Below are 69,940 nucleotides of genomic sequence, written 5' to 3' on the forward strand. Positions count from 1 at the left end.
CTCCAGCCGAGAGTTATCTTCTGGGTTAGGAATTTCAGAGGACCTGCCGGAGTGACTCTTATCCCGAGTTCAGATCACTCAACCCAAATCTCGCAAAGAACTGAACCTAAATGGACCTGCTGAGCTACCGTACGGACGGTTGGCCAACCCGCGCGCATACGTCTTCCACCGTAGGAGGTGTCAGGCCGCCTCACGTGACCATTAGCAGCCTCCCGATTGGTTTTGCTTCTTTTCTCGCCTCTTTGATGGGCCTAATAACCCGAGAAGGTCGTGCGCATGCGCAGTGGTCGGATTTTTTTTTTTTTTTTTTTTTTTTTTTTTTTTCCCCCCGGCCACCCGGAGTGAAGCAGCCGGGTTGGGCGTTAAACAGGCCGTGGCTGGGGTAGATGGAGAGGGGGCGTTCGCTCCTCTGGGACTTTTCGTGCCTCGTTTTTTTTTTTCTGATGTGGCTTGGTCTGGACGCGGAGTCCCAGCAGCCAGCTTGAGCTTACTCTTTTGTGAAAGGGGAAAGTATCCCCTGTGGGAAGCCGTTAAACTTGGGGAGAGGGTTCTAGACGGGAGTTCTCTCCCATGCTAGGGGAATGGTGCGGCCTTGAACTGGTACAGGAGCCGGCTGGAGGTGTCTGAGGGAGGCCCCAGAGGGGGCGGGAGGTGGCCCGCAGAACGCGGGTTCTGTAAAGAGACGTGGGGAAGATTCAGTTCCAAGAAGAGGAAGAGCCGGATTGAAAGAGCCAAGCCGCTGAGGGGGAGGGGGCTGCCAAGATGGCGTCGGCCTCCTCCGGGATGTCGTCGGCGGTCGGTTTTTCATCCTTTGATCCCGGCGTCCCTTCCTGTACCTCGTCCTCAGGTAAGCCGGGCAGGGCGTGGGTAGGGAGCTGGTGAAGAATGTGGGATGGGAGGAAGAGCGAGACCTATGAGGGTTCTTGTAGCTGGGAATGTCCTAGGGGTAAGCGAGGCGGGGCGGGGGGGCGAGCTGGGCTTTCAGATAGAGATTTCTGAGCGGGCAGAAGGAGTTTGAGGAAAGGGTGAGTTTGAGAAAAGAAGCTGTCGAAAACGTCGGTTGTCTTTGAGGAGGAGGGATGGAGGTTGAAGGTGGGGGTAGAAAACGAGAAACGGAAGGGAGTAGAGAAACTGAAAAAGTCCATGGAGGTCTAAGAAGTAGAGAGGAACTAGTTAGTGTGAGATGCAGGGAGAGTTTCAGTTGATTGAGGTCTATTTGGATAAAAATGTTGACGAGAAGCCATGGGACTTAAAAGGTATTGAAGAGTTATGGGACACTTTTCGATTGCTAAAGAGGTAGGGAATCGTGAATTTTGTTAGGGGCTGGGAGTTGGTGAAGCCATCTTTTCCCTCAGACTCCCCCTAATGTTCCATCCCTTTTCACTTCGCACCCCCCAACCCCCCGGCGCGGGCAGACGCACAGACACACAGACTTTCTCAAACCAACTCCTCTGGTGACTCCCAGCTCTAAACTGCCTAACTTTGGGAAGGAATGGAACAGATGGGAAGGATGGAATGGGGTCTTGAACGGCAGTCGAGACTGCGAGAAGTGATGTTTTGGAAATTAGGCCTGAGAAGAAGAAAGATGGGTGGGGGGGTGATTGTAAGTGTTGTGGGGGAGGATTGCATAATAGAAAATGGACTGGAGGAATGCTTAAGCTGTATCAGGAGATTGGAATTTGGAGAATGGAGCCAGGTTAATGTAGACAGCTCGACGTATTAAGTTAAAAACTAATGAAGACTGAGGAAGGGCTGAGGAGGCCCACAAGAAAAGCAACAAACAGATTGTGTGTAGGAGAGATGATGTGTGTGTATTGCGGTGGGGGACGGGAGGTGAGTCAGAAACTGTTCCAGCGCTTCCATCAGAAACGTCTGGTGTTTCACAGTAACTGCTGCCTCTACACCGTGAATAGATGCTGCCAGATGTTGGATGTTTTGCTTGATTTTGGTATTTCCTCAGGCCTGGTATTGCGTTTTTGCCGTTTTGAATTGGCTGAATACGGTTCCACCTTTCACATTCCAGCTCAGATGCTGGACTATCAAGTCACAAATATCTTCTTCAATAAGCTGCAGTTTTATTTATGTATCTCTATTTTTAGTTTCTTGGGAGGGGATTTTTACCTTTACTGTAAAAGTGTTAGGGGGTCAGAACAACTCTTGCTGCATTATAATCGTGAACAAAGATAAAGTGACAAGAGTTTTTATTTTTATTTATTTTTGAAACGGAGTATGGCTCTGTCGCCCAGGCTGGAGTGCAATGGTACGAACTCGGCTCACTGCAACCTCTGCCTCTTGGGTTCAAGCGATTCTCGGCCTCCCGAGTACCTGGGATTACAGGTGTCTGCCACTACGTCTGGCTAATTTTTGTATTTTTAGTAGCCATGTTGGTTAGGCTGGTCTCCAACTCTTGACCTCAGGTGATCACCTGCCTTGGCCTCCCAAAGTGCTGGGATTACAGGTGTGAGCTACCTCGAAGGGTTTTTATTTTTTATTTTATTTATTTATTTATTTTGAGATGGAGTTTTGCTCTTGTTATCCAGGCTGGAGTGCAATGGTGCAATCTCGGCTCACCGCAACCTCCGCCTCCTGGGTTCAGGCAATTCTCCTGCCTCAGCCTCCTGAGTAGCTGGGATTACAGGCACTCGCCACCATGCCTAGCTAATATAGTAGCTCCTTAATTTGAAACCTGCTTCCCCTCTAATCTACAACCTAGAAAGAAGGGCTGTGTATGGTCCTTCAACTTCTCAATTATGAAGTCAGATATTTGCTCTGTACTGTTTGATATTTTTGTAGATCTTTATATTTTCTGTCAGTTCCTTCTGCTAACAGTTAATAATTCAGATTGTATAAATCTTTTTGTGTTTTCTTTCTCTTTTTTGAGACAGAGTATTATTCTGTCATCCAGGCTGGTGTACAGTGGTGTACTCCAGCTTACTGCAGTCTCCACCTCCTGGGTTCAAATGATTGTCCTGACTCAGCCTCCCAAGTAGCTGGGAATACAGGCATGTGCCACTAGGCCTGGCTATTTTGTGTGTCTCTGTGTGTGTGTGTGTGTGTGTGTGTGTGTGTTTAATGTATTTTTATTAGAGATGGGGTTTCACCATGTCAGCCAGCCTGGTCTCAAACTCCTAACCTCAAGTGATCCACCCAACATTTCTTTAATGAAATGTTTTTGAGGAGGATAAGATGTTTGATTCTGATGCCAAAAAAGAAAAAAGAAAAACCTATTAAGAAAGGATTTTAGGCCAGGCATGGTGGCTCATGACTGTAATCCCAGTACTTTGGGAAGCTGAGGCAGGAGGATCATCTGAGGACAGGAGTTCAAGACCAGCCTGGCCAACATGGCAAAACCCCATCTCTACTAAAAATGTAAAAATTAGCTGGATGTGATGGTGGGCGCCTGTAATCTCAGATACTCAGGAGGCTAAGACAGTAGAATCGCTTGAACTCAGGAGGCTGAGGTTGCAGTGAGCTGAGATTGCCCCACTGTACTCCAGCCTGGCCACAAAGACTTTTTTTTTTTCTTTTTTGAGACGGAGTTTCGCTCTTGTTTCCCAGGCTGGAGTGCAATGGCGGGATCTCAGCTTACTGCAGCCTCCGCCTCCTGGGTTCAAGCAATTCTCCTGCCTCAGCCTCCCAAGTAGCTGGGACTACAGGCGTGCGCCACCACGCCCAGCTAATTTTTGTATTTTTATTTAGTAGGGACGGGGTTTCACCATGTTGACCAGGATGGTCTCAATCTCTTGACCTCGTGATCCACCCGCCTCAGCCTCCCAAAGTGCTGGGATTATATGCGTGAGTCATCGCGCCTGGCCCAAAGACTTAAAAAAAAAAAGACTTTACTGGCCAGGCGAGGATCACCTGAGGTCAGGAGTTTGAGACCAGCCTGGCCAACATGGTGAAACCCATCTCTACTAAAAATATAAAAGATAAGCTACTGGGGAGGCTGAGCAGAAGAATAACTTGAAGAGGCTGAGGTTGCAGTGAGCCAAGATCACCCCATTGCATTCCAGCCTGAGTGAAAAGAGCGAGAGTTCATCTCAAAAAAAAAAGAAAAGAAAAAGGATTTTATTTGTGATTAGAAGAGATTACTTCTCTGTCTGAATGGTACCAGAGGAATTAGAAAGTTGGCAGGAACGAGTGATGGTTTATGAGTTTCTAAATTGTTAAAGGCTAGAAGGTTAGCTCTGTAGAAATTCAAGGAGTGTGTGTGTCAACCATCCTAAAATCATTTATTGTTCTTAGATGTTTAGCTGACTTTCACTTAAGTTTTGGTGAAACTCTGAAATCCTAAAGGACAGTGTTCTCTGGCGATGTTGAAAATGGATATAAAACAAAAATGTCGTAGTCCAAGGACAGATTGACAGGTTTTGATAAGCCTTTCATAACTTTAGGCACTCCAAATCTTCTGGCATTTAAATTGGGAAGAAGAGTTTATTTAGGAGAGTTTGTTCCCTGCCAGTGTTCCCTGTCTAGATCGTTTCACCATTAAGCCAGAGCCAGACTTTCATACTGCCGATAAGTGAAATACATGGGGTAAAGCAAACCCTACGTTCTAAGAAACATTTAACATCTTTTCCTATTGGAGCAATTACCATGTTTGGATTTGGAGGAGGCCATTATAAACTTTCCATAGTTTATCAATAGCTTGAAATTTACCTACTTTTTGCCCCCCCCTTTTTTTTTTTTGAGTCTCACTCTGTCGCCTAGGCTGGAGTGCAGTGACGTGATCTCAGCTCGCTCCAACCTCCACCTCCTGGGGTCAAGGGATTCTTCTGTCTCAGCCCCCTAAGTAGCTGGGATTACAGACACGCGCCAACATGCCCGACTAATTTTTTTGTATTTTTTTTTGAGACGGAGTTTCACTCTTGTTACCCAGGATGGAGTGCAATGGTGCGATCTTGGCTCACCGCAACCTCCACCTCCTGGGTTCAGGCAATTCTTCTGCCTCAGCCTCCCGAGTAGCTGGGATTACAGGCACGCGCCACTATGCCCAGCTAGTTTTTTGTATTTTTAGTAGAGACGGGGTTTCACCATGTTGACCAGGATGGTCTCGATCTCTTGACCTCGTGATCCACCCGCCTCGGCTTCCCAAAGTGCTGGGATTACAGGCTTGAGCCACCGCGCCCGGCCGTTTTTTTTTTTTGTATTTTTAATAGAGGATGGAGTTTCACCATGTTGATCAGGCTGGTCTCGAACTTCTGACCTTGTGATCAGCTCCCCTTGGCCACCCAAAGTGCTGGGATATAGGCTAGAGCCGCAGCGCCCAGCTCTACTTTTTCCCCATTTTCCACCATGAAGAGAGAAAAGTTTCTGTCTTGGAGAATTGATTTGAAGATCGTGCCACTGCATTCCAGCTAAAGGAAAAAGAAGCACTTGAAACCTTAAATAATCAGGAGCTGTAACTCCTTTTGCTTCAGACTAGAACATTTTTTAAAAGATCATCACTCACCTATATGATTTTATCATGAGCACAAATGATGTAACTTCACAGCTGCTTACCTGACTTCCCCCACCCTTAACTGCTCAGGGAAAGCCAGAGGATACAGGATTTTTGAGGATACATTTTTGCTTGGAAACTATAGTAGGGACAGCCTCATCAGTCCGTGATTCTGATGGCTTTGTTCTTCCAGGAGAGCCCTACCTATAAACTGCTGTAATCTGTTAATTCTAGTAGTGGGGATTCTTGTTGATTTTTTTTTTTTTTTTTTTCTGAGTTGGAGTTTTCGCTGTTGTTCCCTGGCTCAAGTGCAATGGCACCATGTCTGCTCGCTGCAAACTCCGCCTCCTGAATTCAAGCAATTCTCCAGCGTTGGCCTCTCAAGTAGCTGGGATTATAGGCACCCACCACCATGCCTGGCTAATTTTTTTTTTTGTATTTCTAGTGGAGATAGGGTTCCACCATGACCTGGCTAGTCTGGAACTCCTGACCTCAGGTGATCCAGCCACCTCAGCCTCTCCAAGTGCTGGGATTAAGGGTGTGAGCCACTGCACCTGTCCTGTTGATGTTTCTTTCATCTATGTTCTGTTGTGTACAGTGTAAGCCATTTGTAAACTGATTTCTTTCCCAGTTCTTCCTCGTAGTGTAAAGTAAAGCAGTTTAGATCATGTTGAGTGAGAAACTGAAATTTGGAAATGTAAACATAGGACACACTGTCAGAATATCACCAGGTGTCATTTTGGTTGATTTTTTTCTCTTTTTTGCTTTTTTGTTATTCTTTGTTGATATTTTATAAGTAGGGATATACTTTCCTGTTTACAGGGATTTTGACACCCTTCACCCACCCCTTTTTCCTTTTGTCACCTTGATATATTCTACCAGAAAACTGACATCAGAACGTCATTGCTTCTGATTTATATCTGCAATGGCTGCTCAAGCCCGATGTCAAGTATAATTAACTAGTTTTACAGGCATCCAGTTTCTGATATTGATAATGTGTACTTACAAGGTAGCTTTGAATATCAAAATAGTATGTTTTGCTTGTTAATGTCTGTGGGCTTTTATAGGTTAATTTAAAACTCTTTGATTAATACCTTCTATTAAATGTGTACTACCTAATAGCTATTAAGTATTTTATTAGCCTGTTTTTCTTTGACAATAAAATGGAAACTATAGCCTATGAAGTGAACAACAGAGATAATACCAGGCCAGCCAGCAGACTGAGGAGAGAGAAGGTGGTAATTTTATCCCTTAAGTTGGACATTGTTCTCTCCTAGAATTTTATTTATCCATTTATTTTTTTGAGACAGAGTCTTACTCTGTTGCCCAGGCTACAGAGCAGAGCGGTGTAGTGTAGTGGCAAGATCTTGGCTCACTGCAGCCTCCACCTCCCAGGTTCAAGCAATTCTCCTGCCTCAGCCTCCCAGGTCACTGGGATCACACAGGTGTGTGCCACCATGCCTGGCTAATTTTTGTATTTTTGGTAGACACAGGGTTTCACCATATTGGCCAGTCTGGTCTTAGATTCCTGACCTCAAGTGATCCACCCACCTTGGCCTCTCAAAATGCTGGGATTACAGGCATGAGCCACCGTGCTTGAAATATGCCTGAAATATGTTCGTTGTAACCCAGCCAAATTCATTGCTTTTTCTTTTTTTTGAGACAGAGTTTCTCTCTGGTTACCCATACTGGAGTGCAATGGCGCGATCTCGGCTCACCGCAACCTCTGCCTCCTGGGTTCAGGCAATTCTTCTGCGTCAGCCTCCTGAGTAGCTGGGATTACAGGCACACGCCACCATGCCCAGCTAATTTTTTGTATTAGTAGAGATGGGGTTTCACCATGTTGACCAGGATGGTCTTGATCTGTTGACCTCGTGATCCACCCGCCTCAGCCTCCCAAAGTGCTGGGATTACAGGCTTGAGCCACCGTGCCCGGCCCTCATTGCTTTTTCAAGATAGATAGAACCAGATTTGGAAATAGAATTGGTAGGTGGCTATCTGCCAAAAATTTCAACTCCCTCTTGGCCATGGGTGACTTATTCAGGAAACCCAGGTCTTTTATGGAAGGATTTTGATTTTTTTTTTTTTTTTTGTAGTTTCAAAGAAAGTTTTGGTGCCAAGGGATACATATTTGAGGTCTGAGAGTCATGAAATTTGTTTTGCAGGACTAGTTGACTAGAGGAAAATGTAGTTATTTTTATTTAACCCTTTCATCTTCCAAATTAGGAAACTGAGGTTCAGAGAGATTGTTACTGGGGCAATGATGTTGCATAAAGGCTGTATGTTACCAAGATTAATCTTAATAAATATATCATTCTTTGATATACTGCTTTTAGTTGGTTATTAACTGAGGTGACCCCCAGTAGATCAGATTGCTTCCAGCTTTTGTTTCTAGTAGCATCCTTGCACTTCTGACTCTTTCCTAGCAGATCCTTAGGAAAAATTCACACCGGCTAGGAAACAAAATTTAGCTTTTCTCTGAGATGTGGCTTGGTTTTCTTAATTCGTTTGATGTAGTCATTATTGAGGATGTTGTGATGGTACACTGTTTTTTTTTGTTGTTGTTTGTTTGTTTTTTGACATGGAGTTTCACTGTTGTTACCCAGGCTGGAGTGCAATGGCGTGATCTCGGCTCACTGCAACCTCTGCTTCCTGGGTTCAAGTGATTTTTGTGCCTCTACCTCCCGAGTAGCTGGGATTACAGCTACCTGCCACCATGCCTGGCTAATTTTTGTGTTTTTAGTAGAGACAGGGTTTTGCCATGTTGGCCAGGTTGGTCTTGAACTCCTGACGTCAGGTGATCTGCCCACTTTGGCCTCCTAAGGTGCTCAGATCATAGGCATGAGCCGCTGCACCCGGCCCTTTTTTTTTTTTTTCCTTGAGATTAGATCTCACTCTGTCTCCCATGGTGGTATCCAATGACATGATCATAGTTTACTGTAGTCTTAAACTCCTGGGCTCAAGTGATCCTCCCACCTCAGCCTACACAGAATTACAGGCATGGGCCACAACACTTGGTTATTTTTTTTTTTTAAGTAGAGACAGAGTCTCACCATATTGCTTGGTCTGATCTCAAACTCCTGGCCTAAAGCCATCCTCCTTCTCAGCCTCCCAAAGTATGGGGATTATAGGCATGAACCACCGTACTTGACATGGCTAATTTTTGTATTTTTAGTAGAGATGAGGTTTCACCATGTTCGCCAGGATGGTCTTGATCTCGTGACCTCGTGATCTCGTGATCCTCCCTTCTTGGCCTCCCAGAGTGCTAGGATTACAGGCGTGAGCCACCATGCCCAGCCGGCTCTCCATCTTTATCAACTAAGAGTCCACGAGAGTTAGCATTTTAATTTCAAAAAAGCTGCTTATCTCTTTGTGCTCTCTGTAGGAACTATTCACACACACACACACACACAAACATGCATTTTGAGATGGAGTCTCTCGCTGTCGCCCAGGCTGGAGTGCAGTGGTACCATCTGGGCTCACTCCTGGGTTCCAGCCATTCTCCTGCCTCAAGCACTTGAGTAGCTGGGATTATGGGCATGTACCACTATGTCCAGCTAATTTTTTTTTGTATTTTTAGTAGAGGTGGGGTTTCTCCATGTTGACCAGGCTGGTCTTGAACTCTTGACATGAGGTGATCCACCTACCTTGGCCTCCCAAAGTACTGGGATTACAGGCATGAGCCACCACACTCAGCCTTACTGACATGTTTATGTAGTAGCGTTGGTAGGTAATGAATTGGGCCTCTGGGATTGTTTCCCTATGACCTGTTTGGGCAAAACTCCAGTTGTCTGAGGAATGCATATCCAGCCAGCCTCTAGCGTCCGCTAATTATATGTGTATTTCAAACATTAAAGTCAGTCACACATTGCTTCTTGGTTTCTCATCAGTAGATGATGTCATTGCATCTCTGACAGAAATGCTTCTGCTCTGAAAGTGCAGGGAGAGGCTGTGCTATTAAGGCCAACTCTGTTTTGTTCCACACACTAGGGTGAGGGGAACTCATTTCAGAAGTATTTGGCTGGGCACTGTGGTTTAGACCTGTAATCCCAGCACTTTGTGGGGCCCGAGGCAGGCAGATTGCTTGAGCTCAGGAGTTTGAATCCAGCCTGGGGAACATAGTGAAAGCCTGTCTCTACAAAAAAATATAAAAACTAGCCAGGGCTGGGCACAGTGGCTCACGCCTCTAATCCCAACACTTTGGGAGGCTGAGGTGTGGATTGCCTGAGATCAGGTGTTGACCAGCCTGGGCAACACGATGAAACCCTGTCTCTACTAAAATACAAAAAAAATTAGTCGTGCATGGCATCGTGCGCCTGTAGTCTCAGCTACTTGGGAGGCTGAGGCAGGAGAATTGCTTGAACCCGGGAGGTTCAAGTGAGCCAAGATTGCACCACTGCACTCCAGTCTGAACAACAGGAAGACTGTCTCAAAAAAATAACAAAAACAGAAACAAAACTAGGCGGCATGGCCGTGTGTGCCTATAGTCTCAGCTACTCTGGAGTCTGAGGGGAGAATCACTTGAACTTGAGGTTGGGGCTGCAGTAAGCTGTGTACCTGCCACTGCCCTCTAACCTGGGTGACAGAGTGTGACCTTGTCTCAAGACCAAAAAAAACCAAAAAACTTCAAGATACTTTGTTTATGTTATCTCTTTAAGTGATCTCTTAAATATCTGTGTGACTAGGGCAGTGGCTCATGCCTGTAATCCCAGCACTTTGGGAGGCCAAAGTGGGTGGATCAGTTGAAACCGGGAGTTCGAAACCATTTTAAAGTTCAGCTCATTTCTTCTTTCTTTTTTCTTTTTCTTTTTCTTTTTTTTTTGAGTTCAGCTCATTTCTCATTCTGAAATTTGCTTTTTTCACACTTCTCAGAATAATATTATGGATTTTCTCTTCCTTTTCATTTTCTCCTTCCTCTCAATAGTGAATCTTGGTCTCCAGTGACCGGAGAGTAGCAAGCAAATTTATGGAGAATCATAGTGGAGTTTGCCATGTGACTAGAAATCACCTTCCTCATTACCTCTTCACCACAAACACAATTTAGGGTGGAGCCAAGGACCAAAATGGAATGCTTCCTTAAGACTAGTGCAGTTACTCAGAAAAATTGTTGTGGCATGGTGGGATGATTAGACTTTGCCTTTTTTTTTTTTTTTTTGAGATGGAGTTTTGCTCTTGTTGCCCAGGCTGGAGTGCAGTGGTGCCATGTTGGCTCACTTCAGTGTCTGCCTCCTGGGTTCAGGTGATTCTCCTGCCTCGGCTTCTGGAGTAGCTGGGATTACAGGTGCCTGCCACCACACCCAGCTGATTTTGTATTTTTATTAGAGACAGGGTTTCTCCATGTTGGTCAGGCTGGTCTCGAACTCCCGACCTCGGGTGATTCGCCTGCCTTGGCCTCCCAAAGTGCTGGGATTACAGACATGAGCTACCATGCCTGGCCTGACTTTACCTTTTTTAAAAAGTAAAATTTGTGGCCAGGTGTGGTGGCTCACACCTGTAATCCCAGCACTTTGGAAGGCTGAGGCAGGTGGATTACTAGGTCAAGAGTTCAAGATCAGCCTGGCCAATATGGTGAAACCCTGTGTCTACTAAAAATATAAAAAATTAGCTGGGCATGGTGGCATGTGCCTGTAGTTTCATCTGCTCAGGAGGCTGAGGCAGGAGAATTGCTTGAACCTGGGAGATGGTGGTTATAGTGAGCTGAGATTGCACCACTGCACTCTAGCCTGGGTGACAGAGCAAGACTGTCTCAAAAAAAATGTATTTTTTGTGGTACAGCTCCTTGCAGAGCAAAGCTACCCTATAGGCAGTGTGTCCAGAGTAGCCTTGACATGTATTTTAGCATGACTTGACTGGGCTGTTTTCACTTTGGGGTTTGACTTGACTGGTTCTGCTGTTCTGGAATTATTTTAGTAATAGTGATTTCCTTGCTTAATTTCATAATTTAGAAACTAGCTTTTTAATATTTTTGAAATCTTGGCATCCAGGAGATATGCTGAAATTGGAGATCCCTGTTTTATAGGAGACTGTTGATTTCTGAAGGATATGGTTCCCTTTTTAAGAGGGAATCTCTTATCTGTGCTGGTACAGGTTTATTTCAGGTGGTATAGGCATCTGAAAGTAATATGTAGTTGAGAAAGAGGATATGAGAACATAAGACTTATTTTCACCTCAGGATTGTCAGCAGCGTTCCTGGCATTTTCTTTTCGTATGCTTTCTTCTCCCTTATCTTTGAAATAGCATAACATGGTTGTAATGAGTTTGAGGGAATATGTGTGTGGGGAGTGTGTTGGTTTGTATGTGTGGGACTGTTGAGTAGTGGTTTATTGGGAAAAATGGGGTGTAAAGCAAAGAGAATGACAGTAAAGCCATTCCTTTTCTTTAATTGTTAAATTATGTAAGGTACACATTAAAATATTTGTTACAGAAAGTTTATATAGGTAAGGAAAAATATAAAGTTACAAAATAAGCCTATTCCTGCTATCAAGAAATGGTCATATTTTAACATTTTGGTATATAATCTTTTGTACCTTTTGTATGTGTATAAGTACATGTGAATTTATAGATAAATGTTTTACAGGAAATGGTATTATACCATATAATATAATATGGTATAATACCATATAATATAATATGGTATATTATATTATCATATAATATAATATGGTATAATACCATTGTATAATATAATATATATAATAAATAATTTGACCTTTTCCCACTCAACAATGTATTGATATCCTGTTATTAAATATACGTAAAAATAATGGTTATATAGTATTCCATTTTATGACTACACCATGACGTGTATTATCAGTCCCTTATTGTTCATTTAGATTTGTTCCAATAATGGGATCTATGCTATTATATATACACTGCTGTAATAAATATCCTTATATATACATCTTTGTTCGCTTCACTAATTACTAAGATAACTTAGTAACTTAGTACTTCTTGGTCAGATTGTACATAATGATTTTTAAGGCCTTTTGCTTTTTTTTTTTTTTTTTTTTTTTGAGATGGAGTATCGCTATGTCACCCAGGCTGGAGTGCAGTGGCCCAATCTTGGCTCACTGCAACCGCTGCCACCCAGGTTCAAGCGATTCTCATGCCTCAGCATCCCTAGTAGCTGGGATTACAGGTACACGAACTCCTGGTCTGGAACTCCTGACCTCAAGTGATACACCTGCCTTGGCCTCCCAAAGTGCTGGGATTACAGGCATGAGCACTTTGCAAGTTAGTTCCAAATTGCCCTCAAGGAGCAGAAGACTTTTAAACAAAATCTGCCTTGAGGCAGAGGCTGTTGCCCAGACTGGAACAGAATGGCATGATCTCAGCTCACTGCAACTTCTGCCTCCTGGGCTCAAGCCATCTTCCCACCTCAGCCTCCTGAGGAGCTGGGACTACAGGTGTGCACCACCACACCTGGCTAAATTTTTGTATTTTTAGTAGAGACGGGGTTTTGCCATGTTGCCCAGGCTGGTCTTGAACTCCTGGCCTCAAGTGATCCACCTGACTTGGCCTCCCAAAGTACTGGGATTTTTTTTTTTTTTTTTTTTTTGAGACAGAGTCTTACTGTGTCACCCACCCTGGAGTGTAGTGGAGCAATCTTGACTCCTTTCAACCTCTGTCTCCCAGGTTCAAGTGATTCTCCTGCCTCAGCTTCCTGAGAAGCTGGGATTACAGATGGCCACCACCATGCCTGGCTAATTTTTATATTTTTAGTGGAGATGGGGTTTTACCATGTTGGCTAGGAGGCTGGTTTCCTGAACTACTGACCTCAGGTGATCTGTTCACCTCGGCCTCCCAAAGTGCTGGGATTACAGGTGCGAGCCACAACACCCAGCATTCTTTTTTAAAAGATACGCCTGAAATGTTTTGCCATCTGAATTCATTCCAGAGTGAAATGAAGTACAAGTTTTGTGACTGCTCCTAGAATTTTTGTGCCAGAGCTTCTCCTTCTGTCATTTTTTGAACATTTACCTAGAATTACAAAAAAATCATTTCACAATATGGTGCTAGGAGTCTGATCAGGTCCAGTTCATAATTTTAAACTTTAGAGCTTTAAAAACATGTATGCTTATTCTGCTGTAAGCAAATGGAACCCCAGAGGAGTAAGTGGTAACTTTCTGTTTTTCCTTATTAGGTTTCAACTTTCTGTGCTGTGGGGTCAGCCATAAGAGAGGTAGATCTGATGTGTATCTGTGCTAAGAAGCATGAGCTACTCACAGTAACTAGCAGCCAACTCCTCTTCCCGTAACAATTGCAGACTTCTTGTAGTGGTAGTTCATGGTTGTCCTCTGAGAAGATTTTGGATGTCTTACAAGCATTATTTGACTCTAGTCCCCATATCCCACTGCCCTCTCCAAAAAAGATGTTATCTTAACATAGAAATATCTTTTCTCACAATTCTTCAGTATATTATGAATAAGTGCCTACCTTTTTGTCTCCCATGAAATTTTTCTTTGTATTTTATTTTATTTTTTTTTTGAGATGGAGTTTCGCTGTTGTCACCCAGACTGGAGTGCAATGGCACGATCTCGGCTCACCGCAACCTCCGCCTTCTGGGTTCAAGCAATTCTCCTGCCTCAGCCTCCCGAGTAGCTGGGACTACAGGCGCGCACCAACATGCCCAGCTAATTTTTGTATTTTTAGTAGAGACGGTGTTTCACCTTGTTGACCAGGATGGTCTTGATCTCTTGACCTCGTGATCCACTCGCCTCGGCCTCCCAAAGTGCTGGGATTATAGGCGTGAGCCACCGCACCCGGCCTGTCTCCCATGAAATTTTTCTATGACTTCATTTCCTTTTGTTTCAGTAAACCAGTCTCAACTCTTTTCCTTTTCCCTTTCTGTTGTACCTCTCATTTCCCCTGACCCTTCCTGTCCTGTAGATGGCATTTCATAAATCACAATGATAATAATAATTGCTAGAATTTATAGAGCATTTATTGTTGATTAAGTAGACCATTTATTATAGATTAGCCTATAGGTAACTTGTTTAATTCTCATAACAACCTTATGAGGTACATGTTGTTACTTCCACATTTTGTAGATAAGGTAGGGCAGTCTGCTCTAGAGAAATTTTAACCAACCTACTCAAGGTTACCTACTTAGTAAATGCTTTTTTTTGAGTTGGAGTTTCACTCTTGTTACCCAGGCTGGAGTGCAATGGCACGATCTCAGCTCACTGCAACCTCCGCCTCCGGGGTTCAAGCAATTCTCCTGCCTCAGCCTCCCGAGTAGCTGGGACTACAGGCATGCACCACCATGCCCAGCTAATTTTTATATTTTTAGTAGAGACGGGGTTTCACCTTGTTGACCAGGATGGTCTTGATCTCTTGACCTCGTGATCCACCCGCCTCGGCCTCCCAAAGTGCTGGGACTATAGGCGTGAGCCACTGCGCCCAGCCAGTAAATGCTCTTTTTGAGACAAAGTCTTGCTCTGTCACCCAGGCTAGAGTTCAGTGGTGCAGTCTCAGCTTACTGCAACCTCTGCCTCCTGGGCTCAAGCAATTCTTGTGCATCAGCCTCCAGAGTAGCTGGGACTACAGGGGCGCATCACCACGCCCAGCTAATTTTTGTATTTTTAGTAGAGACAGGGTTTCTCCACATTGGCCAGGCTGATCTTGAACTCTTGGCCTCAAGCGACCCACCTGCTCGGTCTCCCAAAGTGCTAGGATTACAGGCTTAAGCCATTGTGCCCCGCTGTAAATGTTAAATCTAGTATGCAAACCTAACAAACCTAGGTGTTCTGATTTCTTTTTCTCTTTTTTTTTTTTTTGGTTTTGTTTTCCCCGGGATATAGATTTTGAGGTGTTCTTATTTCAGAGCCTGCAGTTCTACCCACTATGCTGCTCCCCTCACTAATTTGAAAAGTCTGTGTGTGAACTAACTTGACTTTAAATCAGGTTAAATATTTGTTGTTACTCTCTGAACCAAGAGTCCTTGGGGTGAAGGAGAGAATAGTACAGAAGGAAACTTCTGACCTTAGCCTTCCTAAATCAACAAAATTCTGAGCTCCTTTATGCATAGTAGGTGGAATTATTGTTATTCTTTCAGAAGCATTTTAATTTTATTAATGTATTAATTTATGTATTTTGAGACAGGATCTTGTTCTGTCACCAAAGCTGGAGTGCAGTGCCGCAATCATAGGTCACTGCAGCCTTGACCTCCCAGGCCCAAGCCATCTTCCCACTTCAGCCTGTCAAGTAGCTGGGACTACAGATGCATACCACCCATCATGTCGGCTAATTATTTTTTCTTTTCTTTTTTAAGATGGAGTCTTGCTCTGTTGTCCAGGCTGGAGTGCAGTGGCATGATCTCATCTCACTGCAACCTCCACCTCCCGGGTTCAAGTGTTTCTCCTGCTTCAGCCTTCTGAGTAAATGGGATTACCAGGCACTTGCCACCATGTCCAACTAATTTTTGTGTTTCTTTAGAGATGGGATTTCACAATGTTGGCCAGGATATTCTTGAATTCCTGGCCTCAGGTGATCTACTACCCACCTTGGCCTTCCGAAGGGCTGGCATTACAGGCGTGAGCCACCGTGCCTGGCTGTGTTAAAATTGTTAATGTCTTTTTGGACAAAAAAGGTACTTTATATGCTAGTGAGGACCTTAACATCTGTAAAACTGATTTCAAGGATCAGACTTGGAAGTTTCTGCTCTTCTAGAATATTGGCATTGCCTAATTCAGAGGTAATCTCTCTAAAAGAAAGGTACTTTCCTACTCTTTGCCAATGATGTTGATAAATGTTGCTAGAGGAACAGTGTTGTTAATTTCCTTGAAAGGACCTGAAGGAGGACAACTGAATTCCTAATCCTCTCTATCAATGAAAGTGAAACATTTCCGGCTGGGCGCAGTGGCTCACGCCTATAATCCCAGCACTTTGGGAGGCCGAGGCGGGTGGATCACAAGGTCAAGAGATCGAGACCATCCTGGTCAACAAGGTGAAACCCCTTCTCTACTAAAAATACAAAAATTAGCTACACAGGAGGCTGAGGCAGGAGAATTGCTTGAACCCAGAAGGTGGAGGTTGCGGTGAGCCGAGATCGTGCCATTGCACTCCAGTCTGGGTAACAACAGCGAAACTCCATCTCAAAAAAAAAAAAAATGAAACATTTCCTTGTCTCAAGGAAAAAAAGAGTACCTTGAGGGAAATGTGTTCATATTGTCCATTAGTAAATCTGAGATTTATTTAGTTTGTTAGAGCATTCTAGTTCCATTGGTGCTTTCTTGTTCCAACTATATTCTAGATGGCCAGGAAATTAAAAACCAAAGATGATTTAGAAGAATGTATTGAATTAGGAATTAGGAATGTGGGTTCTAGTTTTGGCTCTGTCACTGCCTGTGCTTTGATTTTGAGCCCATTCCTTAACCTCTTCCTCTGTGCTCTTATAATAAAAGGGATTAGACTAAAAATCTCTTTCTGAATGATTTTGTTCTAATATAAGTGGTTATTGCTTTGTAATAAGTGGTTTCATCGTGAAAATTGGAAAGTAGGCTGGGCGCAGTGGCTTACGCCTGTAATCCCAACACTTTAGGAGGCCGAGGTGGGCGGATCACTTGAGGTCAGAAGTTCAAGACCAGCCTGGCCAACATGGTGAAACCCCATCTGTACTAAAAGTACAAAAATTAGCCAGGCATGCTGGTGTGCACCCATATTCTTGGCAGAGACAGGAGAATTGCTTGAGCTCAGGAGGTGAAGGTTGCAGTAAGCCGAGATCTCGCCACTGCGCTCCAGCCTGGGTAACACAGCAAGACTCCCATCTCAAGAAAGAGAGACAGAGGAAGAAAGGGAGGGAGGGAGGGAGGGAAGGAGGGAGGGAGGGAAATTGGGAAGTAGGTCTGGTGCCGTGGATTATGCTTTTTTTTTTCTTTTTGACACGGAGACTGCAGTGGTGCAGTCTTTGCTCACTGCAACCTCCGCCACTCGGTTTCAAGCTATTCTGCCTCAGCCTCCTGAATAGCTGGGATTACAGGCGCCCATCACCATGCCGACGAATTTTTGTATTAGTAGAGACGGGGTTTCTCCATGTTGGCCAGGCTGGTCTCTAACTCCTGACCTCAGGTGATCCACCCACCTTGGCCTCCCAAAGTGCTGAGATTACAGGCATGAGCCACTGTGCCTGGCTGGATCATGCTTCTAATCCCAGTACTTTGGGAGGCTGAGATGGAAGGATCGCCTCAGTCTCCTGAGAAGCTGGGACTACGGGTGTGTGCCACCACAGCCAGCTAATTTTTGTATTTTTAGTAGAGATGGTGTTTCACCATGTTGGCCAGGATGTTCTAAATCTCCTGCCCTCGCGATCCACATGCCTTTGTTTACCAAAGTGCTGGGATTATAGGTGTGAATCACCGAGCCAGGCTGAAGCTCTGTCTTTATATATTCTTTCCTTTTTTTGTTTTTCTTTGCTGAGATGGGATCTCCCTATGTTGCCCAGGCTGGTCTCAAACTCCTGGGCTCAAGTAATCCTCCCATCTTTGCCTCCCAAAGTGCTGGGATTATAGGTGTGAGCCACTGTGCCCAGTGCCTGTCTTTATTTATTTATTTATTTTTGAGATGGAGTCTCACCCTGTCACCCCGGTTGGAGTGCAGTGGCATGATCTCAGCTCACTGTAACCTCTGCCTCCCAGGTTCAAGCAATTCTTCTGCCTCAACCTCCCAAGTAGCTGGGATTACAGGTATGTCCCACCACGTCTGACTAAATTTTTGTATTTTTAATAGAGACCAGGTTTCACCATGTTAGCCAGGATAGTAGTGATCTCCTGACCTTGTTATCCACCCGCCTCAGCCTCCCAAAATGCTGGGATTACAGGCGTGAGCCACTGTGCCCAGCCTGCTGTCTCTACTTTAAAAATTAAGAAAGCCAACTCAGATTAAGACATTCCATTATCCAGATTTGCGTTTTTTCCTTAATTTATACAATTCCTCAAATGTACATGAAATAGAGAGAATAGTATAATGATCCTTTATATACTTATAACCTAGTTTTTTTTTTTTTTTTTAGATGGAATTTTGCTCTTTTGCCCAGGCTGGAGTGATATGGCATGATCTCAGCTCACTGCAACCTCCGCCCACCCGGGGTTCAAGCGATTCTCCTGCATCAGCCTCCCAAGTAGCTGGGATTACAGGCGCCCACCACCACACCTGGCTAATTTTTGTATTTTTAGAGGAGGCAGAGTTTCGCCATGTTGGCTAGGCTGGTCTAGAACTCCTGACCTCAAGTGATCCACCCACTGTGGCCTCCTAAAGTGCTGGGATTACAGGTGTGAGCCACCGCGCCTGGCCTATCACCTAGCTTTGATAGCAGCATTTTGCCAATCTTCCTGCATTCATATTTCTCTATTTTTCTACTTCTACCTCACTGGAATATTTTAAAGGAAGACCAGTCCTTATGTGATTTCAACCCTAAATACTTCAGAACCTATTAATACACATAAGGAACCTTTTAGAGGTGAGAATGGGAGAGTATAACTACAGTAGTATTGTCACATCTATAAAATTAATAATTATTTAACTTTTCTTTTTAAGGCTCTCTTCTCAGAAATGTCTTTTTATGGTTCCTTTTTTCTAATCAGCACCCAAACAAGTTTCACACACTTTGTTATTTCTCTCTTAAGTCCTTAATTAAAATAGTTCCCAAACCCTGTAGTATTTTTTGAGGGCCAAATGAAAAACACATAAGCTTCCAAAGTGTTTATACAAACATAAGTTGTTCATTCATAGGAGAGAAATAACCTTTCTAAAAATGTCAGCATTAAAGAGAAATGAGAGAATGTGGAGATGCCTGAGTGATGGAGAAAAAGCAGGAATAATTTGGCATTAAACTGGGGCTGAGATATATTAAAACTGATCCAGTATGGAGAAGCTGGCATAGGACCTTCTCTGTAGCATGTATAGCCAAGATATCAGCATTTGTAGCCAAACTATCAACCTATATACCCACCCTTGGGTAATAGGTTCTCCTCTCTTATAGCATATGCCACACTTCCAAGTGTGGACTGATGATGATAAAAGACATTTAAATAATGCTTTTTTAGATTTTTGCCTTGGATGTGGAGATGCAGGTCTCAAGATTCTCAGACAAAAGATTTTCTTTTAGGGAAGAGTAAATTTTAATGCTGTTTACCCACCCAAAATATATATATAAATCATGAGTATAAATTACAAAACGATAATGTATACCTACAGTATTTTCCACAAAGACACTAGAAACCATTTTCTGTTGAACAGTATTCTGGTCTTATCCATAGGGATGAATCTCATTCTCTTGAAAAATTGGCTGGCTGGCTGGGTGTGGTGTCTCCCCACTGTAATCCCAGCACTTTGGGAGGCCAAGGTGGGTAGATCATGAGATCAGGAGATCGAGACTATCCTTGCTAATGTGGTGAATCCCTGTCTCTACTAAAAATACAAAAAACTAGCAGGGCTTGGTGGCACGCACCTGTAATTTCAGCTACTTGGGAAGCTAAGGCAGGAGAATCGCTTGAACCTGGGAGGGAGAGGTTGCAATGAGCCAAGATTGCACCACTGCATTCCAGCCTAGGTGATAGAGCAAGACTCTGTCTTAAAAAAAAAGAAAAAAATTGTATGGCTAACAGCTAGGTGCAGTGGTGCAGGCTGATAGTCCCAGCTACTCAGGAGGCTGCGGTAGGAGGATCACTTGAATCCAGGAGTTTGAGGCTGTAGTGAGCTATGAGTGCACATGTAAATAGTCACTGCGCTCCAGCCTGTGCAACATAATGAGAGCCTGTCTCTAAAAAATTAAAAATTAAAATAAAATAGGCTGGCTGACATTACCCAGCAAGGTGTTGCCATGCTGAGTTGGTTTTCTTTTTTTTCCCCACTGGTCCTTCTCTTCTCTCTCCCTTCTTCCTCTTCTGTCTGTTTCTCCTTCTATACAAAGAAGAGAAGGCTTGATTATGAGGTGAACAGTTAAATGCTCGTCAACTCTTCAGTTTCATGGACTTTCTCAGTAGATGATTTCTCCATTGGCAGATCCTTGGGTCGAGCAGTCAAGCCTTAGCAGATGATATCTGGTTCCTTATACTGCCATTCGGCTCTGCATTGGGTTTGTGGACCAAGCTTGGTGTTAAACAACTTTGATAAAGTTCTGTAGATAATTTTCTTGGCTAGGTATCGTGGCTCATGTCTATAATCCCAGCATTTTGGGAGGCTGAGGCAGGAGGATCACTTGAACCCAAGAGTTTGAGACCAGTCTGGGCAACATAGTGAGACCTCATAGCTACAAATAATAATAATAAAAGCAAATAATAAAAAAGCAGAATTAGCTGGGCATGGTGGTACACGCCTGTAGTCCCAACTACTCAGGTGACTGAAGTGGGGGCATCACTTGAGCCTGGGAGGTAGAGGCTGCAGTAAGCAGAGATTGCACCACTGCCCTCTAGCCAGGGTGACAGAGTGAGACCCTGTCTCCAAGGAAAAAAAATTACATACATACATAGAGATATATGTGTTTTCTTTTTTGATATAAAATATACATGATGTTTTTCTCTTCTGCTCTTTGGTAGATCGGATCTCTGATGTGTGCCATAGGGGTAAAACCTTACACAAGGAAGAGAGTAGGTCTTGCATCCTGATTCTCCTCCTTTGTCACTTGGTGTGAGTGTTATTACTTAGACCTCAATATCATCATCATACTGTGTGCTCTTGGGATTAGTCCCAGTTTTGCAGTTGTAGATACTAAGCGTTTGGCACCAAAATTCAATCTCATCTTTATTTTAGGTACTTTACAAGAGTGAGGCAGCCCTAGAGCTACATGTTTGTGTGATAAAACTAGGAAGGGTAGCAACTTCTTAGGGAGTGAGAAAACTTCAAACCCACTCTGCATCGAAATTACTTATCTGCTCTTTTTCTATTGTTTAACTTTATTCAGTGACTTTTTGCATATAGAGGCACTTACTTTCTATGTGATAACTACCAGACTAGGAGATGTCTGGGCAATAGAGTGAGACTCTGTCTCAAAATAAATAAAATAAAATAAAATAAGGGCTGGGCGCAGGTGGCTAACACCTGTAATCCCAGCACTTTGGGAGGCCGAGGCGGGTGTATCACAAGGTCAAGAGATCGAGACTATCCTGGTCAACATGGTGAAACCCCGTCTCTACTAAAAATACAAAAAAATTAGCTGGGCACGGTGGCGCGTGCCTGTAATCCCAGCTACTCAGGAGGCTGAGGCAGGAGAATTGCCTGAACCCAAGAGGCAGAGGTTGCGGTGAGCCGAGATCGCGCCATTGCACTCCAGCCTGGGTAACAAGAGAGAAACTCCATCTCAAAAAAAAAAATAAAAAACTTCAGTCAAACTCCAGGGTCTCCAATGAGTCTTGAATATCTTTTTTGCCTTTCCTCTTTCAACTGTCATGTCAAATGAGACCCCCTGACTCTTGGTTAAATGTATTAAAAAGTTGGCAGGGTGCATTGGCTCATGACTGTAATCCCAGAACTTTGGAGGCCAAGGCAGGCAGATCACTTGAAGTCAGGAGTTCAAGACCAGCCTGGCCAACATGGTGAAACCTCATCTCTACTAAAAATACAAAAAAATTAGCCGGACTGGTGATGGGCACCTGTAGTCTCAGCTACTCAGGAGGCTGAGGCATGAGAATCACTTGAACCCAGGAGGAGGAGGTTGGCACTGTTGCACTCCAGCCTGGGCAACAGAGTGAGACTCTATCTCAAAAAAAAAAAAAAAAGAAAGAAAGAAAAAGGGCTGGGTGTGGTGGGTCACACCTGTAATTCCAACACTTTGGGAGGCCAAGGCAGGCGGATCACTTGAGGTCAGGAGTTTGAGACCAGCCCAGCCAACATGGTGAAACCTCGCCTCCACTAGAAACACAAAAATTAGCCTGACGTGGTGGCAGGCACTTGTAATCCCAGCTACTTGGGAGGCTGAGGCAGGAGAATCTGGGAGGTGGAGGTTGCAGTAAGCCGAGATCATGCACTGCACTCCAGCCTGGGCAACAGAGTGAGACTCCATCTCAAAAAGAAAAAAGAAAAAGTTATATTTCCCAGAGAAAATATGAATACTTGAGTAAGAAAGGGGGCTAGAACAAAAATGAAATATGCACGAGGCCTCTGAGTATGGAGGAGGAGGGAGGGACATATAAAGTTGCTATCCAAAAAGATCTGGTATCACTGAGCAAGAGGCAGGAGTTTTATACTCATGTTTAGTTTGATTCAAACGCTGATGCTTTCAGTGTGCTTGATAGAGATCATGTGAGTATGTGTATAAGTTCTTATGATTGTGTGTTTTTTTGTTTCTTTGTTTAAAGAAGCATCTGGAATCAAGAGACCTACAGCATCTGAGGTGAGTTTCATATTGATACAGTTGTTAGTAAAACTTAACTCTGGGATAGAAGGATACCTGTTTATGATATTTTTATCTTTTCTTTACTTAGTTCTTGGAAGCTAGACAGGATTCTTTTTTTTTTTTTTTTTTGAGACGGAGTTTTGCTGTTGTTACCCAGACTGGAGTGCAATGGCACAATCTCAGCTCACCGCAACCTCCGCCTCCTGGGTTCACGCACTTCTCCTGCCTCAGCCTCCCGAGTAGCTGGGACTACAGGCGTGCACCACCATGCCCAGCTAATTGTTGTATTTTTAGTAGAGATGGGATTTCACCTCGTTGACCAGGATAGTCTCAATCTCTTGACCTCGTGATCCACCCGCCTCGGCCCCACAGAGTGCTGGGATTATAGGCGTGAGCCACCATGCCCAGACAGTAGACAGGATTCTTACCTCTCGTTGGTAGGCTAGAAATTATGCAACTCAGGCCAGGCGGTGGCTCACACCTGTAATCCCAGCACTTTGGGAGGCCGAGGCAAGTGGATCACGAGGTCAACAAATCGAGACCATCCTGGTCAACATGGTGAAACCCCGTCTCTACTAAAAATACAAAAAATTAGCTGGGCTTGGTGGCGTGTGCCTGTAATCCCAGCTACTCAGGAGGCTGAGGCAGGAGAATTGCCTGAACCCAGGAGGCGGAGGTTGCGGTGAGCAAAGATCGTGCCATTGCACTCCAGCCTGGGTAACAAGAGCGAAACTCCGTCTGGAAAAAAAAAAAAAAGAAAAGAAATTATGCAACTCAACTTTTATTATAGTATCTCACATTTATTGAGCATTTTTAATGTACCAAATGCAATATGTACCCAAGAGTAAATATTGTACCTAAGTATCCTTTAAAATATTCTCATATTGGCCAGGCGTGGTGGCTCATGCCTGTAATCCCAGCACTTTGGGAGGCTGAGGCAGAGGGATCACCTGAGGTCAGGAGTTCGAGATCTGCCTGGCCAACACAGTGAAACCCTGTCTCTACTAAAAAATATTTTTTAAAAAATTAGCCAGGTCTGGTGGTGGACGCCTGTAGTCCAGCTACTCAGGAGGCTGAGGTGGAGAATCACTTGAACCCAGGAGGCAGAGGTTGCAGTGAGCCAAGATTATGCCACTGCACTCCAGCCTGGGCGACAGAGCAAGATTCTGTCAGCCAGACATAGTGGTGTGCCCTTGTAGTCCCAGCTACTTGGGTGGCTGAGGCAGAAGAATTGCTCGAACCGGGGAGGCAGAGGTTGCAGTGAGCCAAGATTGCGCCACTGCACTCCATCCTAGGCGACAGAGTCAGACTCTGTCTCAAAAAAAAAAAAAGATAGTCTTATTTAATCCTGCAGACAAGCATAGTGAGGCAAATACTGTTGTTGTGTGTTTTACAGATGAAGAAGGTGAGGAGGATTCCATAGTTAATAAGTGGGATTAGTAAGGCTGGGATTCAAACTCAGGCAGTCTGACTCTAAAGCTCACTTTCTTTGTTTTGCTGTTATGGCTTCCTGATTGTGTACCTTTGATGAATATGAAGAACTTCTTTTAGCCATGCAGAAGCTATTAGTTTCCCAAGTTTCTCTTTTTTGTTCAGAATATCTTCAGTTTGCTCAGCTTTCTTCCCATGGAGTATTTCCTGATTCTCTTCTTACTTCTTGCCTCTCTCCTGGGTTTTGTGAAAGGGGCCTCAGAATGCAAGCCCTTTTGACCTGGGACTTAAAGCTTCTTTTAGAACATCTTCTAGCATCTGTCAAGTGATATACTGAGAGTTCCCTGGCACTAAGGGCCTTGGCTAAAAAAGTAGAACTTGAATATCATGTCCTTTTTTTTTTTTGTTGAGACGGAGTTTCATTCTTTTTTTTTTTTTTTTTTTTTTTGAGATGGAGTTTCACTCTTGTTACCCAGGCTGGAGTGCAATGGCGCGATCTCGGCTCACCGCAACCTCCGCCTCCTGGGTTCAGGCAATTCTCCTGCCTCAGCCTCCCGAGTAGCTGGGATTACAGGCACGCGCCACCATGCCCAGCTAATTTTTTGTATTTTTAGTAGAGACGGGGTTTCACCATGTTGACCAGGATGATCTCGATCTGTTGACCTCGTGATCCACCCGTCTCGGCCTCCCAAAGTGCTGGGATTACAGGCTTGAGCCACCGTGCCCGGCCGGAGTTTCATTCTTGTTACCCAGGCTGAAGTGCAACGGTGCGATCTCGGCTCACTGCAACCTCCGCCTCCCGGGTTCAGGCAATTCTCCTGCCTCAGCCTCCTGAGTAGCTGGGATTACAGGCACGTGCCACCATGCCCAGCTAATTTTTTGTATTTTTAATAGAGACGGGGTTTCACCGCATTGACCAGGATGGTCTCAATCTCTTGACCTCGTGATCCACGCACCTCGGCCTCCCAAAGTGCTGGGATTACAGGAGTGAGCCACGGCGCCCGGCTATCATGTCTTAAGATTGTGACATCTAGCCAGTCATCATGACTCATGCCTGTAATCCTAATACTTTGGGGGCTGAGGTGGGAGGATTGCTTGAGGCCCGGGGATCAAGACAGGCCGGGGCAAAATAGTGAGACCCTGGTTCTACAAAAAATGAAAAACTAGCTAGGTATGGTGGTACACACCATAGTCCCAGCTACACAGGAGTACTTGAGCCCTGGAGGTTGAGGCTGCAGTGAGCCATTATTACACCACTGTAGTCTAGTCTGGGAAATAGAGACAAGACCCTGTTTAAAAAAAAAAATTGTGACATTCTATTTTCACTAGTCTCTCAGCCTTCTGGGTTATTAACTTAATGAGTATTAATGTCATGAAGAGTAACTTCCTGTTTGTTACTGCATCTGGCTCTGGGAATAACTTTCTTGACTCCTATACTATAGGTTTACTCTTCTTTCTTTCTCTCTCTTTTTTTTTTTGAGATGTCTCGCTCTGTTGCCCAGTATGAAGTGAAGTGCAGTGGTGCTATCTCCACTTACTGCAATCTTTGCCTCCCAGGCTCAGGCAATTCTGCCTCAGCTTCCCAAGCAGCTGGGATTACAGGCTCATGCCACCACACCTGGCTAATTTTTGTATTTTTAGTAGAGATGGGGTTTCACCACGTTGACCAGGCTGGTTTTGAACTTGACCTGAGGTGATCTGCCCGCCTCGACCTCCCAAAGTGTTGGGAATACAGGTGTGAGCCACCCTGCTTGGCCTATGACTGCTATTCTCCACTTCAACCTTGCTCTCTTTGTTTCTTTTTTCTTTTCTTTTCTTTTTTTTAATCCAGACAGAGTCATGCTTTGAGTTGAGTCCTGGAGTCCAGTGGCACGATCTCGACTCACTGCAACCTCTACCTCCTGGATTCAAGTGGTTCTCATGCCTCAGCCTCTTGAGTAGCTGGGATTACACATGCGTGCCACCATGCCAGGCAAATTTTTTGTATTTTTAGTTAGAGATAGGGTTTTCCCATATTGCCCAGCCAGGCTGGTCTCAAACTCCTAGGCTCAAGTGACCTCCCTGCTTGGCCTCCTGAGTAGCTGAGATTACAGGTACACGTGACACCATCCAGCTATGTTTCTACTACTATTTAAAAATAATTTTATTTTCTGGCCGGGCATGGTGGCTGACATCTATAATCACTGCACTTTGGGAGGCTGAGGTCGGTAGATCACTTGAGGTCAGCAGTTTGAGACCAGCGTGGCCAACATGGTGAAACCCCGTCTGTATTAAAAATACAAAAATACGTGGCCGGGCACGGTGGCTCATGCCTATAATCCCAGCACTTTGGGAGGCCGAGGCGGGTGGATCACGAGATCAAGAGATTGAGACCATCCTGGTCAACATGGTGAAACCCTGTCTCTACTAAAAATACAAAAATTAGCTGGGCATGGTGGCACGCGCCTGTAGTCCCAGTTACTTGGGAGGCTGAGGTTGCGGTGAGCCGAGATCACACCATTATACTCCAGCCTGGGTAACAAGAGCGAAACTCCATCTCAAAACAAAACAAAAAAATACAAAAATTAGTCGGGAATGATAGCGGATGCCTGTAATCCCAGCTATTTGGGGGCCTGAGGCGGGAGAATTGCTTGAACCCAGGAGATGGAGGTAGCAGTGACCTGAGATTGTGCCACTGCACTCCAGCAACAAGAGCGAAACTCCATCTCAAAAAGTAACAAAAAATAAAAATATTTTTATTTTCTGTGTCTTCTGAGGACCAAAGGGAAAATATGTGTCCCCTGGAGTTTTTTTCTGTGATCTAATAGCCACTTAATTCATTGGGAAGCAGCATTATAGCTGTATGTAGCATGGGGTAGATCTTCTGAAGATTTTGTAAAATGTTTTTACAAACATTCTAGAAAGAATATTTTGTTTCAGTTAATTTTGTTTTGATATATCATTATGTAGCTATTTGGTATCTTACATGGGAATTGTATTATAATCTTGAGTCTTCTTCTTATAGGTGCCTTATACCTCTGGCATGCCCATCAAGAAAATAGGCCATCGAGGTGTTGATTCCTCAGGAGAGACAACATATAAAAAGGTGTGTCTGGATGGAACCTTCTCATCTTAATCCAGGAGCTCAGCATCTTACTCTGGGAACTCAGACTCCTCGTAATTACTCTCCATGTACTGTCCTATTTCTTGATATCCTGAGCTTTTGCACATCATACAACTTAGACTTTAGAATTTATTTCGCAAAGGGTAAATTGTCTCCTTTTTGTTTTTTTTTAATTTTTATTTATTTATTTATTTATTTTTTGAAACGGAGTTTCGCTCTTGTTACCCAGGCTGGAGTGCAATGGCGTGATCTCGGCTCACCGCAACCTCCGCCTCCTGGGTTCAGGCAATTCTCCTGCCTCAACCTCCTGAGTAGCTGGGATTACAGGCAGGCGTCACCATGCCCAGCTAATTTTTTTGTATTTTTAGTAGAGACGGGGTTTCACTATGTTGACCAGGATGGTCTCGATCTCTTGACCTCGTGATCCATCCGCCTCGGCCTCTTAAAGTGCTGGGATTACAGGCGTGAGCCACCGCGCCCGGCTTCCTTTTTGTATATGAATGTTTAAATGAGAATTTTTTTGGTTGGGCACAGTGGCTCACGCCTGTAATCCCAGCACTTTGCGAAGTTGAGGCAGGCAGATTACTTTAGGGCAGGAGTTCAAGACCAGCCTGGCAAACATGACAAAAGTCTGTCTCTATTAAAAATGCAAAAATTAACCAAACGTGGTGGCTCGTGCTTTTGATCCCAGCTACTTGTGATGTTCAGGCAGGAGAATCGCTTGAACCTGGGAGGTGGAGGTTACAGTGATGTCAGATTGCACTACTGCTCTCCAGCCTTGGTGACAGAGCAAGATTTCATCTCAAAAAAAAAAAAAAAAAGAATTTTTGGCTGTGCGCGGTGGCTCACACCTATAATCCGAGCACTTTGGGAGGCTGAGGCGTGTGGATCACGAGGTCAAGAGATCGAGACCGTCTTGGTCAACAAGGTGAAACCCCATCTCTACTAAAAATACAAAAATTAGCTGGGCATGGTGGTGTGCGCCTGTAGTCCCAGCTACTCAGGAGGCTGAGGCAGGAGAGATCATGCCATTGCATTCCAGTCTGGGTAACAACAGCGAAACTCCGTCTCAAAAAAAAAAAGAATTTTTTAGTGAACAAATCTGACATTGGTTGCTGTTTTACTGAACTGAAGAAACTGGGTTTCCCTGTTAGGTATAAATACATAACAAGGCCATAAAGCCATTCTTACCTTACTACAGGGAACCGTAACTCTCACAGTCTTGGAGTCTTTTACTCTATTGCTTGATATATAGCAATTGAAGGCCAGATCCCAGCCTCTTGACCAAAGTATAGGCAGTAGGTAAGATTTTTTTTTTTCTCTTTAGTGTTTTTTTAATTCCAGAGTGTCAGTCTGTCATCCAGGCTGGATTGCAGTGGCATGATCATAGGCAAGTGGTAGGAGCTACTGTAACCTCCAACTCCTAAGCCCAAGTGATTTTCCTGCCTCAGTCTTCTGAGTAGCTGGGACTACAGTTACACACCATCACGTGTGGATAATAAAAAATTATTTTTGTGAGATGAGCTCATTGTGTTGCACAGGCTGGTTTCAAACTCCTGGCCTCAAGCAATCCTCCGACCCAAGCCTTCCAACGTGCTGGAGTTACTGGGGTGATTGACCATGTCTTGACCCTTTTTTCTCCCCAAAGACAGTCATTTAGCTGGTGAATAGTACCTAGAGCACTGGCTTTTTTGAGCTCTGGATATCAGATGGACTGGAAAGGAGTAGTGATAGTAAAGTGAAAATTGAACTGGTGAAGGGAAAACAGAGAAGCATCCTGGATCCTTGAGTGATCCCAGTTTTTCAGTTCTGGACCAATTTGCAGATGGTTTAGGCTTCCTCAGGGACAGTGGTCAGTCTTCCATTTAGCATCTGTACTTTGTCTAATATGGGGTATGAAGATTTCTTGGAGTCCTATTTCTGGCCTCTGTAAATTTTGTGTTTGTTCTCTATTTCATCGTCCCAAGTAGCAGAGGTGGACTGACTCATTCTCAGTCAAGGACCTGACGGTCCCCAGAATGGGCTCTGAGGCTCATGTTAATTACTTTTATTGAGCTCTGGATTTTTAAATTTTCTTTTTTTTTAAGAAATGGGATCTTGCTCTGATTGCTCAGACTGTAATGCAGTGGGTGCCCAGACTGTAATGCAGTGGGTACAATCATGGCTCACTGCAGCCTTGAGCTTCTGGGCTCAAGGTATCCTTCTACCTCAGCCTCCAAAGTAACTGGGACTACAGGCCTCAGCCACCACACCTGGCTTATTTAGCTTTTTTTTTTTGAGATGGAGTTTCGCTCTTGTTACCCAGGCTGGAGTGCAATGGCGCGATCTCGGCTCACCGCAACCTCCGCCTCCTGGGTTCAGGCAATTCTCCTGCCTCAGCCTCCTGAGAAGCTGGGATTACAGGCACGTACCACCATGCCCAGCTAATTTTATATTTTTAGTAAAGATGGGGTTTCTCCATGTTGGTCAGGCTGGTCTCAAACTCCTGACCTCAGGTGATCTGCCTGCCTTGGCCTCCTAAAGTGCTAGGATTACAGGTGTGAGCCACAGCGCCTGGCCACTTAGCTCTTTTTATATGTTGAACATTGAGATAAAAAAGATGGGGAGGCAGACATTTCAAAAATGATAATAATAATTTATTTTCCTTTGACCTATTTGTTAATGAAAAAGCTAGTTGTAATTTAATGCCCATTGAGGACCAAGTAGAAATAGAAGTAATGTCTGGTAGAGGTTGGAGATGAGAAATAGAGCAAAGCTGTCTAATAAAAGTTTCTGTAGTGATTGAAATGTGCTATGTCTGTGCTATCCAATATGGTAGCTAGTAACCACAGTTGAATTGTAGCTAGTAAGACTGAGGAAATGAAGTTTTAAATTTTAATTTTAATTAACTCAGCCTCCCGGGTAGCTGGGACTATAGGTGCATACCACCTCACCCAGCTAATTTTTGTATTTTAGTAGAGACAGAATTTCACCGTGATGGCCAGGTTGGTCTTGAACTCCTGGCCTAAAGTGATCTGTCTGCCTTGGTCTCCCGAAGTGTGGGATTAGAGGGTTGAGCCACTGCACCCACACCACTCTGTTGCTTTTGAGACACTTAGTCAGGCCCTTTCTTAGAGGACTGAAGTTTCTGCCACCAGGTAATCAAATAAGAATATTGATTAATTTTAAATCTGGACACAGTGGCTCACTCCTGTAACCCCAGTGCTTTGGGAGGCTGAGGCAGGCAGATCACTCTAGGTCAGGAGTTCAAGACCAGCCTGACCAATATGGTGAAGCCCCATCTCTACTAAAAATATAAAAAATAAGCCAGGTGTGGTGGTGCATGCCTGTAATCTCAGCTACTCGGTAGGCTGAGGCAGGAGAATCGCTTGAACCAGGGAGGTGAAGTTTGCAGGTGCTGCTGTACTCCATCCAACATGGGTGACAGAGTGAGACTTCGTCTCAAAAAAAAAATTGGTTAATTTTAGTTATATTCTTTTTTTTTTTTTTTTTTTAATTTTTTTTTAGACAGAGTCTTGCTCTGTCACCAGGCACCAGGCTGAAGTGCAGTGGCACAATCTCAGCTTACTGCAACCTCCGCCTCCTGGGTTCAAGCAGTCTTCCTGCCTCAGCCTCCCCAGTAGCTGGGACTACAGGCATGCGCCACTACACCCAGCTAATTTTTGTATTTTAGTAGAGATGGAGTTTCACTATGTTGGCCAGAATAGTCTGGATCTCTTGACCTTGTGATCCGCCCCCCTTGGCCTCTCAAAGTGCTGGGATTATAGGCGTGAGCCACTGTGCTTGGCAATTTTAGTTATATTCCATATCAGAAGAAGGAAATGTTTAGTGGCCTCCAGCAGATACACTCTGGGGACAGAAGCCTTAGGAGTGAGAACTAAGAATGTTCTGTCAATACAATGTATCTTCCAAATACGGGTATGGAACTCTTGTTTAGGCAGGCCAATAGGAGGAAGCACCTTACCTAGCTGAGGCTGGCTCAGAGAGTCCCAGCTTTGCTACTCTGTATCCTCACTGTTCTTCCAATCTTCAGTATGCTTAATTGCAGAGTACAGCATCGGGATGGGGAAACTGGATTATTCCAGTTTAATCTGAGCTATTGCTCAAACTAAAGAACATTTGTGGATTTTTTTTTTTTTTTGAGATGGAGTGCAATGGCAAGATCTCGGCTCACTGTAGTCTCCGCCTCCTGGGTTCAAGTGATTTTCCTATCTCAGACTCCCGAGTAGCTGGGACTACAGGTGCCCACTACCATGCCAGGCTAATTTTTGTATTTTTAGTAGAGACAGGGTTTCACCATATTGGCCAGGCTAGTCTTGAACTCCTGAACTTGTGATCCACTTGCCTCGGCCTCCCAAAGTGCTGAGATTACAGCAGTGAGCCACCGTGTCTGGCCGGCCATTTGTTTTAAAGCGTTTCTTCTAGCTTCTCCCTTGTGAATTTTTCTTGCTGTGGTCCTACTTATACTAGAAGTTTTCTTTTCATTTCTCTTTGTTTCTTAGACAACCTCATCAGCCTTGAAAGGTGCCATCCAGTTAGGCATTACTCATACTGTGGGGAGCCTGAGTACCAAACCAGAGCGAGATGTCCTCATGCAAGATTTCTACGTGGTGGAGAGTATCTTCTTCCCCAGGTACAGAGTTTAATGTTCAGAAGCATGTTCTGGAAATGTGGCCTTTTTAAATCAGCCCCATGGCAGTTTTAGGGGTTCGAATCTGACAATTTAGGCGTGTGTCCAATTCTTTTTTTTTTTTTTTCCCCATAGCCATGCATGAGCAAGTGTCGAGTTCTTAACCAGGTTGTCAGGGTGATGTGGGACTAGAGAGTTTGGAGAGTAGATGCTATCTTCTAGATGCTTCCATAAGCCTCTGGCCTATGGAGTGACCCATAAAAAAACAAAACAAAACAAAAAAACAACTTAATGCATTGGATAGCAGGCAGAGTGATTCCTCCTTTTTTTTTTTTTTTTGAGACAGAGTCTTGCTCTGACACCGGGCTGGAGTGCAGTAGCACAATCTCAGCTCACTGCAACCTCTCCCTTCCAGTTCAAATGATTCTTTCACCTCAGCCTCCTCAGTAGCTGGGACTACAAGTGCACACCACCATGCCCAGCTAATTTTTTATTTTTTATTTTTTGTAGTAGAGACGGGGTTTCACCATGTTGGTCAGGATGGTCTCAGTCTCTTGACCTCATGATCCTCCCACCTCGGCCTCCCAAAGTGCTGGGATTATAGGTGGGAGCCGCCGTACCCTGCTGTGATTCTTTTTTATGTCTTGCTGTCCATCCCGTGCCGTTATCTCACTAAGTAGCTCATCTGAGTGCTCTGCGTCTCTTAGGAGAAATGTATTCCTCCACTCCCCCTACCATTAGGTGACTCAGAGTGTCTTCGCAAGGTAGATTCTCTGGATGATAGGTACTGGCAAATTACTGCTACTTCTGTTTAACCCCACAGTGAAGGGAGCAACCTGACCCCTGCTCATCACTACAATGACTTTCGTTTCAAGACCTATGCACCTGTTGCCTTCCGCTACTTTCGGGAGCTGTTTGGTATCCGACCTGATGATTACTTGGTAAGCTTCTGCATATCAGGACCCTGTGACTCCAGTAGCAGAGGGATATTCCCAAGGGAAGGCCCCTTTTCTCCATAGTCTCATTCTGGTTTTTATTAAGGAAAGAATTGCATCTGTAGTTGATTTTTGTGTTGGGCAAGGCCCTAATGTGTTTCAGTCACTTATGTTCTTCTCTCTTTGCCCCAGTACTCCCTCTGTAGTGAGCCGCTGATTGAACTCTGTAACTCTGGAGCTAGTGGTTCCCTGTTCTATGTGTCCAGCGACGATGAGTTCATTATTAAGACAGTTCAACATAAAGAGGCGGAGTTTCTGCAGAAGCTGCTTCCAGGATACTACATGGTAAGGGAGAGAGAAGCACTCTCCACCTGTGCTGCCTGCTTCTGGACAAGGCTGAGGAGGCTGTCTTCAGCAGGGTAAAACAGTGTCAGCACTTCTGTCTTAAGAGTGTAGTTCAGTTTTGTGCTTTTCACCCCATTTATTTTGCTTCTCTATGGTAAAAGAGATTTTGTTTATCTGTTCTAAGTATTGTTGATCTCCCAAGTTCAAGTGATCCTTTCACCTCAGCCTCCTGTGTAGTTGGGACTGAAGGCACGCACCACCGCACCTGACTAATTTGTATTTATTGATTTTTATTTATAATTATTACTTTTTTTAGATGGAGTCCCCAGGCCGGAGTGCAGTGGTGCAGTCTTGGCAATCTTGGCTCACTGCAGCCTCAGCCTCCCAGGTTCAAGCGATTCTCCTGCCTCAGCCTCCTGAGTAGCTGGGATTACAGGCGCACACCACCACGCCTGGCTGATTTTTTTTGTTTTTTAGTAGATACAGGGTTTCACCATGTTGATCAGGCTGGTCTCGAACTCCTGACCTCGTGATCTGCCTGCCTTGGCCTCCCAAAGTGCTGGGATTACAGGCGTGAGCCACTGCGCCTAGCCTAATTTTTGTAACCTTTTAGTAGAGAGAAGGTCTTGCTATGTTGCCCACGCGGGTCTTGAATTCCTGAGCTCAGGTGATCCTCCTGTTTGAATCCTCCTGTTTGGCCTCCCAAAGTGCTGGGATTACAGGCATGAGCCACTGCACCTGGCTGTTTTTGTCTTCTGTTCCCGGTTCAGCTTCTAGTTTGGTGAATGAGGTAGGTTACTTCCCTTGATAATACTCTCTGCAGCCTTACTCTGACTGATTGCTATTGGAGGTTTTGGAGAGGTTAGGTAACTCTCATTACCTTCCTTAATACCTCCAAGAATATACTATACCCAGGGCAGAAGGTGTAGTCTTCTCTTAAACTTCTCCAAAGGAATATATCCATCTTATACTGGTACAGAAATCCTGTACTGATTTCTGTATTGGAGAGTCTGTGGCACAGCTTGATGGTGAACTCATCATTGAAATAGATGTATAGGGAAATTATTTATTTATTTATTTATTTTTGTAGGTGGAGTCTCACTCTGTTGCCCAAAATGAGTGCCGTGGTTTGATTTCGGCTCACTGCAGCCTCTGCCTCCTGGGTTCAAGTGATTCTTCTGCCTCAGTCTCTTGAGTAGTTGGGACTACAGGTGCACACCACCATGCCCAGCTAATTTTTCTATTGTTTTAGTAGAGACAGGGTTTCACCATATTGGCCAAGCTGGTCTCGAACTCCAGACCTCGTGATCTGCCCACCTCAGCCTCCCAAAGTGCAGAGATTACAGGCATGAGCCACCGTGCCCAGCCGAAATAGATGCATAGGGAAATTTTAAGCAAACATGATGTACTACAGGCAGACAAATTGTGTCTGAATCTCTTATAGGAGATAAAGGGAGGATGGGTGTAACTTGCCCTTGAGTTTCACTGAAAATCAGCTAAGTAGTTGTACTTCTGTTTACTTTTGTGTTCTCAGAACCTCAACCAGAACCCTCGGACTTTGCTGCCTAAATTCTATGGACTCTACTGTGTGCAGGCAGGTGGCAAGAACATTCGGATTGTGGTGATGAATAATCTTTTACCAAGATCAGTCAAAATGCATATCAAATATGACCTCAAAGGCTCAACCTACAAACGGCGGGCTTCCCAGAAAGAGCGAGAGAAGCCTCTTCCCACATTTAAAGACCTAGACTTCTTACAAGACATCCCCGATGGTCTTTTTTTGGATGCTGACATGTACAATGCTCTCTGTAAGACCCTGCAGCGTGACTGTTTGGTGAGTTTGTTATTTAGACACCAAAAATCTCAGTTACTTAAACAGCTTGATTGTTCTTAGGCATTAAGTTTGTGGGAGATGGGACTCTGTTCCTTAGCACCATATGTCTCAGGCTGTATTTAAAATAACTTTTAATTAGTTCATCGCCATTCCTTTACATTTTTACTTTCTGCCTGTTTATTCTCCCCCAATGGGCTTTATTTCCTTTTCTAGCTAGCCTGGGCCTCATAGTCAAATGTTCTGCTTATTTTCACACCAGTATCATCCTTCCTCAGATTTTGGTCCTGCCTGCCAAATCCAAATTTATATCTTGGAAGCTGAGTGCTGCTGAAGAATATTACAACCATATATTCTGGTGTCTCTATAGATTAGCGATATCCAGTTCCACCTGGGCTTTCAATATTGTTCTTCAGTTCCATTTCCTGTTGTTCTCAACAGGGATTTCAGATGTTTGGCACTCTAATCAAACCATTTTCTGACTCTCATCTCCCTAGCTTTGTTTCTCAAGAAGCTACCTTAACTTTTCATCCTGTTTTTTACCTTCATGCTGCCCCTGTTACCAATAGAGACATGTATCTACATTTATTTTTTATTTTTGAGATGGAGTTTCACTCTTGTCGCCCAGGCTGGAGTTCAGTGGTGCAGTCTCAACTCACTGCAACCTCTGCCTCCCAGGTTCAAGCAATTCTGCCTCAAGTCTCCTCAGAAGCTGGGATTACAGGCACTTGCCATCACACCTGGCTAATTTTTGTATTTTTAGTAGAGACAGGGTTTCACCATGTTGGCCAGGCTGGTTTCAAACTCCTGACCTCAAGTGATCAAACTCCTAGCCTCCCAAAGTACTAGGATTACAGGCCTGAGCTGCTGCACCAGCCTAGATAATCACTCTTGACCTGACCTCAGACTACAGGCGTGCTCTACTGTGCCCAGCTAATTTTTGTATTTTTAGTAGAGATGGGGTTTCACCATGTTGGTCAGGCTGGTCTCAAACTCCTGACCTTGTGATCCACCCATCTCGACCTCCTAAAGTGCTAGAATTACAGGCGTGAGCCACTGCGCCCAGCCTCAGTAAATGTTTAACTGAATTGAAGCTAGTCGTATAAGGTCCTGCCACAGATCTGTTCCGTCACCAGGTGTACTTTACCAGACCCTCATTGTAGAATCTTCACAGCACAACACATGTATTCCTTGTTCCTTTGAGAAGGTAGTATTCTCTTCATGGAGACATATGTGGAAAGAACAAAGACAGTCTTGTGGGCTAGGCAGTGGGGCTTGGGAAAATTGTGTTTACTCAAATGAGAGAAAGCTAAGGGGATATAAATAAAGATTAACCATCTCACCACTGCATTCCAGCCTGGCAACAGAGCAAGACTCCATCTCAAAAAAAATAAAGACTAACCAGGCCGGGTGCAGTGGCTCACACTTGTAATCCCAGCACTTTGGGAGGCCGAGGTGGACGGATCATGAGGTCAGGAGTTCGAGACCATCCTGGCCAACATGGTGAAACCCCATCTCTATTAAAAATAGAAAAAGTAGTTGGTATGGTGGTGCATGCCTGTAATTCCAGCTACTCAGGAGGCTGAGGCAGGAGAATTGCTTGAACCAGGGAGTTGGAAATTGCAGTGAGCCAAGATTATGCCACTGCACTCCAGCCTAGTGACAAAGCATGACACCTTCTAAATAAATAAATGAAATTAAATGAAGACTAACCAGAGGAGATTAACATACTTTTCTTGAGGGAGTAGGAGGAGCAAAAGATAATCCTATGTTTAGCCTTACAGGTTCACTATTAATAATTACATCATGAAACCTATCAGGCTGGGTGTGGTGGTTCATACCAGTAGTCCCAGTGCTTTTAGAGTCTGATTTGGGCAGATCTTTTGAGCCCAGGAATTAGAGACCACCTGGGCAGCATGGTGAAACTCTGTCTTCACTAAAAATACAAAAATTAGCTGGGTGTAGTGGTGTGGGCCTATAGTCTCAGCTACTTGGGAGGCTGAGGTAGGTGGATCCTTTGAGCCTGGGAGGTTGCAGCTACAATGAGCGGAGATCACACTACTAGCCTAGGTAACAGATTGAGACCTTGTCTCAGAAAAAACCCTGAAATCCTGAAAAATATTTTCATATTTCCCAAGGCTTAGATCATGTTTTTCCTTCCATTAGGTGCTACAGAGCTTCAAGATAATGGACTACAGCCTCTTGATGTCAATCCACAATATAGATCATGCACAACGAGAGCCCTTAAGCAGTGAAACACAATACTCAGTTGACACTCGAAGACCAGCCCCACAAAAGGCTCTGTATTCTACAGCCATGGAATCCATCCAGGGAGAGGCTCGACGGGGCGGCACTATGGAGACCGATGACCAGTGAGTGGACTCAGGGGCACTAGGGAGGAGAACACAGGCTCACAGCACTTTTTCTTGAGGAAGGGACCCAGCTTCTAGAAAGCAGTAGCCTTGACTCAGCAGTTAAGTCAGTAACATTAATGTTTACAGAAGTATAAAATGAGCTTTAACAGGCTTTTTAAATATAAAAAGGAAAGAAGATTAATTTCGGGTTTATACTATATCTGAGAAGGAGAGCTGTTCAAGAGTTAAAGACTGAAAAAATTATACTTTAACTCTTAAATGCATTTCTGCAAACTATATTAGAACTTTATTTTATTTATTTATTTTTATTTATTATTATTATTTTTTTGAGACAGAGTTTCGCTCTTGTTACCCAGGCTGGAGTGCAATGGCGCATTCTCGGCTCACCGCAACCTCTGCCTCCTGGGTTCAAACGATTCTCCTGTCTCAGCCTTCCAAGTAGCTGGGATTACAGGCATGTGCCACCATGCCCGGCTAATTTTTTTTGTATTTAGTAGAGATGGGGTTTCACCATGTTGGCCAGGATGGTCTTGATCTCTTGACCTCGTGATCCTCCCGCCTCAGCCTCCCAAAGTGCTGGGATTACAGGCGTGAGCCATTGCGCCCAGTTGAAGTTTATTATTTTTTAATCTACCCTTTTTGTTAGTAATATATTAAAACTTTATCAAAAATAATTAATGGGCTGGGTACAGTGGTTCACGCCAGTAATCCCAGCACTTTGGGAGGCTGAGGCAGGCACATCACTTGAGTCTGGGAGTTTGAGACCAGTCTGAGCATCACAATGAGACCTTATCTTTACAAAAAATAAAAATACCTGAGTTTGTTGGTGAGCGCTTGTGGTCCCATCTACTCAGGAAGGTGAGGCAGAAGAATTGCTTGAGCCCAGGAGGTCAAGGCTGCAATGAGCCACTGTATGTGCCACTGCACTCCAGCCTGGGCAACAGAATGAGATCCTGTCTCAAAAAAAAAAAAAAATTATTATAGATTTTGGGGAAGGCCTCTGCATCATGGATCTCATGGATCTATCTAGTAAGTGTAGTTACTGAAATATCACAAGTATTTTAGGTGGTGTCGTTTTTTTAAGGAGTCCTGTAACATAACTCAATAAGAGTGTCTTAGTGGGCATAAATTAAGATAACAAAAGTACTTAAGAAGTTCAGAGTTAACTTGGAGAGCATTCCCAAAATTGCTGAGTAGTGGCCATTTTAGATTCTCTTTGGTCGAATTAGAGTGGTAGGCAAGGAGATTTGGAGGAAACTAGATTATAATACATACTGCACAGAGTACCTGAGTTTAGAGGAGGGATCTCATTTTCTCCTGTTTTTTGTTTTGTTTTGTTTTTAAATATATTTCTTTCTCTTTTTGTCTGATGTCCTGGTTTATGGAGGATGAGACAATTATGTTTAGGTTTTAGTTCCCTGTCCTGTCTGACTCAACTAGCCAACAGATTTTCTTAACCTTACTTTTTTGCCTTTTGCAGTATGGGTGGCATCCCCGCCCGGAATAGTAAAGGGGAAAGGCTTCTGCTTTATATTGGCATCATTGACATTCTACAGTCTTACAGGTGAGGAGCATATGGATCCCAAATTAAGAGAGGGTGGTATGGATAGCCACTCACATTTCTCTTTTAGATGGGTTTGTTGCCAGGTTCTTCCTGAAGCAAGAACAGTGAAGTAAGTGGCTACTTACTTCATTAGTTTTCAGGTGGTTTATTTCCTTCATTTTGCCACTTTCCCCGGCCTTTATAACCTCCCTCCCCAAATATAATGTATACCTTTTGTAGAAAGCTGAGTCAGTCCTTGGAAGCACCAGGGTAGAATATGCCATCTGTCTGGCTCTTTGTAAAAACCGGTGAGATGAGTCATACTCCACATTGGGATACAGCTGGAAATGTTACCCTTTTCCATGGAGGAAAAACAGGAGGGTCACTGTGTTCTATAACAAGTATTGGCCTGTGGAACTAAGAGGCAATGATGTGATCATCAGGGAGGAGCTGGAAATGTTAGACCCCAGTTTTGTTCCTGTAAGGTTTTAGGTACTAATGAGGGGGGCCAGTACTTGATTTGTTGGTTCAGTATTATCATCCAATTTTAACTACCCTTTCCAGTCTTGTCCATATGTTCCTTCAGCTCTCCTTTTATAATAAATATTCATGTCCCTGATTTGCCAGGGACATAAATTATCCTCTTCCCATGGGGGAATAGTTGACTTACCCAGAAATAACATTGATCTCATGAAGAACCAGCACTGCCATGGTTTTCTTTGGAAAACCAGTGTACCAGTGGATATGCTTTCCAGCTTCTGTCTTTCCAAGGATTTCTGTTACCCTTTTAACCCCTAAAATAGAACGTTATTAAGGTCATTTATTTTAAAATGACATGCATAGGTGATGTACATTTTTCTTGTAGGTTTGTTAAGAAGTTGGAGCACTCTTGGAAAGCCCTGGTACATGACGGGGTGAGTCGCAATACTAGAGGCTCACTTCCCACTTCTGCCTCCGTCACTTCTGATTTGCTTTCTCCGTTTCTTGCATTTCTTGTTTTCTTTGCTTTTTTTTTTTTTTTTTTTGAGACACGGTCTCACTGTGTCACCCAAGCTGAATGCAGTGGCATGATCTTAGCTCACTGCAACCTCCGTCTTTCAGTTTCAAGTGATTCTTCTGGCTCAGCTTCCCAAGTAGCTGGGACTACAGGCATGCACCACCATGCACAGCTAATTTTTTTTTTTTAGATGGAGTCTCACTTTGTCAGGCTAGAGTGCAATGGTGCGTTCTTGGCTCATTGTAGGCTCCACCTCCCAGGATCAAGTGATTCTTCTGCTTTAGCCTCCTGAGTAGCTGGGACTACAGGCACATGCCACCACACCCGGCTAATTTTTGTATGTTATTAGAGACAGGGTTTCACCATGTTGGCCAGGCTGGTCTTGCTCCCGACCTCAAAGTGATCCACCCACCTTGGCTTCCCGAAGTGCTGGGTTGAGATGGAGTCTCACTCTGTCACTCAGGCTGGGGTGTAGTGGTGCAATCTCGGCTCACTTCAACCTCCACCTCCTAGGTTCAAATGATTCTCGTGCCTCAGCCTCCCATGTAGCTGGGATTACAGATGCCTGCCACCACGCCTGGCTGATTTTTGTATTTATAGTAGAGATGGGGTTTCGCCATGTTGGCCAGGCTGATCTCGAAGTCCTTACCTCAGGGGATCTGCCCACCTTGGCCTCCCAAAGTGCTGGGATTATAGGCATGAGCCACTGCGCCCAGCCTCTTGCATTTATTTCTTATTTCATTTGTGGATTTTTCCTTTTTCCTAGGGGCTCGGTCTGGGGGAAGATGACCCCTGGACTAGAGATTCTCTTGCTGGGCCTCCCTTTGTCTGACTCTATAGCCATTTCTTCTCTTCTGCAGGACACTGTCTCAGTGCATCGCCCAGGCTTCTACGCCGAACGATTCCAGCGCTTCATGTGCAACACAGTATTTAAGAAGATCCCCTGTAAGTGGTTTCTACCAAATGACTGCCTACTCCTACCCAGTGGCTTCCTTACCCCAAGAGAACAGGGGACAGGACACCTCTGGTAGGGAGCTGCCAACGCCAGAGGCCTCTCCTTCCACCTACATCCCACAAGAGTCCTTTCTTGTCCTTTATGTTAGTCAGTCTGTCACATTTGTTTCCAAGTTGCTGTTTTTACCTTGGCTCTTCCTGCGTATGTCAGTGAGGTGAGGGCCATTTAAGTGCAATTGTGGATCTAGGATCCATGCCACACAGAGGGATAGGCAGAGCCCGACTTTTATGTACAGAGATATGCAAAGAGGTTACCAGTGTTCTGTTTTCTCTTCTTGACTGTCTCAAGTGGTTAGAGAAGCATTTACTGATTTCTGCTTAGCACATGTTCTTCGTCTCTTTCCTCAACTTTCTTATGTAAGAAGTGCCATTTTTTTTTTTTCAAATCTTCCATGCTGCTGCCACAGCAAATTCTAGCTTCTCTTTTCCCTTCTTCTCATTTTAGGCATCATTAGTCCCATAGTGAGGCAGAGGGACCTAGGCATGCCAGGCAGTCTTAAGGGACATGGAAAAACCAGGCTGTGTGCAATGTCTCACACCTATAATCTCAGCACTTTGGGAAACCAAGGCAGGAAGATTGGTTCAGTCCAGGAGTTTGGAACCAACCTGGGCGACATGACGAGACCTCGTCTCTACAAAAAATTTTAAAAAGGAAAGGAAAAAAAAGAATTTCAATCTTTACAAAGTGATAATAATATACAAGAATAAATTATAGTGCTGGGTGCATATGTGCTATGAAGATGTGCAGCAAAAGAGTTACCTTTTTCTGCTGGGCACAGTGGCTCACACCTGTAATCCCAGCACTTTGGGAGGCCGAGGTGGGCAGATCACCTGAGGTCAGGAGTTCAAGACCAACCTGACCAACATGGTGAAACCCTGTCTCTCTCTATATATATATTTACATATATAAAATGAAAATAAAAAATTAGCCGGGTGTGGTGGCACATTCCTATAATCCCAGCTACTCAGGAGGCTGAAGCACAAGAATCGCTTAAACTCTGGAGGTGGAGGTTACAGTCAGCCAAGTTTGCACCATTGCACTCCAGCCTGGGCAACAAGGTTGAAACTTCATCTCAAGAAGAAAAACAAAAAGGGAATTACGCAATAGGGGACATTTCATCTGATGGAAGCAAAGCCATCAGAGTTCCGTGTTGGAGGGGGAGGTGTAGATATATTACCTTTCTTCGTGGCTTTCCTGCCTCTGGAAAGTGAAGAGAGCTAATACCTTGTTCTCTGAATAGCAGTTCATAGAACCTATCTCTGTTGACATTAGCCTTTTCATTTTTCAAAACAACTTTGAGTGTGTGTTGGGGATACTAGCAATTTATATGTATGTCTTGGTAATGGTTGCTAAGGTGGTTTCTAAATAGGCTCTCTCTTTCCCTTTTGAAGTGAAGCCTTCTCCTTCCAAAAAGTTCCGGTCTGGTTCATCTTTCTCTCGGCGAGCAGGCTCCAGTGGCAACTCCTGCATTACTTACCAGCCATCCGTCTCTGGGGAACACAAGGCACAAGTGACAACAAAGGCGGAAGTGGAGCCAGGTCAGCTAGGGCTGAGGTCCCCATGTGATTGGGTACTCCCTCCCTCCCTTCTGAGCCCTTACCTTGTCCGGTCAGGACCTTCGCTCCCCATTTCTATCCAGGAAGCCAAGCTGCTACATATTTTCCCCTGTATTTTCCCTACCCCATCTTCTCTTTCTTTTTCTCCAGGAGTTCATCTTGGCCGTCCTGATGTTTTACCTCAAACTCCACCGTTGGAGGAAATCAATGAGGGCTCACCTATTCCTGATCCCAGTTTCTCACCTGTAGTTGGAGAGACTTTGCAAATGCGAACTACAAGGTTGGTTTATTGGCCTCTTTCTCCGTGTAATCTTAACCCTCAAGTCCTTGGAAACCTTCGTAATTAGATTGCATCATAATAAATTACCCCAAAGGTTAGTGGCTTAAAATAACCAACATATATCATACTTTATGTGGGTCAGGAATCCAGGTCCAGCTTAGCTGGATCCTCTGGCCGAAGATTTCTCATGAAGTGGCATTTAAGCTGTTGGCCAGGGCTGGGGTCCCGTCTGAAGGCTCAAATGGGAGGATCTGCTTCTAACTTATTTACGTGGTTACAGGTAGGAATCTGATCCTTGGGGGTTGCTGAACTGAGGGCCTTAGTTCCTTGCTGGCTGTTGGCTGGGGGCTTCCCTCAGTTCTTTGTTACATGGACCTCTCCATAGGACAGCTCAGTACATGACAGCTGGCCTCTGACAGTGAACAAGAGAGCATGTACCTATGCAGAAACCATATCCTCTTATAGCATAATCTCAGAATTGACATTCTACTTAACTACTTGTGCTATATTCTATTCACTAAATGCAGCCTACACTCAAGAGGAATGAATTACCTATTGATGTGACTACCAGGGGGCACAGGGATCATTGGGAGCCATCTTAGAAACTGTCTGTCACAGTCTGCCCTCTGGTCTCCAGTAGTTTACATACCTCCATGTCCAAAATACACGGACACCCTCCCAAGGTCTCCAGAAGTCTCATCCCATTGTAGCCTTAGCTCAAAGTCCAGAGTTTTATTACCTAAATTAGGTCCAGGTTTGGATGAGCCCCCGCCAGGTATAGTTCCTTAAGCACAGCTCCTTGAGTACAGTTCCTCTTAATCTGTGAACCTGTGGAGCTAAAGAGACAAGTTATCCTTTCCCCATGTGCCTAGCATGCAATCATGAGACAGGCATTAGATAACCAATATATACATTTTTGTACATAAAAGGGGAGAATGGGAGGCACAGAAAGGAGTCATTAATTTTATTAGCTGTTCCAAAATCCAGGAAATGTTGGAGTTTATCAGGCCTTAAACAGAGGAATAATTCTCCATGGTTGTTGGCTCTGCGATCTAGACTCTTGGATTTGTCTTCTGAGTCTTTCTTTTTCATCAAAGCTGGAGTATATTTTTACTTGAGTTCTTAGCTCAGCCTGCTTCTTTCCAGTAGAATTTTGGGGGAACTGGTGGTCTCTTTATTTTGTACTGTTTCTGTCCTTTTTGATCCAAGATGGCAGTGTTTCTATGATATCGAAGATTTTGTGGGCCTCCTGTGATTCTCTTTGGATTTGCTCCATTAGACAAAAGCCACACTCATAAATATCTTCATGAGACCTAAGCTTGTTAGAGACCCTGTTTTTCACTTGAAAGAATCTGTGGAACATAATCTTTTTGAACAGCCTTTTGTATGGCTGAATAGTACAATCATACTCCATATCCACAGGTTCCACATTCCAGATTCAACCAACTGTGAACAGAAAACACCTGAGAGCCTGGTGTGGTGGCTTATGCCTGTAATCCCACCACTTTGGGAGGCTGAGGTGGGAGGATTGCTTGAGGCTGTTTGAGACCAGCCTGGTAATTACAACGAGACTCTGTCCCTTAGAAAAGGCCAGGCACAGTGGTTCACACCTGTTATCCCAGCACTTTGGAAGGCCGAGGCAGGCAGATCACGAGATCAGGAGATTGGAACCATCCTGGCTAACACGGTGAAACGCTGTCTCTACGAAAAATACAGAAAATTAGCCAGGCATGATGGCAGATGCCTGGGGTCCCAGTTACTCGGGAGGCTGAGGCAGAAGAATAGCTTGAACCTGGGAGGCAAAGGTTGCAGTGAGCTGAGATTCCTCCACTGCACCCCAGCCTGGGCAACAGAGTGAGTCTCTGTCTCAAAAAAATTCTTGGTGAAGAAATCGAGACCATCCTGGTCAACATGGTGAAACCCCATCTCTACTAAAAATATAAAAAATTAGCTGGGCATGGTGGCCCATGCAGGTAATCCCAGCTACTCAGGAGGCTGAGGCAGGAGAATTGCCTGAACCCAGGAGGCGGAGGTTACAGTGAGCCGAGATGGTGCCATTGCACTCCAGCCTGGGTAACAAGAGCGAAACTCTGTCTCAAAAAAAAAAAAAAAAAAATTCTTGTATGTTGTTTCTGAGATGTACTATACAATTAGGCCTACAGTGGTTGTGTCTGTAAATTTTATGTGGACTTCTCTTGTCATTATTCCCTGAACAATACATTATAACAACTATATACATAGCATTTACACTGTATTAGTTATTACAGATAATCTAGGGGTGATTTAAAATATATGGAGGGCTGATTGCGATGGCTCATGCCTGTAATCCTAGCACTTTGGTTGACTGAGACCAGATCACTTGAACCCAGAAGTTTAAGACCAGCCTAAGAGCAACATGGCAAAATCCCATCTCTACCAAAAATACAAAAAAATTAGCCTGGCTTGGTGGTACGTGCTTGTAGCCCCACCTGCTCGGGAGGCTGAGGCAGGAGGATCACTTGAACCGGGAGGCGGAGGTTTCAGTGAGCCAAATTGAACCAGCGGACTCCAACGTAGTTGACAGAGCAAGACCCTATCTCAATATATAAATAAATATAAAGTATATGGAAGATGTCCATAAGTTATATGCAAATACCATACCATTCTATATAAGGGACTTGTGCATCTGTGGATTTTGGTATTCAAGAGGAGATGCTGGAACTAGTCCCCCACAGATAACTGAGGGATGACTATACTCTGAACCAATGCTTTTTGTTTTTCTGAGGTCTTAATGAAATGTTTCATAGTCATATATTTGGCTTCGTCTTTAGACCACATTTTCTTGGCAGTGCCCTGGAGCTTATCCTTGCTCAAAAGCCTTTTTTTTTTTTTGGGTAGATATGATGTCTCATTGCGTTAACCAGGTTGGTCTTAAACAGTCCTTTTCCCTCTGCCTCCTGAAGTGAGCCACCGTATGTGGCCTGCCATTTCTTAATTTTAGCATCATTTATCTCTGGAGAATTTTCAAGACCTATCACCTTCTGGAATCTTTTTGTTTAATAGTCCTTCCCATAATTTCTTTCCTTTTTTTTCTCTTTTCTTTTCTTTCGACAGAGTCTTACTGTGTCACCCAGGCTGGAGTGCAGTGGCATGGTCTTGGCTCACTGCAACCTCCACCTCCTGGGATCAAGCTGTTCTCCTGCCTCAGCCTCCCAAGTAGCTGGGACTTGACAGGCGTGCACCACCACTCCTGGCTAATTTTTGTATTTTTAGTAGAGACAGGATTTCACTATGTTGGCCAGGCTGGTCTCGAACTCCTGACCTCTTGAGTTGCCCGCCTCTGCCTCCCAAAGTGCTGGGATTACAGGCTTGAACTACGGCCCCTGGCCTCTTATATTTTACTATAAGCATCAAGAGAAAACCAGGTGGTGCCTGCATGACTTTGCTTGGAAATCTCCTTAGCTAGATTGTCCAATTCATGAGGCACATATTCTACTTTTCACATAATCACAAATGACATTGTTGCTAAACTTTGTGCTGCTGCCTTACTAGGATCTCCTTTCCTTCAGTTTGCAATAAAATTTTTCTCACTTTAAGCCCTCACCGGCAACCCCCTTTAAGTCCAAAATTCTATAAACAGCATATTCAGGACAAGAAGTTTTCACTAAAATGCTCCTCCAAGCCACCCCCAATTCGCTCTTGTTACGCAGGCTGGAGTGCAATGGCGCAATCTCGGCTCACCGCAACCTCCGCCTCCTGGGTTCAGGCAATTCTCCTGCCTCAGCCTCCTGAGTAGCTGGGATTACAGGCACGCGCCACCATGCCCAGCTAATTTTTTGTATTTTTAGTAGAGACGGGGTTTCACCATGTTGACCAGGATAGTCTCGATCTCTTGACCTCGTCATCCACACGCCTCGGCCTTCCAAAGTGCTGGGATTACAGGCTTGAGCCACCGTTCCCGGCCTAATTTTTTTTTTTTTTTAAGACAGACTCTCGGCCGGGCGCGGTGGCTCAAGCCTGTAATCCCAGCACTTTGGGAGGCCGAGGCGGGTGGATCACTAGGTCAAGATATCGAGACCATCCTGGTCAACATGGTGAAACCCCGTCTCTACTAAAGATACAAAAAATTAGCTGGGCATGGTGGCGCGTGCCTGTAATCCCAGCTGCTCAGGAGGCTGAGGCAGGAGAATTGCCTGAACCCAGGAGGCGGAGGTTGCGGTGAGCCGAGATTGCGCCATTGCACTCCAGCCTGGGTAACAAGAGTGAAACTCCGTCTCCAAAAAAAAAAAAAAAGACAGACTCTCACTCTGTTGCCCAGGCTGGAATGCAGTGGTGCAGTCTCAGCTCACTGCAACCTCTGCCTCACAGGTTCAAGCAATTCTCCTGTCCCAGTCTCCCAAGTAGCTGGGATTACAGGTGTGTACCACCATGCCCAGCTAATTTTTGTATTTTTAGTAGTGACAGGGTTTCACCATGTTTGCCAAGCTAGTCCGAAACTCCTGACCTCAGGTGATCCACCCACCTCGGTTTCCCAAAGTGCTGGGATTACAGGCATGAGCCACAACGCCTGGACTTTTTTTTTTTTTTTTTGAGACAGGATCTCCCTCTGTCACTCAGGTTAGAACGTAGTGGCATGATCTTGGTTCATTGCAACCTTCGCCTCCCAGGTTCAAGCCATTCTCCTGCCTCAGCTTTCTCGAGTAGCTGGGATTACAAGTGTGTACCATCACACCTGGCTAATTTGTATTTTTAGTAGACATGGGGTTTCACCATGTTACTCAGGCTGGTCTTGAACTCCTGGCTTCAGTTGATCTTCGGGCTCAGGCTCCCAAAGTGCTGGGATTACAGGCATGAGCCACTGCACCGGGCTATCACCCCCAAATTTTAGATTTTTGTTATGGCAGCACCTGAATTCCAGGTACAAAAATCTATATTGTCTATTTTTGTGTAACTAATTAACCCCATACTTAGCTGTTGAAAACAAACATTTATCTCAGTCTCTGGGCGTGGTGGCTCACACCTGTAATCCCAGCTCTTTGGGAGGCTGAGGAGGGTCGATCACCTGAGGTCAGGAGTTCGAGACCAGTCTGGCCAACATGGTGAAACCCTGTCTCTACTAAAAATAGAAAAATTAGCTGGGCGTTTTGGCACATGCCTGTAATGACAGCTACTCAGGAGGCAGAGGTGGGAGAATCGCTTGAACCCAGGACGTGGAGGTTGCAGTGAACTAAGATCATACCATCACGCTCCAGCCTGGGCAACAAGAGTGAGATCTGTTTCAAAAAAAAAGTAAAAATGTATTATCTCAGTTTCTGTACCTTAGCTGGTTGCCTTTGGTTTGGGTTCTCTCTGGAGATTACAGTCAAGCTGTTAGTCCCAAAGCTTATCTGAGGGAAGATCAGCTTCTCAGCTCACTTACACAGTTGTTGGCAGTATTCGGTTCCTTGTCACATCACCCTATGCATAGCCAGCTTATAGCATAGCTGCTATGAGCAGGCAAGCAGGGGTGAGAACGTGAGTCCAAGAAGAAGCTACAGTCTTTTTGTAACCTAATCTCGAAATGGACATTCCATCACCTGTGCTGCATTCTGTTCATGAGAAAAGAATCACTAAGTGCAGCCCACGCTCGAGAGGAGAGAGAATTACATGATGGCATGAATCAGGAGGTAGGGATTATTGGGGCAATCTTAGAGAGTACCTGCCACACCTGGAGATTGAAACAGAAGAGGGCAGGGTACTGGGAAATACAGTATTCAAGAAGCTAAACATAGTTAAACAATGTGCTTCTAAATGTAGTAGCTTCTTAGCCTCTTGTTTCCAAATTCCAAATTGATTCTGAAGTGAAAAATAGAGAAGCAGTATGAGATTTTAAGAGGAGAGTCCTTTCCTCTTGTCTTCTAATTCTTTTTCTCTCTGCTTCTATTTTTTCTCCTGTTAGTACAACCTTGGAAAAGCTTGAAATTGCAGAGTCAGAGTTCACCCATGTGAGTGTCTGGGATGTGTGGGAGGCGAATGTTTTGGAGGGTATAAAGACAATCACTGATGGCCTGGAACCGGAAGTTAATTAGCAAGGTTAGAGGATTTGGGTACCTCCTAAATCTTGTTCTTTTAAAAAATGTGTTTTTGTGGCTTGCGCCTGTAATCCCAGCACTTTGGGAGGCCGAGGCGGGTGGATCATGAGGTCAAGAGATCTAGACCATCCTGGTCAACATGGTGAAACCCCATCCCTACTAAAAAATACAAAAAAAATTAGCTGGGCATGGTGGCGCTTGCCTGTAATCCCAGCTACTCAGGAGGCTGAGGCAGGAGAATTGCCTGAACCCAGGAGGCGGAGGTTGTGGTGAGCCGAGGTCGTGCCATTGCATTCCAGCCTGGGTAACAAGAGCGAAACTCCATCTCAAAAATAAAGTGTTTTTGGTACCTCATATTTGGAGGCTAAGGCTGAAATAGAAACTTTTTAATGCTTGAATTCCATTACTGCCTTATCTCATACTCCACTTTCTTAACTTTACATTCTTTCCTTTTCAGTAAGTGCAAAGCCTCAGAAGACCTGGATCAAGATTCTGTCATCTCTGTGATCCCAAGATGTTAGCCTTTGCCCCAACAATGCTGAATTTTCTTCTACTTGATCATCAAAAAAGGAGTGTAGGGCCGGGCGCGGTGGCTCACGCCTGTAATCCCAGCACTTTGGGAGGCCAAGGCAGGTGGATCACGAGGTCAAGATATCGAGACCATCCTGGTCAACATGGTGAAACCCTGTCTCTACTAAAAATACAAAAAATTAGCTGGGCATGGTGGCACGTGCCTGTAATCCCAGCTACTCAGGAGGCTGAGGCAGGAGAATTGCCTGAACCCAGGAGGCGGAGGTTGCAGTGAGTCGAGATCTCACCATTGCACTCCAGCCTGGGTAACAAGAATGAAATTCTGTCTCGAAGAAAAAAAAAGGAGTGTAATAGAAGCGAGAGGAGCTCTCCATTTTCTTCCTTAAGAAGAACCTCCTCTCCTTCCCCTTCCTCATGAATGGGCATTGGTGTCTCAGATAGTTGAGGACCGCAGCATCCCCTCCACTCCAGAGTTGGGTAGCACGGATTTTCAACTGACTAACCTTGGCTTCCACAATTGAACTTTTTTCAGACCCCTATTCTTTGTGCTGGAAATGGGATTGCTGGACTTGGCAGTTTTCTTTCCCCTCGTCTTTCACCAGAAACTGGACTCCTTAATTTCCTCAGGACAGACTAGCTGGCACATTATCCCTACCTTAGTTCTTTCTCTCTGATCCCTGGAAGAAGACCCCTATAATCTCTGTAAAAGTTTTTGGGGGATAAAGGTATTTAACCACCTCCCAACTTTTTTTTTTTTTTCTGAAAAAAGGAAAAAGCACACAGCACACAATTTTAAGCCAGTTTCAGATCAAAACTCCAGAAGTGTTGACAAGATGCCTATTCTTAGGGTTCCCTCAGAAGAGCCATGGTGTTTTTGAAGAGTAGTGATTGCTCTGCCAGAAGCAGCTCCTCTAAACTCCTCCTCTCTTGAATGAATTTCTTAAGGCTGAAGGAATGGAGAGAGTGGGACATGGGGTATTCTTTACCCCTTTTGTTAAAACAGGAGGCAGCCATGGGCTGGGAGATCATAGCCCTTTCTAGGCAGAATCCTATTCACTGCCCGGCTATAATGATTATTACTGTTTTGCAATTTGAAGTATATTCTGGTTGTTTTTTTAAATATGAAGACTTACCAAATGAATTTTAGATCATTCTCCAAAGGAGATGTTTTTTTGCTCTTCCCATCTTTTCCAACAGCGTTCTCCTATTTGTGGAGCTAAGTTGAAGAGGGGACACCTATCCGTTTAACAGGCAGTCCGTATCTACGAGGCTAGCAAATATTTTCTTAAACTCATGGGAAGACAGCAGACTCTTGCCTCGGTGAGGTCATTGCTGTGCCATATGTCCTACCCCCCGTCTTCATGCAGGGAAGTTGGAAAGGGGGCTACATGTGCCCTCTCCTCCCCATCTACAAGAGTTACCGTTTTCCATCTGATCCTTCTGTTCTTATCAGGGGAAGAAGGGGGCCTGATATCTCAGGCAGATTATTGAATTGCTGTTCTATCCCTTCTCTGTCCCACTCTGCCTTGATAGTAGGTTAGCTCATACCCCCAATAACTGTCTATATTAGACACCCCCAGCCAGTTTCTGGCTGCCTGTCTTTGCTGCCATGTTCTTTTTTACAAGAAGGAAAGAAACAGTTCTTGCTATTTTTTTTCATAATTTACTATTTATGATGTATTTAAGTGTTTTATTAAGGGCAGAGTTCTGTAAGGGGTGGGAGGGAATATTTGAGGGAGGGCTGGGTCTTAGGGAAAGGAATGGGGAGTCAACATTTTTATGAAGTGTCACTATTTGCCTCTACTTTGTATTGTTCAGAAATGGCAAATGCAGTATAAAAGTGATACATGGTTTTAATGTAATAAACTTTAATCAGTTATTTAAAATTCTTTCTTCTTGATTCTTTTTCATACACCATCTGCTCACCCTCCTACTCCACCACCCAGGCTCAGTTTCGTTCATGTTACCCTAAACAAAAGCTGCCTATTTTCCAGCTTGCAACACTCCAGCTTCACTCTTAAGGCTTTATGTCCTCCTCCTCAGCGACCAGATTATCTTAACAAGGAAAAGCAGTGAATGAATATGAGGGGAATTATCGTTCGGTCTCTTGCCTAGGTTGCAACCCAATTTAACAGAGATTTGGAGGTTCAAAGCTCATTTTACTCAGGTTTAAGAGGAACAGTGGGAAAAACAAGTTTGAGGTTAGCTGGCTGTAGTGATTCCCTCCCTTTACTTCCCCTGACCTGGACCCAGGGTGTCACTCTTAGAAGATTGCTTCCCTTAGCTGTTTTCTTCTGTGAGGTTGAGCTAAGGCTCCTATACTTTGATAGGGCAAAAAACTAGACAAAAAAGGGGTGGGCTGGGCGCAGTGGCTTTCACCTGTAATCCCAGCATTTAGGAGGCAGAGATCAGTGGATCACCTGAGGTCAGGAGTTTGAGACCAGCCCAGCCAACCTGGCAAAATGCCATCTATTGAAAATGGAAATTAGCAGGCCACGGTGGTATGCACCTGTAGTCCCAGCTACTTGGGAGGCCAAAGGCAGAGAATCACTCAAACCTGGGAGATGGAGGTTGCAGTGAGCAAAGATCACGCCACTGCACTCTAGCCTGCGTGACAGAGTGAGACTGTCTCAAAAAAAAAAAAAAAGTGAGGCTCATTCTGAGGCATGAAGATGGGAAACCTCTGTAGAGAAGCAAGTTAAGCAAACAGCTGCATTTCATACCACTATTTCCTATCTTGTTAAGGTCATTCTGCAAATATTTATAGAGCAGCTAATGAGCAATGGATGGAGTACTTGAAAATCAAAAATAATTGTCATTCAAGGGTTTCTAGTGTCCAGCAGGAACACAAATACACACAAAAAGAAATATGTTAGATGTGAGGCAGCTACTTAAGCTCTCTGAAGGTGGCACAGAACATAAAAGGGTAAATGAGAGGTTACATGGGATAAAAGGGTTACAGAACGTTTCACTTCAGCACGAGGACCTAGAGGCCTGAGAATGGTCTGTTTTTGAGAACAAGGAAGAGATCATGGTGAGAATATTGGAATAGGAGATATAGTTAGAGGCAATATTGGGAACTCTGAAATATTTTTTGCCCCTAAGTAGGATGTGATACAAAATAATTGAGAGACTAACAAAGTTCTATCAGAATGAATAGTGGGTTGGCCCGGTCCAGTGGCTCACACCTGTAATCCCAGCACTCTGGGAGGTCAAGGCGGGTGGATAATTTGAGGCCAGGAGTTCAAGACCAGCCTGACCAACATGGCAAAACCCCATCTCTACTAAAAATACAAAAAATTAGCCGGGCGTGGCGGCGCATGCCTGTAATCCCAGCTACTCAGCAGGCTGAGGCAGAATTGCTTGAACCAGGGAGATGGAGGTTGCAGCGACCCAAGATAGTGCCATTGCACTCCAGCCTGGGCAACAAAAACGAAATTCCATCTCAAAATAAAAACAAAAAAAACTAGCTAGGCATGGTGGGCGTCTGTGCTCACAGCTATTCAGGAGGCTGAGGCAGGAGAGTCACTTGAAACTGGGAGGCAGAGTTTGCAGTGAGCCAATCTCAGTTCACTACACTGACTCATGATTGCACCACTGTCAGCCTGGGCAACAGAGTGAGAAGCTGTCTCAAAAAAAAAAAAAAAAAAAAAATAGATGGCTGGACACAGTGGCTCATGCCTGTAATCCCAACACTTGGAGAACCTGAGGCTGGAGGATCTCTTGAGTCCAGATCAAGAGCAGCTTTGGCAACATAGGGAGACACTCTCTATAAGCAAGTAAAATTAAATAAAAGAGGCCTGGCATGGTGGCTCAAGACTAATCCCAGCACTTCGAGAGGCAGATCACCTGAGGTCAGGGGTTCAAGACCAGCCTTGCCAACATGGTGAAACGCTGTCTCTTTTAAAAATAGAGAAAATTGGGCAAAGTGTGGTGACTCACGCCTGTAATCCTAACACCTTAGGAGGCCAAGGCAGGCAGATTGCCTGAGCTCAGGAGTTCGAGACCAGCCTGGGCAACACAGTGAAACCCCGTTTCTACTAAAAAAAAAAAAAAATTACAAAAAATTAGCTGGCCGTCGTGGCGTGCGCCTGTAGTCTCAGCTACTCGGGAGGTTGAGGCAGGAGAATTGCTTAAACCTGGGAAGCGGAGGTTGTAGTGAGCCGAGATCATGCCACTGCACTCCAGCCTGGGCAACAGAGCAAGGCTCCGTCTTGCAAAAAAAGAAGAAGAGAAAAGCAAGTACTTGGATTGGAAGAGGAATAGGGGATTCTCAGTTTCTTTTTCTTTTCCTTTTTTTTTTTTTTTTTTTTAATTTTGTTTTGAGACAGAGTTTCACCACGTTGGCCAGGTTGGTATCGAACTACTGGCCTCAAGTTAAGTGCCCACCTTGGCCTCCCAAAGTGCTGGGATTACAGGCGTGAGCCACCATGCTCAGCCCAAATTCTCAAAGTTTTTTTTTTTTTTTTTTTTTAGACGGAGTTTTGCTCTTGTTACCCAGGCTGGAGTGCAATGGCGCGATCTCGGCTCACTGCAACCTCCGCCTCCTGGGTTCAGGCAATTCTTCTGTCTCAGCCTCCGGAGTAGCTGAGATTACAGGCACGCACTACCATGCCCAGCTAATTTTTTGTATTTTTAGTAGAGACGGGGTTTCACCATGTTGACCAGGATGGTCTCGATCTCTTGACCTCGTGATCCACCCGCCTCTGCCTTCCAAAGGGCTGGGATTACAGGCTTGAGCCACCGTGCCCGGCCTGATTCTCAAAGTTTTGAATTTGTTTTTCCCACAGCCTCAGCCAGCCCGCCTTTTGTCTAGATAAGGAGAAAACTTTTTTCCCTAATAGGAATTGGATATTAACATGTTTTAGGCATAAATGTTCTGCTTCCCTGGCCTTGTCACTCCGAGCGTAGTCACAACCACTGAGTGAGTGATGTAGATAATCCTTTTATGATCAGAGGGTCCCTCTAGCGGTGAGCGGCGACTAGTGCTTATTCTCTAGCTGTGTGCTGTAATTTATATTCAGATACAAGTAGGGCCTATTAGTGTAAAACTAACTAAAAGGGAAATTAAAATCATAGGATAATAAAGTTGAAAATCGTCATCTGGTTTAATATTTTACTTTTTAAATTATTTTTGTTAATATTTTACTCTTAAGCATGTTAATCTCAGCTCTTCTGAAAATTATCCAGAGACGAAGTCTCGCTATTAGTTTTTTAGCCAGGTGTTGTAGTCGCAGCTACTCTGGAGGCTTAGGTAGGAGAATTGCTTGAACTCAGGAGGCAGAGTTTGCAGTGAGCCCAGAAGATCGCGCCACTGCACGCCAGCCTGGGCAACAAGAGCCAAACTCGGTCTCAAAAAATAAAGAAAAGAAAAAAACAAATATACAAATAAATTAAATGGAAGGGTATAGGGCTTGTAGTTAGATGAATAAAATGCTACAGGAAACTGAGAGCTCTAGAACGTCACTGGTGATCTCGACACTTTTTTTTTTTTTTTTTTTTTGAGATGAGTCTTGCCGTGTAACCTAGGCTGGAGTGCAGTGGCGCGATCTTGGCTCAGTGCAGACTCAGCCTCCCGGGTTCAAGCGACTCTCCTGCCTCAGCCTCCCGAGTAGGTGGAATTGCAGGCGTGTGCCACTGCACCCACCTATTTTTTTTCCTTCCTTCCTTTCTTCCCTCTCTCCTTCCCTTCCTCCCTTCCTCCTTCCTTCCCACCTTCCCTCCTCTCTCTCTCTCTCTCTCTTTTTTTTTTTCAGACGGAGTCTCACTCTGTCACCCAGGCTGGAGTGCAGTGGTGTGATCTCGGCTCACTGCAACCTCCGCCTCCTGGGCTCAAGCGATTCTCCTGCCTCTGCCTCCTTAGTAGCTGGGATTACGGGCGTGCGCCACCACGCCCGGCTAATTGTTGTATTTTTCGTAGAGACGAGGTTTCAGCATATTGGCCAGGCTGGTCTTGAACTCCTGACCTCAGGTGATCCGCCTGCCTTCACCTCCCAAAGTGCTGGGATCACTGGTGTGAGGCACCGCGCCCGGCCGATCCCGACACTTTTTTTTTTTAATGACAAAGCTAGAACAGACATAGAATTTTCAGATTCCTCCACAGCTCCCCTAAGATCCAGCCGGCGGGAAGCCCCAACTGAAAACAGCAATGGGAGGTAACGCGGAGGCTAGATCCTGCTTTTTTGTGTGTTACTGCGATTCCCTCTACTCCCAAAACGCCCCTTTTTTTGACGGCGCCTACAACTCCCAGAACGCAACGCGAGGGACGCAGGCGGAAGCAGCTGGCCAAGCTGAGGTCTGTGATTGGTGAAGAGCGATGGGCCAATTGGAAGAGTTGTTGCTAGGACGTCCCGGAGAACAGGTCGGGAGGGAGGAAGGTGGCAAGATGGTGTTGGAAAGCACTATGGTGTGGTGAGGCACTATCTCGGGGCTGGAGGGGCAGAGCTGGGTCCGGGCGCGTGTATCGCCGAGGCCGGGCGGGCCTGGGGTGGGGGCTGGAGGCTCATGGGCGAGAGGCGGCCCTGGGCCGGGAGGGAAGGAGCCCGCTCGACTCCCTGAGTCATCCCGGGGCCCTGGAGAAGCGGACAGGCCCGGGTTACCCCTGTTACCCCCAGGGGTATGGTCGTTGACCGGCCAGTCCTTCTGCCTATCTCTATTCCAGCGCCGTGTTCTTTAGAACAGCCGGATTCTGTCCTAAGTAATGCTTCTCGGACTCATTGTAAGTCTTCTGTCCTCCTTCGCAAAATAATGTCTGTTAGGAAAATAGATTATTAATCCCTTACTCTCTCCATTCCCTCGTCTCTAACTCTGTTACCTTTCCCTTTATCATCCTCAAAGTACCATCTACAGATTGCTTTTTATATACCATTTTGTTTACTTTATCTCACTTAGACCTCACAGCTACACCTTAGGGTAAATTCTCCATTTTACTGTTCAGGATACCGATTTTAAGTGGCTTGTCCAAAATCACACAGCTAGTTAAGTGGTGTAGTCAAGATTTAAACCCAGGGCTGTGTGACACAAAGGCTTTTATCCGACAAGTAGCTCTCCGTCAGTCTCAGGCTTGGGCTGAGTACCTATTACGAGTCACATTAGATGCTGAGGACATCAATTTTTGGAGGGTGTCAAGAATTCTAAGTGTAATCGTAGAGCGTAATACAGAATAGTAGATGAACACAAATCACCAATTGGGTGGAACAGACACCTATGAGATTTCTTCTTTTTATTTTTTGGGGAGAGCATAGCAGATAACATACAGGATACCCAGTGAAATATGAATTTCAGATAAATGATTAATTTTTTTTTTTTTGAGACAGCTCTGTTACCCGGGCTGGAGTGCAGTGGCGCGATCCAGCTCACTACAGCCTCCGCCTCCCGGGTTCAAGCGATTCTCAATGTTTGAACTAATTAACTTGCACCAACAGTGTGTGAGTATTCTCTTTTCTCACAATCTTGCCAGCATGTGTTATTTTTTGACTTTTTAGTAATAGCCATTCTGACTGGTGTGAGGTGGTATCTCATTGTGGTTTTGATTGGCATTTCCCTTTTTGAGAACGAGTGTGGCTCTGTCACCAGGCTGGAGTGCAGATGGCATGATCTCAGCTTACTGCAACCTCCACCTCCCAGGTTCAAGTGATTCTCCTGCCTCAGCCTCCCCAGTAGCTGGGACTACAGGCATGCACCGCCATGCCCAGATAATTTTTGTATTTTTAGTAGAGATGGGGTTTCACAGTGTTGGCCAGGATGGTCCTGATCTCTTGACTTCGTGATCTGCCCGCCTTGCCCTCCCAAAGTGCTGGGATTACGGTCATGAGCCACTGTGCCTGGCCTTGATTGGCATTTCTCTAATGATCATTGATATTGAGGTTTTTTTTATTTGCTCGTTGGCTATATGTATGTCTTCTCTTGAGAAGTGTCTGGCCGGGTGCAGCGGCTCACGCCTGTAATTCCAGCACTTTGGGAGGCTGAAGTGAGTGGATCACCTGAGGTCAGGAGCTCCTGACCAGCCTGACCAACATGGTGAAACTCCATCTCTACCAAATTTAATTAGATTCCACTTGTCAGTTTTGCTTTTGATGCAATTGCTTTTGGTTCCTTTGTCACAAAATCTTTGCCTATTCCTAAATCTAGGATGGTAGTGCCTAGGTTGTCTTTCAGGATTTTTTTTTTTTTTTTTTTTGAGACAGTTTTGCTCTTGTTGCCCAGCTGGAGTTCAATGGTGCAAGCTCTGCTCACCGCAATCTCCACTTCCCTGGTTCAAGCTTTTCTCCTGCCTCACTTCCTAGTAGCTGATATTACAGGCATACGCCACCACACCTGGCTAATTTTGTATTTTTAGTAGAGACAGGGTTTCTCCACGTTGGTCACGCTAGTCTCGAACTCCTGATCTCAGGTGATCCACCTGCCTGGGCCTCCCAAAGTTCTGGGATAACAGGTATGAGCCACCATGCTTGGCCTGTCTTCCAAGATTTTTATAGTTTTTGGTTTTATAGTAAGTCTTTAATTCATCTTCAGTTAATTTTTGTGTATGGAGTAAGAAAGGAATCCAGCTTCAGTCTTCTGCATATGGCTAGCCAGTTATCCCAGCACCAATTATTGAATAGGGAATCTTTTCCTCACTGCTTGTTTTTGTCAGCTTTGTCAAAGAGCAGACAAAACGTAGGCCAGGCACAGTGGCTCAAACCTGTAATCCCGGAACTTTGGAAGGCCGAGGTGGGTGGATCACGAGGTCAGGAGATCGAGACCATCCTGGCCAATGTGGTGAAACCCCATCTCTACTAAAAATACAAAAAATGAGCCAGGCGCAGTGGCATGTGCCTGTAGTCCCAGCTACTCAGGAGGCTGAGGCAGGAGAATTGCTTGAACCTGGTAGGCAGAGGTTGCAGTGAGCTGAGGTTGCGCCACTGCACTCCAGCCTGGGCGACAAAGTGAGACTCTGTCTTAAAAAAACAAACAAAACAAAACTAAGAACTGATGATTGTAGGTGTGCAGCCTTATTTCTAGGCTCTCTATTCCGCTTCATTGGTCTATGTGCCTGTTTTTGTACCAGTCCCATGCTGTTTTGGTTATTTCAGCCCTGTAGTAATAGCTTGAAGTTGGGTAACGTGATGCCTCTAGCTTTGCTCTTTTTGCTTAGAATTGCTTTGGCTTTTCTGACTCTTTCTTGGTTCCATATCAATTATTATTATTTTTTGACATGGAGTTTTGCTCTAGTTGCCCAGGCTAGAGTGCAATGGGACAATCTTGGCTCACCACAACCTCTGCCTCCCAGGGTATCAAGTGATTCTTCTGCCTCAGCCTCCCGAGTAGGTGTGATTACAGGCATGTGCCACCACTCCTGGTTAATTTTGTGTTTTTATTAGAGACAGGGTTTCTCCATGTTGGTCAGACTGGTCTCGAACTCCCGACCTCAGGTGATTCATCCGCCTTGGCCTCCCAGATTGCTGGGATTACAGGTGTGAACCACCATGCCCGGCAGTATGGCCATTTTAATGATATTGATTCTTTCTATCTATGAGCATGGGATGTTTGAGCAGTGTTTTGTAATTCTCATTGCAGAGATCTTTCATCGCCTTGGTTAGCTGTATTCCTAGATATTTTCTTCTTGTGGCAGTATGCACATAGTTCTTGGCCCCATGTGGGGCATCATGGGGAACCTGCTGTTGATGTGACTGCCCTGCACATGTGCCATTGCATTACCTTTTTTTTTTTTTAGACGGAGTTTCGCTGTTGTTACCCAGACTGGAGTGCAATGGCACGATCTCGGCTCACCGCAACCTCCGCCTCCTGGGTTCAGGCAATTCTCCTGCCTCAGCCTCCTGAGTAGCTGGGACTACAGGCGCGCACCACCATGCCCAGCTAATTTTTGTATTTTTAGCAGTGATGGGGTTTCACCTTGTTGACCAGGATGGTCTCGATCTCTTGACCTCGTGATCCACCTGCCTCGGCCTCCCAAAGTGCTGGGATTACAGGTGTGAGCTCCCGCGCCCGGCCGTCTAGTACCTTCTTAATTACCTTTCTTTACCATTTTTGCTTTATTGCCAGACAAAGTATACTAAAGAAAAAAAATTGCCCCAAGCTCATATTTTGCTTGCCAATAGAAATGAGATGTTTTGGCCAGGTACTGTCATTCACAACTATAATCCCAGCACTTTGGGAGGCCACGGCAGGAGGACTGCATGAGTCTAGGAGTTTGTGACTAGTCCGAGCAACAAAGTGAGACTCCATCTCTATAAAATAAAAAATTAGTAAGAAACTTTTTTTTCTGTAGCGATAAGGTCTCCCTATGTTGCCCTGGCTGTTCTGCAACTCCTGGGCTCAAGCGATTCTCCCATCTTGGCCTCCCAAAGTGCTGGGATTACAGGCGTGAGCCACTATACCTGGGGCTATTTTACAGATTTTTTTTTTTAAAGACAAAGCCTCACTCTGTTGCCCAGGCTGGAGTGCAGTGGTGCGATCCCAACTCACTGCACCCTCGGCCTCCTGGGTTCAAGTGATTGTTTTGCCTCAGCCTCCCGAGTAGCTGGAACTACAGGTGTGCACCACCACGTCTAGCTAGTTTTTGTATTTTTAGTAGAGACGGGGTTTCACAATATTGGCCACTGCTGGTCTCTAACTCCTGATTTCAGGTGATCCGCCTACCTCGGCCTCATGAAGTACTGGGATTACAGGCGTGAGCCACCATACCCAGCCTGTTTTATAGATAAAATAAGTTACCTTCTTCATTTCCTGTGTTTGGATTACTGCCATTTAATGGCAGACTTAGAGTATTTGTCCATGACAATGCTTAGTAAGCACTTAAGTGCAGCTTGTAAGAAGGTGCTGTGGCTCATCAGTAGATCACCCCTTTGGTGCTTATCAGAATCACATTATAAGGATCTAAACATTTTTCTGTCTGGGCACCAGGTGGCTCACATCTGTTATCCCACCACTTGGGGAGGTGGAGGCAGGAGGATCACTTGCTCTCCGAAGTTCAAGACCAGCTTGGGCAACATAGCTAGACCCCTGTCTCTACAAAAAAATTTAAAAGGTAGCCGGGCATGGTGTCCTGCGCCTGTAGTCCCAGCTACTTGGGAGGCTGAGGCAAAGAATCACTTGAACCCAAGAGGTGGTGACTGCAGTGAGCCATGATTGCACTACTGCACTCCAGCCTGAGTGACAGAGCAAGACCTTGTCTCAATTAAAAAAAAATTCCTTGTTGCGTATTCTGAGTCAGTAAGTGTGGGCTAAGGCTTGGACATCTGCCTATTTAAAAAAGAAAGCTACAGATGACTCCACGAAGACAGAGCTGCTGCTGTAGGGGGCCTCTGGAACTGGAGAGATGGTTTTGGAGAGCTTCTACAACAGTTCTTCTCTCTTGTCCTTCAACCCTAATCTGACCAGTGTGGACAACAGTGAGTATATGCGGAATGGGGACTTCTTACCCACCCGGCTCCAGGCCCAGCAGGATGCTGTCAACATAGTTTGTCATTCAAAGACCCGCAGCAACCCGGAGAACAACGTGGGCCTTATCACACTGGCTAAGTATGGGGGACAAAGGAGGAGGGGACTCGGTAGGTGGGTGGCTGTTACATGCTACTCTTTAGATTCCATGAGGCTTCTTTTGCCCATCACCTTCCTAAACTGGCTTCTTCACTATTCACTGTAAATGTCAATAGCAGCTTGTTTTTGTATAACCTGAACTGAATACAGTACGGAAGCTAAAACTCCTGGGGTGAAATTTCTGTTTCTTTTTATTATTTGTTGGGCAGGGCTAAGGTAGGGGTGAAATTTCATAATATATTTTAAAGTCCATGAAAAGTGATTTTGGACTGGGCTCAGTGACCCACGCCTGTTATCCCAGCACTTTGGGAAGCCAAAGAGACCAGCCTGGCCCACAGGGCAAAACCCCATCTCTACTGAAAATACCAAAATTAGCCAGGCATGGTGGTGTGTGCCTGTAATCCCAGTTACTCAGAAGGCTGAGGGAGGAGAATCGCTTGAACCCAGGAGACAGAGGTTGCAGTGAGTGGAGATCGCGCCACTGCACACCAGCTTGGGCAACAGAATGAGACTCTGTCTCAAAAAAAAAAAAAATGAAAAGTAAGTTTTGGATCAGAGCCCATGGGCATATATCACATATCCTTTTACCCCGAAAGTGCTTTGTTTTAGGAACTGATCATTCTTTAATGAGTAGTGTCCCACTCCAGTGTACATACTGTTAGTTGGGAAAATGGGTCTGGAGGTGGAGGAGACAAGAGAGATACAAAGTAGCATCCAGTTATTTTGGTGGCATCTGAGCCCTGTGAGCCTTTAAGTGGAGTTAGGGGAAAACATTGGGAAGTAGAGGGCAGGTTTCTTACAAAGCCAACCACTTAATTATTTCTGTGCTTGGTTTCCATTAAACACTAGATATTTGATTAAGAAGAATAGAGGCTCACGCCTGTAATCCCAGCACTTTGGGAGTCCGAGGTGGCTAGATCACAAGGTCAGGAGATCGAGACCATCCTGGCCAACATGGTGAAACCCCATCTCTACTAAAAATACAAAAAAATTAGCTGGGTGTGGTGGTGCACACCTGTAGTCCCAGCTACTCCAGAGGCTGAGGCATGAGAATTGCTTCAACCCAGGAGGCGGAGATTACAGTGAGCTGAGATCACGCCACTGCACTACAGCCTGGGCAACAGAGCGAGACTCTGTCTGAAAAAAAAAAAAAGAAAAAGAATAGAGGCTAAACCCAATGGCTCATGCCTGTAATCTGCATTCTGGGAGGCTGAGGTGGGTGGATCATTTGAGGTCAGGAGTTCAAGACCAGCCTGGCCAATATGGCAAAACACTGTCTCTACCAAAAATTAGCTGGGTATGGTGGTGCACATCTGTAATCTCAGCTAATTGGGAGACTGAGGCAGGAGAATCGCTTGAACCCAGGAGGCAGAGGTTGCAGTGAGCCGAGATTGTGCCACTGCATGCCAGCCTGAGTGACAGAGCAAGACTGTCTCAAAAAATAAGAAGAAGAATAGAGACTATAGTTAGAATAGAAGTAATGGTTATTATCCCAGTCTCTGAAGAAAAGTCAGACACAGTTTAGAGGTACTTGTGCCGACCTGAACTCACTGAAATGCTTTTCCTACATCCCAGTGACTGTGAAGTGCTGACCACACTCACCCCAGACACTGGCCGTATCCTGTCCAAGCTACACACTGTCCAACCCAAGGGCAAGATCACCTTCTGCACTGGCATCCGCGTGGCCCATGTGAGTCTTACTGGGTTCCCTCGATTGTTCCTCTCTGCTCTGAGGTCCTACCTCCATCATACTCATTTCTCCCCTGGAATCCTGAGCTAGGGCTGGAGCAAGAGAAAGCTAACTTGGAGTAGAAAGGATATGGGGGATGAATCCCAGGGTAGTTGAGGGTTGTGAAGGGAAAGTCCCAGAATTGAAAATGAAGGCTGGACGAGGCAGCTCACACCTGCAGTCCCAGCCTTTGGGGTCAAGGGAGGAGGATTGCTTAAGGCCAGTAGTTCAAGACCTGCCTGGGCACATAGCAAAACCCTGTTTCTCTTTAAAAAAAAAAAAAAAAAGGGTGGGGGATGGACAAATGGCTCATGCCTGTAATCCCAGCACTTTGGGAGGCAGAGATAGGCAGATCATGTGAGGCCAGCAGTTTGAGGCCAGCCTGGCCAATGTGGTGAAACCTTGTCTTTACTAAAAATACAACAATTAGCCAGTACTTGGGAGGCTGAGGCAGGAGAATTGCTGCAACCCGGGAGCCAGAGGTTGCAGTGAGCCAAGATCGCACCACTGTACTCCAGCCTGGGCGACAGAGCATGATGACTCCATTTCAAAAGAGAGAGAATTAACTCCCTTTTTTATACACAGAGGGCCACAGCAAGAATAGAGGAATTGGGGTTGTTAAATCTTGTGTGAGTGTGAAAGGGAACCGTGTGACAGGAAAGAGCTGAGTGATTCCTCTGGTTGACTGAGAACTTCCTCTTCCTTTACAAGCTGGCTCTGAAGCACCGTCAGGGCAAGAATCACAAGATGCGCATCATTGCCTTTGTGGGAAGCCCAGTGGAGGACAATGAGAAGGATGTGAGTCCAAGTGGCAGCTGGGGAATGTGGGCAGCCCATGTTTGGGACAGGTCTTTCAGCCCTCAGGAGAACCTGGCAGAGGCATCAGGCTCATCACTTTGGGGAAAGGTGAATGTGCAGAATTCAGCGATTCTGTTTGAGGACCTTGGGGAGGTCAATAGATTTCTGTATGCTTTTATGAAGTGGGTCCTTTACCCCCTCAAGTATGAACAGATTTCTTGATTTTTCTCCCCTTCTTCCCAGCTGGTGAAACTGGCTAAACGCCTCAAGAAGGAGAAAGTAAATGTTGACATTATCAATTTTGGGGAAGAGGTGAGTAGGGACTGATTGGAGGGGATTGGCTTAATTTGGTCCTTAACCCTGAGGAGTGCATGCACTGTGGCAAAGTAGTGCAGAAATGGCAAAGAACAGGGAGCAAGGCCTGAAGGAGGCCTTTGTGTTCTTTCCTCCCCAGGAGGTGAACACAGAAAAGCTGACAGCCTTTGTAAACACGCTGAATGGCAAAGATGGAACTGGTTCTCATCTGGTGACAGTACCTCCTGGGCCCAGCTTGGCTGATGCTCTCATCAGTTCTCCGATTTTGGCTGGTGAAGGTGGTGCCATGCTGGGTCTCGGTGCCAGTGACTTTGAATTTGGAGTAGATCCCAGTGCGGATCCCGAGCTGGCCTTGGTGAGCAAATGTTGACCCCAGGTGGAGCCCAAAGGTCTTTGTTTGTTCTCCTCTTCTGGCACACACATCACAGAGCTTCTACCAGGCTGAACAGTCCTAGACACTCCCAGGCACTCATTTTCCAAGACTTCCTTTTGCCCCCTCTTCCCTATAATTCTGTCTGATCTCTAGGGGCACCAATGTCAAACTCTTTCTTGTTCACTGTCCTGATTAAAACCCAGCCTTCTCCCAAGTCTTTACTTTTTAATCCCATACCACTGCTTATCCTTCCAGCTTCTTTGTGTGATAAACCAGAAGCTGCCCCTTTTATGTTCCTTTCCCACACCCCAGCTGACTTTCCCAGCTCCCTGTTGGAGTGAGGGCAGGGGAGCGCTGATTGTGCCCTATCCTTCACCAGGCCCTTCGTGTATCTATGGAAGAGCAGCGGCAGCGGCAAGAGGAGGAGGCCCGGCGGGCAGCTGCAGCTTCTGCTGCTGAGGCCGGGATTGCTACGACTGGGACTGAAGGTGAAAGAGGTGGAATCTGAAGTCCTGGGACTGCGGGATGCTAAACATTGAAAGCTAGGTGTAGGCCCTGCAGGGAGAGTATGGAGGACTGACAGGGTAGGAAGATGTGGGAGGGCCGGGCTAAGGGAATGACTTTGGAGGCTGGCCTGTGTGCATATGGCACCAATTCTACCCTGCTCCTCTTTTCCTTTTCCCAGACTCAGACGATGCCCTGCTGAAGATGACCATCAGCCAGCAAGAGTTTGGCCGCACTGGGCTTCCTGACCTAAGCAGTATGACTGAGGAAGAGCAGATTGCTTATGCCATGCAGATGTCCCTGCAGGGAGCAGGTGAGCCAGAGCCTGCATGGTGCCTAGGCAGAGGGTGGGGTGAGGAAGTGGGACTGAACAGACTGACCTCTCTTCCTCAGAGTTTGGTCAGGCGGAATCAGCAGACATTGATGCCAGCTCAGCCATGGACACATCTGAGCCAGCCAAGGTGAGAGCTATCCCGGCCCATGTCAGGTTTAAAGTCCTTGAATTTAGATCCTCATCCCTCTGGGGCGGGGAGCGTTTCACCATAGCTAAGTCCTTGGAGGAGCAGAGGGAAACATGGTTATGCCTTTCTTAACGTAAACCTTGCTAAGGCAGCAGTGCTAGTGGTCAGAGTTGGAGAAATGTCCTCATGTTCTGTCATTTTCCTTGCTGGTGGGAACAGCCTGGGCAGTTCTCTAGAATATCTTTCCAGGAGGGAGAAAAGAGGGTCTGGGAAAAAGAAAAAATAGAGGACTGGGTGTCATGAGAGCAGGAAACCTGAATGTGATGGCGTCTGTTTTCCTCCTCAGAGCTCAGTTAGCAGAGTTCTCAACAGGCCCGTCCTCTGTTTGGTTAGTAATAACTGTTTGCATTCATGCTGTATATAGGATTTTGCTGACTTGTCCTTTCCTTAGCCTCAGCCAGAAGTGCCCATGTCCCTACACAGTCAGAAAGCAGCGGGGGGCTCAGGTAGCGGTGTGCTCCTGTCCTTCACACCTGCTTATTCCCTGCCGCTCCACACCCTGCCCTGAGCTCACACTGCCTGTTTGCAGGAGGAGGATGATTACGATGTGATGCAGGACCCCGAGTTCCTTCAGAGTGTTCTAGAGAACCTCCCAGGTGTGGATCCCAACAATGAAGCCATTCGAAATGCAATGGGCTCCCTGGCCTCCCAGGCCACCAAGGACGGCAAGAAGGACAAGAAAGAGGAAGACAAGAAGTGAGACTGGAGGGAAAGGGCAGCGGAGCCTGCTCAGGGGACTGCATGGGAGGCACGGAGTACAAGGTTACCTGAGTGTTACCTGTAACCATTACAGCCAAAATAAACCTTGGCAAGTTTTTTTCCTTTTTTGCTTCAGATAGTGATGGTTTTGATTGCAAGAGGGAAGAATCCACGGCCTGAAGGAGAGCCTTCCTTTTTGAGTTCTCCATGTCTCTGCTTCCACCTGCCTGGGCCTCCTAAAGTGCTCGGATTCCAGGCCCAGGAGCTGTGCTTCCATTTCTAATTAGCGAAGACCTCATTTAAACCACCTTCTTGCCAGTAACTTTTACTCTGCACTCACACAGCTAAACCCCAAGTGTGGACTGGAACTCAGCCTTTTCAGTTTTTTTCATGTGGACCAAGGTTCAGCAAGTTCAGGTTATTTGGCCAAGGATATTTAGCTAATGAAGAGGCAGAGCCAGGATCAAAATCCAGACCTGTCTCAGACCTGTCTCACCAGGAGTTGAGTCACCATCAAACAGTAGTTTCCCATTGCTCAGCTGCCTTCAGTGACCCTGGTCAGCCCTGCAAGTCAGTTCCCTGTAGCAGCCACTCTACCTTCCTCTACTCCCCCATCACTCAACAGAAGCCTGACACCTTTACAGAGGGTCAAGGCCATGAGCGGGAAGCTCTGGCCCGCTTCCCTTGGCCAGTATCTCCCTGCATCAGTTATGCTGTCTCCCGAACCTTTGCTGTCCCGAACACTCTGCTGATGTTTTCCTCTCAGTGTAAACACATCAGGTCCACTCTACAAGTAACCTTAACCTGAGACTTTATATAGTAGTGTTTAAATATTATTTCATAAGGAACATCTATTTCATTTATAATTTTAAAAAAAAAGGTTTTTTGTTTTTGAATAGAGATGGGGTTTCACTATGTTGGCCAGGCTGATCTTGAACTCGTGACCTCAGGTGATCCACCCACCTCAGTCTTCTAAAATGCTGGCATTACAGGCATGAGCCACCATGCCCAGCCTTTTTTTTTTTTTAGACAAAGTCTGTGCTCTATCACTCAGGCTGATCATAGCTCACTGTAGCCTCAACCTCTTGGCCTAAAGGATCCTCCTGCTTCAGCCTCCTGAGTAGCTGGGACTAAGGCTACCACACCCAGCTAATTTTTTTCTTCTTCTTTTGAGACGGAGTCTTACTCTGTCCCTCAGGCCAGAGTGCAGTGGCACTGTCTTGGCTCACTGCAACCTCTGCCTCCCAGGCTCAAGTGATTCTCGTTTGCCTCCCAAGTAGCTGGGACTACAGGTGTGTACCACCATGCCGGGTTAATTTTTAATTTTTTTGTAGAGCTGGGTCTATCTTTCCCAGGTTGGTCTTGACCTCCTGGGCTCAAGCGATCCTCCCACCTCGGCCTCCCAAAGTGTTGGGATTATAGGTGTGAGCGACTGTGCCTAGCCTATATAGTTTGAAAAGTCAGACTTATAATAAAAATTGGTAGGGTCCTGCCCCATCCCTCCGCATGCTTGAAGTCTACTCCCAGAAGTAATCAATTTTAACTTCTTCAGCTCTTTCTGTACTTACTTACTTCGAGCCAAAGAATGAATTTATATGGCTATTTCTTAATTTTTCCATTTTAGCCGTTATCTATACTGTTTACTATAGACTATTATACTTTAGAGGTTTTTTTTTTCTTTTTTTTTTGAGACGGAGTTTCACTCTTGTTACCCAGGCTGGAGTGCAATGGCTCAATCTCGGCTCACCGAAACCTCCGCCTCCTGGGTTCAGGCAATTCTCCTGCCTCAGCCGCCTGAGTAGCTGGGATTACAGGCATGCGCCACCATGCCCAGCTAATTTTTTGTATTTTTAGTAGAGATGGGGTTTCACCATGTTGACCAGGATGGTCTCGATCTGTTGACCTCGTGATCCACTCGCCCCGGCCTCCCAAAGTGCTGGGATTACAGGCGTGAGCCACTGCGCCCGGCTTTTCTTCTTTTTTTTTTTTTTTTGAGTTTTGCACTTTTATTGCCCAGACTGGAGTACAATAGCACGATCTCAGCTCACTGCACTCTCTGCCTCCCGGGTTCAAGCATTCTTCTACCTCAGCCTCCCAAGTAGCTGGGACTACAGGCACGTGCTGCCGTGCCTGGCTAATTTTTGTATTTTTAATAGAGACAGGGTTTTACCATGTTGGCCAGGATGGTCTCCATTTCTTGACCTCGTGATCTACCTGCCTTGGCTTCCCAAGGTGCTGAGATTACAAGCGTGAGCCACTGTGGCCAACATGGAATCTTTGTTGTTGTTGAGATAGGGTCTGGCTTTGTCATCCAAGCTGCAATGCAGTGGCAGGAACATGGCTTAGGCTCACTACAGCCACTATCTCTGAGGCTCAAGCAGTCCTCTTGCTTCACTATTGCAAGTATCTGGGATTACAGGTGCATGCCAGGCTGGTTTTTATATTTCTGTAGAGATAGGGTTTCACCACGTTGCCCAGTCTGGAACTCCTGACTAAGCGATCGGCCCACCTTCCTTGGCCTGCCAAAGTGCTGGGGTTACAGGCATGAGCCACCTTGTCCATGGCCTGGATTCGAGTTTTCAGGGGGTATTATTAAGAAACCAGGGCTGGGTATGGTAGCTCATGCTTGTAATCCTAGCACTTTGGGAGGCTAAGGTGGGAGGATCACTTCAGCCCAGGAGTTCAAGACCAGCCTGGGCAATATGGCAAGACCCCATTCCCCCAAATTTTATTAATTAAAAAAAAAAATAGCTGGCTGTAGTGCAGTGCACCTATAGTTCCAGCTGCTCAGGAGGCTGAGGTGGGAGTATCACTTGAGCCCAGGGGTCCAGGCTGCAGTGAGCTGTGATCACGTTACTGTACTCTAGCCTGGGCAACAGAGCAAGACTGTCTCAAAAAAAAAAATTTTTTTTAAAGCATCCTGTTTTTGTATCATGGGTGCAGTATATATTTTTTGAGACAGAGTCTCCCTCTGTCGCCAGGCTGGAGTGCGGTGGTGCAATCTTGGCTCACTGCAACCTCCGCCTCCTAGGTTCAAAAGAGTCTCCTGCCTCAGCCTCCCGAGTACCTAGGATTACAGGCGCCCGCCACCACACCTGGCTAATTTTTGTATGTTTAGTAGAGACGGGGTTTTACCATCTTGGTCAGGCTGGTCTTGAATTCCTGACTTCGTGATCCACCCGCCTTGGCCTCCCAAAGTGCTGGGATTACAGGCGTGAGCCACTGCACCTGGCCAATCTTCTCTTATATTTCTAAGGATAGTAATTGCAGTTCCGGGATATTTTCATTTGGTCCCTTCATTATCTGTTACTCTCTTGGCTCCTGCTCTTTTGGCTTCTGTCATTTATGTTGGAGGCTGCCTTCAACTCTCAGATGATCCTTCACTGTCTGTCCCCACTTAAGAGAGAGCTGCCTGGGAACTCCATGGGTGGGGTGGGCAGAGACTCAGATGTGGGACTCCCTGGGAGTAGGAAGAGAGGGGAACTCCATGGGTGGGGTGGGCAGAGACTCAGATGTGGGACTCCCTGGGAGTAGGAAGAGAGGGAGCAACCTTTGAGTTCCTGTCAGTTTCTTCTCCTGAGTCAGTCATTCTCCAAAAAGGAATTTTCCAGTCCTCCTTCCGCTGCTTTTAGAGGTCCAAGGACTTTTCTGTTTTTGAGCCTTTTGGATTCTAAGACTTATTTTGTTCTTTGTTGGCTCTTCACTCTGTACATCATGAGTAGAATGGAAAAAAATCCCCAAACTTGGCCAGGCCTGGTGGTTCACACCTCTAATCCCAGCACTTTGGGAGGCTGAGGCAGATGGATCATGAGGTCAAGAGATTGGGACCATCCTGGTCAACATGGTGAAACCCCGTCTCTGCTAAAAATACAAAAATTAGCTGGGCATGGTAGCGTGTGCCTGTAGTCCCAGCTACTCAGGAGGCTGAGGCAGGAGAATTGCCTGAACCCAGGAGGCGGAGGTTGCGGTGAGCCGAGATCGTGCCATTGCACTCCAGCCTGGGTAACAAGAGCGAAACTCCGTCACAAAAAAAAAAAAAATACCCAAACTTAAATCAGTTATCCTGCAC

General features: G+C 45.3%; 2 protein-coding genes across 35 annotated transcripts; both read left to right on the forward strand.

The window, feature by feature from the left end:
* The first annotated feature begins 338 nt into the window (after positions 1-338).
* Positions 339-51,277, forward strand: PIP5K1A (phosphatidylinositol-4-phosphate 5-kinase type 1 alpha). 15 transcript variants are annotated; one of them, XM_008984335.5, is made up of 16 exons: positions 339-847; positions 13,584-13,622; positions 22,732-22,766; positions 27,205-27,285; positions 31,806-31,936; positions 32,757-32,874; positions 33,061-33,213; positions 34,748-35,047; positions 37,211-37,416; positions 38,900-38,983; positions 39,828-39,876; positions 40,820-40,904; positions 42,366-42,512; positions 42,681-42,810; positions 48,728-48,861; positions 49,318-51,277. In XM_008984335.5, the coding sequence occupies exons 1-15, from the start codon at positions 763-765 to the stop codon at positions 48,855-48,857; spliced, it is 1,773 nt and encodes a 590-aa protein (XP_008982583.1). In that variant the 5' UTR covers positions 339-762; the 3' UTR covers positions 48,858-48,861; positions 49,318-51,277. The 15 variants fall into 15 exon arrangements, with proteins under 15 accessions (XP_008982583.1, XP_002759985.3, XP_008982585.1 ...); XM_002759939.7 differs by having other exon boundaries at positions 48,728-48,773; XM_008984337.5 differs by having other exon boundaries at positions 22,735-22,766.
* A 4,473-nt stretch (positions 51,278-55,750) lies between these two features.
* Positions 55,751-66,006, forward strand: PSMD4 (proteasome 26S subunit ubiquitin receptor, non-ATPase 4). 20 transcript variants are annotated; one of them, XM_035279607.3, is made up of 12 exons: positions 55,751-55,802; positions 56,053-56,109; positions 56,708-56,818; positions 60,774-60,914; positions 62,508-62,622; positions 63,373-63,567; positions 63,703-63,771; positions 63,914-64,129; positions 64,527-64,644; positions 64,833-64,964; positions 65,045-65,112; positions 65,702-66,006. In XM_035279607.3, exons 4-12 carry the CDS (start codon positions 60,793-60,795, stop codon positions 65,870-65,872), a joined length of 1,206 nt encoding a protein of 401 aa, XP_035135498.1. In that variant the 5' UTR covers positions 55,751-55,802; positions 56,053-56,109; positions 56,708-56,818; positions 60,774-60,792; the 3' UTR covers positions 65,873-66,006. The 20 variants fall into 20 exon arrangements, with proteins under 20 accessions (XP_035135498.1, XP_078211755.1, XP_078211758.1 ...); XM_078355629.1 differs by having other exon boundaries at positions 63,373-63,459; XM_078355632.1 differs by having other exon boundaries at positions 63,373-63,459; positions 64,527-64,635.
* Positions 66,007-69,940: the final 3,934 nt, after the last annotated feature.

This window comes from Callithrix jacchus, chromosome 18, assembly GCF_049354715.1.
Source record: "Callithrix jacchus isolate 240 chromosome 18, calJac240_pri, whole genome shotgun sequence".
NCBI lineage: Eukaryota > Metazoa > Chordata > Mammalia > Primates > Cebidae > Callithrix > Callithrix jacchus.

Coding starts and splice junctions, on each gene's coding strand:
- PIP5K1A (XM_008984335.5), top strand. CDS start 763: ATGGCGTCGGCCTCCTCCGGGATGTCGTCGGCGGTCGGTTTTTCATCC. Junction 32,875..33,060: donor TCCGACCTGATGATTACTTG/GTAAGCTTCTGC, acceptor TCTTTGCCCCAG/TACTCCCTCTGTAGTGAGCC. Junction 42,811..48,727: donor TTGCAAATGCGAACTACAAG/GTTGGTTTATTG, acceptor TTCTCCTGTTAG/TACAACCTTGGAAAAGCTTG.
- PSMD4 (XM_008984340.4), top strand. CDS start 55,777: ATGGTGTTGGAAAGCACTATGGTGTG. Junction 63,568..63,702: donor GCTCATCACTTTGGGGAAAG/GTGAATGTGCAG, acceptor CCTTCTTCCCAG/CTGGTGAAACTGGCTAAACG. Junction 65,113..65,701: donor ACACATCTGAGCCAGCCAAG/GTGAGAGCTATC, acceptor GCCTGTTTGCAG/GAGGAGGATGATTACGATGT.